At 35.6% G+C, this 60,978-nt stretch overlaps 1 protein-coding gene across 1 annotated transcript; it reads left to right on the top strand.

The window, feature by feature from the left end:
* The first annotated feature begins 18,341 nt into the window (after positions 1-18,341).
* LOC135156652 (uncharacterized) lies at positions 18,342-44,612 on the top strand. Its single transcript, XM_064109521.1, has 8 exons — positions 18,342-18,731; positions 25,270-25,353; positions 26,079-26,209; positions 29,641-29,900; positions 31,169-31,309; positions 34,135-34,488; positions 39,502-39,567; positions 41,194-44,612. Exons 1-8 carry the CDS (start codon positions 18,702-18,704, stop codon positions 41,256-41,258), a joined length of 1,131 nt encoding a protein of 376 aa, XP_063965591.1. The 5' UTR covers positions 18,342-18,701; the 3' UTR covers positions 41,259-44,612.
* The last annotated feature ends 16,366 nt before the right edge of the window (positions 44,613-60,978 follow it).

Below are 60,978 nucleotides of genomic sequence, written 5' to 3'. Positions count from 1 at the left end.
ATTTGGGCGCAAGCGCCGTGGGTGGCTGCTGAGCTAGCAATTTTGAATATTGCGCCTTGCTTGCTTATCAGATCATTACTGCGCATGCCCGTAACTCCAAAACTTACCCTGAAGGGAGGGGGGGCGGTGTGAATGCAAAAATATGAACAGGTATTCTTTAGCCTGAAAAAACTTCGTAATGTAAAGGGGGTTCATGTGATCGAGGCGGTTTGAAACAACCTATTTATGTATCATCAAGCAAATCAATATAAGGGGGGGGGGTAGTGAGGAGATCTTGATGCATGGAAAAATAATAAAATTATGTAGCTCAATAAAATTTTGAATGAAATGCAAAAGTATACCATATAACATTTCATTTATCATAAAGTTTAAATTCTTCCTATACCATACAATTCTGAATTTACCGACTTCAAATGACCTTTGACCTTCAATTGAAAACATTTTACTCATAGCATCTAGTCATGTCTGAAATATCTTTTGCTTTATTAAACAACCAGTGAGTCTGTTTTACAATGTAATTGTGCTAAACACAATATATTAGTTTATATGTGGGTTCTGTTGTTGTTGTATTAGCCTTTTGCAACATGTACTTTTACAATGTAAACATTTATATTCATCATTGTAAATATTATGTTCATTTTTATACTCATATTCATTATTGTAAATATATTGAATCATTTCTATTTACAAATTCATCATCGTAAATATGTTATTGTTGAGACTCTCATACTCACGATTGGGGGTCGCTAGAGCCGAATAAAATCTTATCTCATCTACATAGTACATGTATACCCTTTTTACACACGCTAAAATTTCCTTAACCCCGTACTATAGGTGGGGCTAAATTGCTATTTAGCCCCACCTATAGTACGGGGTTAAGCTTAGCCCACTTTCTTTTTACACAGCATTTTTGCAAAGTGGGCTAACCCCACCTTTAGTACGGGATTATTTGGCCCTGCAAAAAAGCAGGGTTATCCCAGCAATTGCGGTGCTAAGAGCGATAGTACGGGGTTAAGATCGCTAGTGTAAAACGAAAGTGGGCTAAGCTTAACCCCGTACTATAGGTGGGGCTAAATGGCAATTTGGCCCCACCTATAGTACGGGGTTAAGGAAATGTTAGCGTGTGTAAAAAAGGTACGAGTGAAGTACTTGTACTACGAATGATCGACAAAAACCACTAGTCCAGGGTTAGCGAGTTTCGTGTGTGAAAAGCAAGCATTCCTTATCCGGGGTTAGAAATAACAATTTGGCATGTGTGAAAAGGAAAAAAAATAGTACGGGGTTAAGGATAGTACGGGGTTAGCGATAGTCCGGGGCTAAGAAAATCCTGTGTAAAAAGGGTAGGTGTTTCATTGAATTTCTTCAAATGCTTTGAAATTGTGTAATTATTTTCCATACAAGTTTCCACGACCTAAATTGACATGACCTTGACCCAGTATCCTAAAATACACATGACTGATGTAGATTGCTGCACTTGTTTCATTTTCAAAGGATTTTCACTATCATAGGCTTTTTAACTTTGAAAGTACACTACAGCTAAACCCATTTGTTCACCCAAAATGAACCCTGACCTAAATTCAGTGACCTACATGTAAATATCACATCAAAAGATCTTTGATATAATCACAGGTTCATGAAATGGGACCTTATATATTTGCAAAATTATAAATAAAGATTTTTTTATTCCGAGTCCGCCACCACTATCGCCATGACCGGAACCCTGTCTTGCTTGTGCTATGAAGCCAAGACGATAAAATGATCAGGGTTGTTTACAATATAGTTCAAAACAATGTTCATGATGGAGCACTGGCTAAAAACTGATCGATTGAGAACAATGAAAAACATGAAATGATATAACTCAAAATTACCGAATTTAGACAGCTCACCAGACTTAAGACCAATACTGTATCACTAATTGTATGCCTTTAATGTGTAAATAGTATGGAAGCTTAAAAATGCCACCCAGATGTTCAGATAATAATCTTGTTATGTCTACATCCCTTTGAAAAATATCTGATCTCAGATCTCGCCATGTCTACATTCCGTGGGAGAGATGATCAGATGACAAGATCTTGGATCTTGTCATGTAGACCTACATCCCATGGGATAGATGATCAGATGACAAGATCTTGGATCTCGTCATGTCTACATCCTGTGGGAGAGTTGGATCTCATCATTTCTACATCCTGTGGGAGAAATGATCAGATGACAAGATCTTGGATCTCGTCATGTAGACCTACATCCAGTGGGAGAGATGATCAGATGACAAGATCTTGGATCTCATCATTTCTACATCCTGTGGGAGAGTTGGATCTCATCATTTCTACATCCTGTGGGAGAGTTGGATCTCATCATTTCTACATCTTGTGGGATAAATGATCAGATGACAAGATCTTGGATCTCATCATTTCTACATCCTGTGGGAGAGATGATCAGATGACAAGATCTTGGATCTCATCATTTCTACAACCTGTGGGAGAGATTATCAGATGACAAGATCTTGGATCTCATCATTTCTACAACCTGTGGGAGAGATTATCAGATGACAAGATCTTGGATCTCATCATTTCTACATCTTGTGGGATAAATGATCAGATGACAAGATCTTGGATCTCATCATTTCTACAACCTGTGGGAGAGATTATCAGATGACAAGATCTTGGATCTCATCATTTCTACAACCTGTGGGAGAGATTATCAGATGACAAGATCTTGGATCTCATCATTTCTACATCCTGTGGGAGAGTTGGATCTCATCATTTCTACATCCTGTGGGAGAGTTGGATCTCATCATTTCTACATCTTGTGGGAGAGATGATCAGATGACAAGATCTTGGATCTCATCATTTCTACATCCTGTGGGAGAGATTATCAGATGACAAGATCTTGGATCTCATCATTTCTACATCTTGTGGGATAAATGATCAGATGACAAGATCTTGGATCTCATCATTTCTACAACCTGTGGGAGAGATGATCAGATGACAAGATCTTGGATCTCATCATTTCTACATCCTGTGGGAGAAATGATCAGATGACAAGATCTTGGATCTCATCATTTCTACATCCTGTGGGAGAGATGATCAGATGACAAGATCTTGGATCTCGTTATGTCTACATCCTGTGGGAGAGATGATCAGATGACAAGATCTTGGATCTCGTCATGTCTACATCTTGTGGGAGAGATGATCAGACGACAAGATCTTGGATCTCGTTATGTCTACATCCTGTTGGAGAGATGATCAGATGACAAGATCTTGGATCTTGTCATGTCTACATGTACATCCAGTGGAAGAGATGATCAGATGACAAGATCTTGGATCTCGTTATGTCTACATCCTGTTGGAGAGATGATCAGATGACAAGATCTTGGATCTCGTCATGTCTACATCTTGTGGGAGAGATGATCAGACGACAAGATCTTGGATCTTGTCATGTCTACATGTACATCCAGTGGAAGAGATGATCAGATGACATGATCTAGGATCTCGTCATGTCTACATCCGGTGGGAGAGATGATCAGATGACAATATCCTGGATCGTCATGTCTACATCCAGTGGGAGAGATGATTAGATGACAAGATCTTGGATCTCATCATTTCTACATCCTGTGGGAGAGATGATCAGATGACAAGATCTTGGATCTCATCATTTCTACAACCTGTGGGAGAGATGATCAGATGACAAGATCTTGGATCTCATCATTTCTACAACCTGTGGGAGAGATGATCAGTAGACAAGATCTTGGATCTCGTCATGTCTACATCCAGTGGGAGAGATGATTAGATGACAAGATCTTGGATCTCATCATTTCTACATCCTGTGGGAGAGATGATCAGATGACAAGATCTTGGATCTCATCATTTCTTCAACCTGTGGGAGAGATGATCAGATGACAAGATCTTGGATCTCATCATTTCTACATCCTGTGGGAGAGATGATCAGTAGACAAGATCTTGGATCCATGATCATGTCATCTGATCATCTCTCCCACGGGATGTAGACATGACGAGATCCGTCATCACATCATCTTTTTCAAAGATTGTAGACATGACGAGATGATTATCTGAACATCTGGGTGGCACTTTAAAGCTTCCATGAAGTAGTACATCCTTATATTGTTATTCTTCAGCTTGTAAAAAAGGGGAAGACATTCGCTCCATTGCAGTACTGAGAAGTACACTGTGGACACTGTGACATCATATGTTTGGTCTCTTGAAATATTAAAGTGTTCTGCATATTGTGTAATCTAACCAAAGATGGAAAAAAAGCAGCAAAGTTGAAAATTAAAACAATCTACAAAAATAAAAAGTAGTACATACATGCAATATATCAAACAATTCATGGCATTCATGCAATTCAAGGAATTATTTAAGATTGTGAAAAAAATAGCGATGAATCATTCAATAAAGTGATGTACGATTGTACGGTACACTGTGAGTAAACAATCCCTAAACAATGAATTCACAATAATGCCAATTTAAATCATTACCAATAAAAATTGTAAAATTGTTGAAAATTCCACTACCGGAAGTTGACAGTCTAACCACAAACCACTACATGTACTATCGTACATTTCGTACTATGTATTGTAGGGAAAGAAGCTCTGTAATAAATACATGCCTACATGTACATGTACTTTATAATCACAAGTATACCATAAATTGTGTGGAACTGAATCAATATCATTCATTGCTAGTATTTCTTTTTGTCTCTGTTTGTGTATTCATAATAGCACTTCTTCTTTGCACATGCTCAATATGACAAGACAGTAAATTCTGCTCTCCAAGTGCTTGCAAAAAGTATAAAGGGGATATTAAAGGAGAATGAAACCCTTGAAACCAGCTGAATCCATATCAAAGAGAAAAATCAAAGAAACATATTGTTGAAAGTTTGAGGAAGATTGAATGAATAATAAGAAAGTTATGAGCATTCGAATATTGAGATCACTAGTGCTATGTAGATCCTCCCAACGACAATGCGACCAAGATCTGTGATATCACACACGTACAACTCCCTCATTACTTTAGTACTTATTTCACTTATATTCTCACTTTTATAGAGTCTATCACACGGTGAGGTGTTCTCTTTATGAGATGACAAGTACAGAGGTTTCACAACATTATATCATTGATGAATCGTTTGTCATATGATTAGAATGAGCAAAAAGAGATGTTTTGGGGTATATTTTCAGTGTCCAAATGGGAGAGTTGTACGTGTGTGACATCACAGATCTTGGTCGCATTGCCAATGGGAGGATCTCCATAGCATTAGTGATCTCGACATTCAAATGCTCATAACTCTTTTATTGCTAGTCCTATTTTACTCAAAGTTTTGTTGATCTTATTCTTTGATTTTTCTGCTTTCACAAAAGCTAACTTGCTCCAAGAGTTTCATTCTCCTTTAATGAAAAAAACAAATAGATTTTTAGCTTATTTTTTTAAAACTATGTACTGAAGAACATGAATGGATATTGACAGGAAGAGTAAATTCCAGATACCAGGAATATTTGACAGTGTTGTACAAACATTTGTACTGTATGGTACATAATAACATATAGCATGCATTAATCACACAGACAAGACATTTTTTCCCGCAATTCTACATTGAGACATTGAGCAATAACATAGAACAGTGTACCGGTATTGAAGTCTTGCGAAACTTATCATTTTTCATGAGTGAGTGAGTAATCATGATGACTACTCCCTTAGCTCATTCAATAAAGATAGCGTTTGTAAAGTTTGGACTTTGATTTCAACACTGTTCACTGTAAAAACGAATATGAATACTGGATATGTGTACAAAAATCATTTTAGTTTTCTATTCTGTTTGTTTACTTCTGATATGTTTGTAAATGTTTAATCTTATCAGAACATCTTTAGGAATATGAATGAATGAAACTGATAAGATAGATACACTGTACATGTAAATGTATCTGTGTTTACAAACTGAAGTCTGACTTTATGATTTTTTTGTTATAAAAGCAAGTCACATTATTTGAAGCTACATGTACATCGATCAGTTTCATGCATACTTTGGGTTAAGTTTACAAAATTACAACATAATCATACAATTATATTTTTTTCAAATCCAATTAAAAGCGATGAAAAATAAATCCATGCATAAAAATTTTAAGGAACAAAGAGAAAGGGACCATCAATTAGACAAACAAGCCTCCCCCAAAACACAGTTAATTTGAATGGAAATTAAAATAAAGTATACATTTTTTCGGACTTAATTTTAATTTCCATACATCAAAGACAATATATCAGATGAATATTATTAAAATAATCAATGGTTGCTAGTTTGCTATTCATGAAATTGGACCAAAGGTCTATTGAAATGGAAATTTACTTGGTCTACCAACAATTGGTCCATTTCTCGAATAATCTAACACCATAAATCCGTTTATTCTACCATCTAATTGCTACTTGGTCTTAAGTAAAATATTTTACTCTCATTAATACCCACTTTATAGTTTTGACAAGTTGGTCTACATTCCAATTTGTCTATTTACATGTATCTTTCCTTTTTGTAATGTGTGAAATGAAAATTTGTTTCATTAAACACTAAACAGTCTATCTAACTACATGTATGTACAGTCTAAAAGTGTTATTTGCTCAATTGCCATATTAGACCAAATCGCAAAGCCTAAATTATCTTCAAGAACTTGTCCAGATTCATAAACCCAAGCGTAATCTCCGTTCTGGCTCACAAAATCTTCTCTCTGTAATTACTGTCAAGACCAAATCATATGGGGATCGGCCTTTCCAGAAAGCTGCACCAGCACTATGGAATTCTCTACCACCGACATTAAGAAATATTACCCAGCTTGAGAAATTCAAAGTTCAATTAAAAACCCACCTCTTTCAGAATGTTTGATTTAGTCAATCGCGCATAGAGACCTGTAGGTGTTATGCGTTTTTAAGAAATGTACTATTATTATTATTATTTATACATGTAAGACAAATTTGTAGATGGAACAAATTACAATTTCAGAATAGATTAAAAGTTTTATAGTAGACAAACTGGTTGTAGACAAAGTAGAACATATGGGATAAGACCAAACGGAAAATAGATGAAGCTGGGAAAGAGCTGGATCAACAATTAATCAAAAATTAATATATATATAAGATTGAGAAACCCAGAGCAAATACTCGAAAAAGACAAAATTCTTTCTCACACCGAGTAGTATCAGAGTGGAATAACCTGCCAAATCAAGTTGTGAAGAGTACTTCCATAAACTCTTTCAAATCAAACTTAGAGAAATCTTGGAACCTCAAAAAGGAAAAGTTTAACCCTGACCAATCCTTTACTTGCCCATGTTCCCATTAATAACGTTACCTGCTGAAACCACACATCGCCATATAACCTGTACCAGTTTATCTTCCACTATAATGACTTCATGAAATCAAGAAATTGGAAGGAGGAGAGGGGCAAACAAGTTTTTTTAGGTAAAACTTTACGCCCACAACAAGGTAAAGGTATGTACACATGACACATTGCCAGACAAAACCCATATCCCATTTTCTGATTTCAAATCCTACAAGTACTCCAGTACAAACTTAAAAAAACTCCATGCTACCATCACCAAGGACAATGTGACACTGAACATGCTCTAACTCACAACATATTCTGCCTAGCGACACACTTGATAGTAAAGGTTGTACTGCAGTAAATGAAAGCTAGAATACATAAAGGAAGTAGAAAGTAGAGAATTATAAATTATAATACTGGAAAAAAGACACAAAATGTTCATTAGGTCTAGAAACCAGAATCAAACAACCAGGGGAAAATTATATCTATCAATGTGTCAATGTTAACCCTAAATCTCCCAGGGTATTTTGATTCTTGTCATTCCCGGGGGGGCCATTATGGCCCCCCCTTAAGATCTTGGCTGCCGATTGCGCGAGCGACGCAAAAATTTGCACGCTGGTAGTGTGCGATGTAATCTACAAGGCTGTATGGTAAAATTTTCCAAAATAATGAAATTTTATTTTATATGAATTAATTATGCTAATTTATGCATAAATCATACTTTTTGCTCAAATTCACTAAATAAAGCTCCTACAATGCTAATTTTTGGTAAAAATATTCTTTGTAGCATTCTTAACAATCGCAATTTAAAACAAGTGGAATGCCTCTGGCCGTCTCACCTGCATCACGCGATTCAATATAGCAGCAGTGCTGATTTTGAAAACTACTATAACTCGCACAAGATGTTCAGTGATACTTGGTTACTCTTATTTCCACGTTTTATGAACTAGACCAATACACTTATAGAGATATGATGGCAATTCAACAAATACCCCCAACGTGGCCAAAGTTCTTTGACCTTACATGACCTTTGACCTTGATCATGTGACCTGAAACTCGCACAGGATGTTCAGTGATACTTGATTACTCTTATGTCCAAGTTTTATGAACTAGACCAACACACTTTCAAATTTATGGCTGTAATTCAACAAATACCCCAATTTGGCCAAAGTTCATTGACCCTAAATGACCTTTGACCTTGATCATGTGACCTGAAACTTGCACAGGATGTTCAGTAATACTTGATTACTATTATGTCCAAGTTTCATGAATCAGATCCATAAACTTTCAAAGTTATGATGGTAATTCAACAGATACCCCCAATTCGGCCAAAGTTCATTGACCCTAAATGACCTTTGACCTTGGTCATGTGACGTGAAACTCATGCAGGATGTTCAGTGATACTTGATTAACCTTATGTATAAGTTTCATGAACTAGGTCCATATATTTTCTAAGTTATGATGACATTTCAAAAACTTAACCTTGGGTTAAGATTTTGATGTTGATTCCCCCAACATGGTCTAAGTTCATTGACCCTAAATGACCTTTGACCTTGGTCATGTGACATGAAACTCAGGCAGGATGTTCAGTAATACTTGATTAACCTTATGGACAAGTTTCATGAACTAGGTCCATATACTTTCTAAGTTATGCTGTCATTTCAAAAACTTAACCTCAGGTTAAGATTTGGTGTTGACGCCGCCGCCGCCGTCGCCGCCGCCGTCGCCGTCGCCGCCGCCGCCGCCGCCGCCGTCGGAAAAGCGGCGCCTATAGTCTCACTCTGCTATGCAGGTGAGACAAAAACTTTGGTTTGGAAATAAATTTCTTATGTATTTTATTGTTTTATGAATTTCTTATGTATTTCCTTGTTTTTTTACTTTTTGTTTTTTATTGTTTTTCAATGGAAATTGTTCCAGACTTAATTCTGATCATAAACAAGGCAAAATTAATTAAGTTTATTCAGTAAAAGTAGAAATAATGATACATTTAAGAATTTTGGCTAAATACACAATTTGCATTGGATTTGTACATGAAATCACGTTTATGAGCAATTTTGGGTCTGACATGCACTTACATAGTGTTGCGTAATGTCGTAACCGCGTACCCGGGCATCACAAATTTGGTATCAAAATTTGCGCGAGACTTGAAAGTAAAAGGTCAGTGACCGGCGAGGTCAAAAAATTTCGCGCAGCAGATATATCGCGAAAATTGTTGAGGGGGGGGCCATTATGCCCCCCCCCCCCGGGAGAATTACATGTAGGGTTAAAACATAATCAAACCATCAAGAATATGACAGGAATGTATGTTTGTCATACCTAGTCCCAACTGTTACAATTTGCGTCATGATTCAAACAGCATACTTTAATCATGGAGTAATCGTATTGATCTTACCAGATCGTATCAGCTCATATCGGATCAGTCGTGGCAATTGTGTTGATCGTAGAAAATTTTTGAATGGTTCCAAAATTTTCGTGATCAGTTACGAAAGGCCAACCGTGGCTTTCGCAAAGGATCGCACGGTAATGGGAATGAGCCTGGTACAAACCAAGCTACATGTACATGTACATCATTGTATGATTTCACTTGAAACCTATGTTAGCTTTATATTTATCATATTATCTACATTATTTATAAGTATTATAAAAAAGATTTTTTTTCAACTTACATGCACTTGGTCATTTATTGGCAGTGATGTACAGCATTCACAAAGAATAAAAATGATGATGTACAGGCAACTGGTCAAACTCCCTATATGATTCTCCATCCCATCTAGGAAAAAAAAGATGAAAGAATAATTATTTCAATTTTTCTTTCAAATGTACAGTGAATCATTTCTTGAGTTGGAATTCGGAAAGATTATGAGTTTCTTTAAACAGACAATGTGTCAAAAAAGTCTGTGACATATCTGTTTTAGCAGTCTGAATCCGGCTATAGGGGTGCTACAAGCGTCTTTTCATTGCAGCTTTCTTGCAGTCCTCATTGTTTTGTCTACGGTGGCTAATCTTATTATGATTTGAAAAGGAAAACTGATTGCAGGATTCAAATGCATCTCTGACTTTAAACAAAGTTCAAAGTTCATCTTTATCTATCCATACCGGAAATTTGTTTTGTTCACAACTTTGAGTCAATAAACATCAAAATACCATATTAAACATATAAAGTCATAATTACAAACATAAAAATTATATACAGTGAATATAAATACCCGTTTATATCAAGGTTACCAAAAAAACTAGATTTTAATTCGTCATACGGACGAATTAGGTGGTCTGTCGTATAGATAGATAAACAAAAAAATATTTAAACAAATATTAGATTGAAAGACAGAGAAACAGACATACATATTCGAACAGATACATAAAAGGTAGATAATTATATATATAGATGGATGGATGGATGGAGTGATGGATGGAGAGATAAATGATAGGTGGTTATATTAATAAAACATAGATAGACAGACATATAGATAGATAGAGACAGACAGATAGATTGATATAGAAAGATAGACATATTCAAACAGATAGACATATTCAAACAGATAGACATATATTAGAGAAATAGATAGATAGCCAGACAGACATACATATAGATAGATAGAGAGATAGATAGAGACAGGCAGATAGATGGATAGATAGATAGACATATTTAAACAGATAGATATATATATATTGGACAGAGAGATCGATAGATAGACAGATAGATATACAATGTAGGTAGATAGACAGACAGACATATGGATAGATAAAGTGAGAGAGAGAGACATATTCAAACAGATAGATATATATTAGACAGAGAGATAGATAGATAGATAGATATGTCATGATGTAGGTAGATAGATAGACAGACAGATAGATAGATAGATAGAAAGATAGATAGATTTATAACATAGATAGACGGATATGATTAGATAGATATGATATGAAAAAGTAATTATAATCTATTTTATTTTGCAATATTTTAACTAGTATTTATTAGAATTCTTATAATTGATCGTGCGCAAGATAGTAAAAAAAAAAGAAAAAAAAATCATGTTCACCCTCGGACTCGAACCCCTGCCCGCATGATTGAATGAGATGCAAGTCTGACGCCCAATATTTCCCATAGACTTTACACGTATGCAAAATACGAGAATCTCAAATCGAATTTTGCAAGTGAAATACGGGCATGATCCCGGCATCTGATTGAAATATGAAGGCAACATTTCCGAAAGCTTAGAATTTCAGCTATAACATACTAAAAGCTCAGAAATAACTGACGTGAAAAAATGGAGATATGGCTCACGAAATAGAGGAATGTAGAATCTAGTTTTGAGAAAAAGTCATGTCCAATAGAGATTACACGCAAAATGAGTAAAAATGACATGCCTTTATTATTTGCAATTTTTCAGGATGATCCGTGTATTAAAATGAAAAAGGCCAAAACTCAGAAAGAATAGGAACTAAGCTACAACATATCCAAAATTGGGCGAAAATTGATCAATATTCACGGAGTTAGAGCCAAATTTGCATAATTATTATGACGTCATAACATGCAAAATGGATATTTTGACTTCCGACGCCATTTTGATGACGTCATAATATACGTTAGGGTCCAATGAGTCATGAAATCATATGTATGATTCATACTCTATTGAAATATGAAAAAAAAATTGGGGGTCCCCGTTCGTTCTGAAGAGCTACAGTGAATTTTTAATAGCCTATGGAAAGAGCTCGCACGCACGCATGCTGCAAACTTTAATGGGTGCTCATTCCCTCATTAATGATCGTATAGAGCTGATCGAGGTATAAATTTGATGAGAATTATATCAATAATAGATACGCATAGAAAAAACAGCGAATTTATGTTGCGTAACGCTGTTACGCACAAAAACGCGCGCACATATGTGCGCGCGCGCAAAATGTTGAAATGCTTAAAATGACCTGAAACGTACCCAAAAAATTTTATAGGCCATTTTGAGAATTTTTTTAGCTTTGACGCGCGCGTCATGACCTTTGATGACATTGACAGACGACCTTTGACCTAAAGTTTATTTGATGTGAATATGATTGACTATTGATAATCCGTTATGTAGATATGATCAAATTAAGAATTTTACAAAATGGCGCGTAGATGACGTCATCATGACCAGGTGACCTTGAAAATGAAAAGCTAGGTATGCCGTCTCTATGATAGACTTTAATAATGATGAAAAATTCAGCAAAATTGATCCGGCCGATTTAGATTAGATTTAGATTTGATAGCATTTATTCCATTCATCATAAAAACAAATACAAGGCACATACAAAGTTTACATAAATCACATGGGAAAATTGCAAATATTACAATGATAAAATCTGGGAAACAGTTGAATAAAGTACATGATTTATAAATGAATGAGGAGGCAACTAGAAGTGGAAAGCCTTATTAGTGCTGCCACCTTTACAAAATCTGGAAACTGAATATATAGATTTGGAGAAAAGTTGGCGACAAACATAGGTGCGAAAAATAAATAAAGAAAGAAAATTCTGACGAAATTAAGAAGTGATCTGTCATAGACAGACCACCTAATAAAGTACATAAAGCTTCCATTTGATATTAGATGACAATACTTAAAATTCAATATAAACGCAAGTACTAGTATAGAAATAACTAGTTATCAATATTTCATTACAAACAATTTAAAATTTAAATTCCAATGATACATGTAAATGCATGTGGTATTAACATATTAATTCAAAAAGTTAATGTACAGAAAAACTAGTAATAAATATTTCAGTACGAAAAATTAAAATTTTTAAATTTCATTTCAATAATAAATGCATAAACAAAAGGTTACTATTACAAGGTGCTATAATTGGGTTTTCAGTTCCTATTGACCAAGTTGAACATAGGAACATGAGGTGAATTCGTACTATGGTGTTCAACAACTCAAAAAAATTAATGTTGCTTTGGCTTTCTTAACAAAATACAAATGAAAAAAAACATACACCTTATTTTACCAAATTGCCCTGTTCGTATTCACCAAAACATTTGGAAACACTAAGACCCTGTTCATACGTATGCATCTACAATTCCGCAAGGAGACATGGAAGCATAATGCCAATTCCATACATGTAGATAATCTCAACAATTAACCATTACCTATAATAAATAATATAAATAATATAGGATTTGTATAGTGCACGTATCCACCTTGCTAGGTGCTCAAGGCGCTCTTATATTACCCCGGCTAAGCTAGTCTACCGATTCTGGTGCGCACAGCTTTTTGAGGTATTAATTCCTGCCGGTACCCATTTACTTCACCTGGGTCGAGTGCAGCACAGTGTGGATAAATTTCTTGCTGAAGGAAAACACGCTATGGCTAGGATTCGAACCCACGACCCTCTGTTTGAAAGACAAGAGTCAGAACCACTAGACCACGACACGCCCACCACAGGTCACTGCCAAGGGCACAATATATTTATACTGATCGTCAATCCACCCGTCCCTCACAATTTAATTCTCGCGATAACTAATAAACCATTCGCAGGATCAACTTTAAACATGGCCCAAGTATGGAAAATACAAAAGTATTACTATTTGAGAAGCTTTCAAAAAGTGTTTCAGATCTCGCAATGACGGGGTATTAATTAGTTTTGTACATCATTCATGTAAAACTAAATTGATTTGATGTAAACTGGGTATTTCAGATATCTTTTAAAGTGCAGGTACAGATTGAAAAAAAAAAATTCATGCAGCCTTTCACATGTATAGTATATGTGAATTAAAGTAGAGGTCAAGAGAAAATTGTGACAGAGAATAATATGTATTAATTGATAATATGAGGATAAAACTAACAAATACAATAAAATATTTTACTTTAATAAATAAAAATAATAATTATATAAAAACGTTGAATATGGATCTAATCCAGGATAATAGCGCTGTATCTAACATAGTCTTCATAGTGGGTATGTGCTGCGGAGGGGACCCCCATTTTTACACTCAAATTTCCGTTCCAAGGCATAGCATTTTTGTCTTATTGAGAAAAAGAACAAAGAAAGCCGCTCCAAAGCATAGCATTTTCTTCTTATCGAGAAATAAGAAGAAAGAAATCTGCTCCAAATCTTCACATATTTTGCATTACGCCGTTCCGGTCGCATTGATCTGCTACAATGAGCCGCAATTTGGTGAAAAGCGGCCGCAGAGCACTGTCCGACCATCGCCTCCGTGCTAGCGCACCCTGCCGCCGGGCTAGCTGCATACACGTTCCATAGGGATGCATACCCACTCACACGCAGGCGACCCGTTCCAAGGACCCCCGTTTTCACAAACATTTGTAGTTCCGAAGCCCATTCCGAGGACCCTCCTTTTTACAAAAGCCCGCTCCAAGGCCCCCGTTTTTTGTCTCGCCTGCAGCACATACTTGTACCTACTACTTTTTTGAGAGAGTAAAACTTCCCCCCCCCCCCCCCGAGATTTCTACTTTCCTTCTAGAAGATCTAGCCCTAAATCATGTAAATGGGATAGCCGGATACAACTTCATTTCCAACATTTCTACAATCAGTGGAATATTTTCCCAAACTCTTAGAACATTTTTGGTATTTTCCGAGCCATCAAATTATAATATAATTATGCTGTTTGGCCTGCGACTGATCGCATGCAATGTTTTGAAATCGGCCGTGAATAATACGTGTGAGGAATTTGATACTGGCCCCAAATCACCAATTTTGAGGATAACCGGAGGATGGACACAGAGTGAAATAAGGGTGAAGAGTAAGAAATTAAGCTATTTTTCTTTCTCATTATATTTTTTTTCTTTAATTTTTACAATAAACTGCTTTTTGATCCCACCTTTGTCACTCGGAATATCCGATCGAGTTCACCGTCCTGAAGTTCGGGTAGGTGGAGCGCAGTGTAGCGACTAGCGGTAGTGAAGTGGAGCCTGCACGAACTTTGCCCGATGTAGGCACAGCCACAGGAATTCGCAAATCTTTTTTCTAGTATGAAACTATGACTATGCCATATGGCAAGCAATATAGACATGAATGGGCACGAGCTCTGTATCATTTTATCAATCATCATGTACTCGGCACTCACACACACACATCATGCAGCTACTGCTAGCAGTAGCAGCAGGCATTCATTCAATGAACAAGGCTATTCTTGCCTGCCAGCCAGCAGGCAGCACCACCATAGTTAGTTGGGGTCGCTCGCTCGTTCTTTCGTTGAACTAAATTAGCCGGCGATCGCGACGTGTGGATTCGCAAAAACTTTGAAAAGTTAAGACATAATTAAAGGTAAATAAATGGCACCCAACAATCATGACAATCATCAAAGTCTATGGGAAAAATACCTGGAAATTAGTGGAAGACAGAAAGCCCAGACAGAAAGTTTCTACACGCTTGTCTGGTCCCACAAAACTTGTTCAAACTTGTAATATTACCTACGCCAGATACGTACATCATACTGTACCACACCTCGCGCCATCATAAATTTACAATATGGTGTACCGTATAAGTGAAAGACAGACTATAAATAAGTTGCGGTTACTCTGAAAAAAGAGATAAATGAAAAAAGATATAATAGTGTACTGATTAAACTGCTAGTTGAGCACTATAATCAAAATATTATTTTTTAAATACATTTTATCCGATCTAAGAAGCAGATTACTATGGTGTATTTTGACAGGTTCTGAAGCTTCCACAAAAGGGTCTGTACATACAGACTACAACTAGGGGAATCCCCGCTTTCACTTGTGATGCAATACTAGTACTTGTTGACGTCTTTGTACGTCACAACAACTGACCAATGAATTGGGGGGGGGGGGGGGGTCATGAAAGTTGTCAGCACTGTCATGCTCAAACTCAGTGCAGACAATTCGGTGAAATCCTAAGTTTTGATTGGCTGAGGGGCACTGGCCTCTGTCTGTTACTACCGTAACTGTCGGAGAAAGTCATACTTGTCAGTGCCCGACAACTTTCATGAAACAGATGTCGTATGTCCAGTATTCTGAACTTGTTACTTACCCCCCCCCCCAAAAAAAAAAGCCTATTTTAATAAAGAGAAAATCCAACAGGAATAACACTGATAATTTATTCGAAATTGAATGTGAAATAAGAAAATTTATTTTCCTCAAACAGTTATATGATGCACATCATGGTTAATATTAATTGCGACTGATGACGTCACCCATTATTTTTTTTTTTTTTTATTATCAAAATATTCAAATTTTTCCTCATTGTCATGTGAAACAAGTTTTATTCTTCCATAAACATGTAAAATTACCATTGTTTTAACATTTCATGGTGAATCAATTAAGTTGGTCCTAATTGTCAAATCTGTATAAAAAAGATATTATGCAATTCAAACAACCAAAAACAAAAGAAATAGTGAGTGAGGGACATCATCGACTCTCCCACATGTCACGGAGTTGTGACTGTCTTGCGAAAAAATAAGCAAAACTTTAAAATGTCAGTCGGTGGTGATTGGCAAATAATGGTCGTTTTTTAATCTGATTGCTTAAAGGGGAATCCAGCCTTGGCCATAAAATGTTGTGTTGGGGAGGAGAAAAATAATTTAAACAGAATGGTGAAAGTTTGAAAGAAATCGGACAAGCAACAAGAAAGTTATAGCTGCTTTAAAATTGAGATCACTAATAGTATGTAGATTTCAAATTGGCAACTGGGTAAGTAAATTATGACAAGGGGCAAGGACATCTTTCCCATAGGCCATGTACTTTATCATCAGGGATTTGTGGTTTACTCCTAAGTAGGCCTACCCATTCCCCTGGGGCAGTAATCTAAATATAATCCAGGTAGTATACTGTTTTATGTCCTCATGAAAGAAAAATACAAAAAAAATTGACAACCAAAAAAAAAAGGTCTTTGCAACCGCGTATAAAGGACATTTCGCACCAGAAAAATAATTGACAAGCAAAAAAAAAAAAAAGGGTTTTCGAGTTCATTGGGGGCCACTTGTGGCTTGTCAGGGATCAGTTGTGACTCGTCAGGGGAGCAGTCTGCCCCCCATAGGTACGCTAGTGGTCGCCGGGGATCCGAAACCCCCGCTCTACCAACTGAGCTATCGCGCCTCCTCTTTCTTATTTTACATCTGATTTTATGAAATTTTTAGCATTGTGATTGGTTGACTTTTCTCTATTGATCCAAATCAAAAGAAAAATTCTGGGGTGGACCTTTATTAAACAAATCATTTCATTTTTTGTTTCTCACAATTTTGTTACTGACTTTATATGTAGACCATGGTCAAAATTCAGCGATTGATCCTGACTTCAGACTACGGGCCTATGACCCGAATTTCAAAGGTGCGTTTTGCAAAAACTTGAATGCAGGAACGTGCGGATCAAAGGTGCAAAAAAAAAAGTCGCAGAGAGAGTGAGTGAGAAAGGATGGGAGGGGAAAGAGGAGGAGAGGGAGCTCGGGGTGGAGGGATGGGGATAGGGGAAGGGAGAGGACACTGGCATAAATTCTTGCATCACACCTATTGTTCGGGGGGTGATATATTGTTCCATCCCCCTGAACAATATAGCTTGTGACACAAGGATTACGCCAGTGGGAGAGAGGATTCTCCAATGAGAAAAAAAAAATCATGATATGCCATAAAAGAGGAAAATCTCTCAATATTGTGAGGATAAATGACTTCAATGAGGCAAACATATAAGCACAAATAGCATGATATGTACAATTGTCAGCAACATGAGACCTGCAGTCCTACACACATGTGCCAGGCCATCCCCTGATTCCATTCTTAATTGGACAAATAATTGCAGGCCTAGTGGGTAGTCTGCAAGCACAGGCTCAAAATTGAAACTTTAACCAAAACCATGTCTAGAGTGAAAACTAGAGTCTAAACTCTCTGTCCAGAGCCACATTACATAGTCAATCTAGTCTCACTATTTCAGACTCTGCATTATGCACTACTATGCGAATTGTAAAAACTCCTCTGTGCCTGTGCCAGCAAAACTGACTATAGTTTGCCTATTCAAAGTAAACACAGCAGCAGCAGCAGCAGAATAGTGCGCCACGCCCATTGATTCGGCCGGTGCGTAAACAACACCGGCATAATTCAATTCATGTGTGCCGCTCGATCTTCTTCGACGAGACAGGAATCAACGTCGTTCCTGGGGCCGGGGATTTCTGACATTTTAACATTTTAACAGAGCCAACGTAGTTCAGCGGCGGAACAGCCAAATACAGAGACTGAAGTTGGATACCGTAGTCCGTACAAAGGCGGTACCGGTACTTCCACCAGAGGATCTGAGATACCGGTACTATTTTTACTAAGTATGATCGATGAACAGTGGTACAGTACAGGCACTCAACTCAAGCCTACAGCATCGTGGACTCAGTTCAAAGTAAAGTAATCTTCGACAAGATTTGAATTCGAGTTCGTCCGACATCGCGACATGGACATGATGAAAATCAAGAATTTGTTGGTGAGTAACTCTGAGTGACTGAGCCATAGGATGGGGGGTCGGGTGTCCAGACACTATCTTTTTGAAGCCTTCTTTTTTGTCTTTGGATTACACTAAAAATATATGAATTCAATACTTGTAATCATCTTCTATTTTGTTCTTTATAATATTTCCTTACATTTTGTACTAAAAATTGATGAAACTTCGCTTGTAAATTTTTCCAAATGACTTTCTAAAATTGATCGTCCGGACACACAACAACTGGGTATATAACGTATTAGTACTACTAGTACTAGACAGTAATAACTGTCGTTTCTGGAGATTTAATCAACAATTTCTGACATTTTACTACGCAGTTCAGCGGAACAACCAAAATACAGAGACTGAAGCTTAATTGGTCATAATAACGTACCTACAATAACTCTATGCTCTGAGCCCACTCAAGTCTCAAGCCCACTCAGTGACTCACACGTATTGATACATGTATGCCTTGGAACGGAAATTTTGAGTGTAAAAATGGGGGTCCCCTCCGGCCCAGGACCAAAATCCTATTGAAACCAGTTGGATTTCCAACTGGTTTCAATTGGTTTCAATTGGTTTCAATTGGTTTTAACTGGAATATAACAATTTCCAGTTGAAACCAATTGAAACCAGTTGGGCAACTGGAAATCCTAATTGGAACCAGTTGGGTAACTGGAAATGACTTCCAACTGGAAATGATTTCTAACTGGAACCAGTTGGGTAACTGGAAATCCTAACTGGAACCAGTTGGGTAGCTGGAAATGACTTCTAACTGGAAATGATTTCTAACTGGAACCAGTTGGGTAACTGGAAATCCTAACTGGAACCAGTTGGGTAACTGGAAATGACTTCTAACTGGAAATGATTTCTAACTGGAACCAGTTGGGTAACTGGAAATCCTAACTGGAACCAGTTGGGTAACTGGAAATCCTAACTGGAACCAGTTGGGTAACTGGAAATGACTTCTAACTGGAAATGATTTCTAAGTGGAACCAGTTGGGTAACTGGAAATCCTAACTGGAACCAGTTGGGTAACTGGAAATGACTTCCAACTGGAAAGGATTTTTAACCGGAACCAGTTGGGTAACTGGAAATCCTAACTGGAACCAGTTGGGTAACTGGAAGTCCTAACTGGAACCAATTGGGTAACTGGAAATGACTTCCAACTGGAAATTATTTCTAACTGGAACCAGTTGGGTAACTGGAAATCCTAACTGGAACCAATTGGGTAACTGGAAATGACTTCCAACTGGAAATGATTTCTAATTGGAACCAGTTGGGTAACTGGAAATCCTAACTGGAACCAATTGGGTAACTGGAGATGACTTCTATCTGGAAAGGTGATTAACTGGAAATTAATTCTAATTGGAACCTGTTGGGTAACTGGAAATCCTAACTGGATCCAGTTTGGTAACTGGAAATGGCTTCCAATTGGTTTCCAATTGGACATTTTCCAGTTACCCCAACTGGTTCCAATTGAAACCAGTTAATTTGCATATTATTTGCCAGTGTGCACAGATTAATGTTTTATGTGATTCATCATCATTTAAAATGTATCTATTTAATTCTTTTCTAATTCAAGTACCATACTTGTTTCAGATAAGTGTTTAGAATGCTTAGCAGTGAAAACCATGTTCATAAATGTTATAGATTATAATTAAAACAGATTATAAGATAATTAGTACACCACTAACTGTTACCAAATTACATCAAATACAAATACATATATTTGAAGATCTTTCATATAAATATATAAACATGAAGAAAGTCTATTTTATCAATGCCCTTTACATTGGTATTAATAAACATATAGCACTGCTTCTTTGCATGTTGGCATGAGCAATAGTTAGTGCAAATTCTAATTAATTTGTCATTAATTAAGTCATTCCAACTGGAATTTCCAATTGGATCCAGTTGGAAACCAATTAGTTTCAACTGGATCCAGTTGAAACCAGTTGCCTCCAATTGGTTTCAACTGGAACCAATTGAAACCAGTTGCCTCCAATTGGATTCAACTGGTTTTAATAGGGAAATTGGAACAACTGGAACCAATTGAAACCAGTTGCCAACTGGTTGCTTAAATTGGTTTCAACTGGAACCAATTGAAACCAATTGCCAACTGGTTCCAGTTGCCCAATTGGTTTTAACTGGAACCAGTTGGCAACTGGTTTCAATTGGTTCCAGTTGTTCCAATTTCCCTATTGAAACCAGTTGGCCAACTGGTTTCAATTGGTTTTGCTCTAATTGGTTTCAACTGGATTTTGGTCCTGGGGGGGCACATACCCACCATGCATTGAGTGCCCCCCCCCCCCCCCCGAGATCAAGGCATGATGCATGTAACTCTCTATTAGCTGATCCTTCCACTTCCAGGCACGTCAACCTCAATCTAGGGGGTTCGCCGCAAAGCCCAGCAAGCGCCACTCATTCAATGAACAAGGTTATGATATAACCTTGTTCTCAGTTACATCTCCATGTGTGGCAAAATAAGGTTGACAATGTTTGGCTTATTTTCTCTTTTTCTTTTGGACAAATGCTTGATTTTTTACACTGTCAGTTTCCATTACAGCTTTTCATTATATAACTTGGCTCTTAAGTAAATTTGATTATTTAATTCGTTTTTTTCTTTATTAAAAATAGTGCTTGAAAAATGAAAATGTTCTTGCCACATTACTTTCCACCAATAGAGGGCGTACACAAAAATATACCCAAAATTCTAGTTTTTGAGCGCTCTGGTCAATACAAAGATTATTCTAAGTTACTGTAACATGACCGTTTGTACACTCCAAATCATAAACTCTTGCACTTCAGTCTCCTATGCTCTCCTGTAAATTCAATCTCCAAAGCTCTCCTTTAATTAAACTAAAATTATTAAACTGAAGATAGGGTGAACGCAGTAATTGCATTTTTCCAGTAGATCCGGTAATAAAGGTAATAAAGTAATAAAGAATGAATTAGAACTTAACACGATGAAGTCCAGATCAGCACTGCTTTACTTTCCAATCTAATCTTCTGGGAAGTTCTGCCAATGTACCCACATCGGATAATCATAGAAATCAACCAATCAAATACAAGGAAAATGGTATGAACTATAAAATGAACTAACCCTATTTAAAAATAAGAACCAATCAGAGAATAGAGAAGGGTGATCATGAGTTAAACTGAATCCTAATGAGAATTAAACAATAAGACCATGTGGAGTAGAAAGCTAATGGAACACCAGGAAGCATGACTGAGGGGAAACTGAATGAAAGAATGAAATGCAATGAACCTGTGTTGCTATGTGAGATGTATTGTGGAGATGGAATGAAAGATGAGTTCATGACAATGTAAGTGGATTGTGAGGATGGAAAGAAGGATGAGATGAGTTGGAATGGAAATACACAAGTTGAATGTAAACAATAAAGTATGAAAAGCCAAACTATGTAAGAATACAGGCAACCAAACCAAACTTGGATGGTAGATGGACTTGGGGAACCTGCATGTTATGCTGCAGTCTGAGGTCACATGGTAAGGTCAAAGGTCATTTTCAGGTCAACGTTAAAGTTTACATGCAAGACTCTCTTATGACACCTAACTCCGCAACCGTAAGTCGCTTTTCAACCAAACTTGGATGGTATATGGACTTGGGGGACCTGCATGTTATGCTGCAGTCAGAGGTCACATGGTAAAGTCAAAGGTCATTTTCAGGTCAACGTTAAAGTTTACATGCAAGACTCTCTTATGACACCTAACTCTGCAACCTTCAGTCACTTTTCAACCAAACTTGGATGGTAGATGTACTTAGGCGACCTGCATGTTATGTTGCAGTCGGAGGTCACATGGTAAGGTCAAAGGTCATTTTCAGGTCAACATTAAAGTTTACGTGCAAGGCTCTCCATCCCAGTCATTTCACAATGAAGTTTCGATACAATTCTGTTGCCTCCCCCGCAAATCACAACATTTCTGGTTATTTTCATAAGTGGGCGAGACACAAAATCGCTTTTGCCTTGTGTTAGCAAGTGCCCCCTTGCCTTCTTGTAAGTGCCATTTCTTGTATCACTGCCAACCGGGGTTGGGCTCAATTACAGGGTGATTGATCAATTACGTACATGTAATTAATTACGTACATATAATTACTTACATTTTTCTGAGTAATTGTAATTGTAATTGCAATTTTGAAAGGGAAAGTAATTGTAATTGTAATTGAAAAAATGTTATTTATTCATTTTTATTTTTTTATTTCATTTCCAGGCAAAAAAAAACATGACAGCAATAGAAACATTACAAAAGAAATGTAAAATTGAGCACCAGCCAATGCCTGGGGATCACCTAAAAGAATTGAAAATTCTGTCGAGAGGTTCTCCACATTGGCTGGTGTCTACATGGAATAACACAAAATAGCAATAAATTCAAACATGTAATTACAATACTTCTACATAAATTAGCCTTCATCGTAATATGAATAGAAAAAAAAACCAAGGTTTTCAAATTAATACTTTTAAAAAAAATGCAGATTGGGTCAAATCAGGAATTAGTCATTTATCAAATTAGAGACAGAGATGGTAGGTCAATTTATTGAATTTTGACAGTCTGAAATGAATTGTTGTATATGACATTTGTCACGGTAATGTGCGGGTTTAACAAAAAATATAAACAGCAAAGTAAGTATATATATATATAACAAATAATGATTGAAAAAAAAAAGAAAAAAAACCAAAACAACAACAATCAAGATTCATACCCAAAGTATATTCAAGGAAACGACTTCTTAGATATCAACTGAATTTAAGCTACCATGTAAAGAAAAGTAAATGAATTTATGTGTAACAGAAAAAATTAAACAATATGAAGAATGGGAAGGTATGGCAAAGCATTAGAAAATCAAATATTCAATCATGAATCAAACACACATTCAAAGCATTGGTCTGAACTAAGTTGAGAGCTTTACACGAAAAGGGGAATGGTAATTAATTAATTATATGAAGGTGTAATAGAATTTCAGTTTATTGAAATACACGTATGGCAAATTATTAGACTTCAATTACTTTTAATTACATTCAATTACTTTACAGTAAACTTATTTAATTTATGATTTAATTTCATGACCTTTTTCATGTCAACTGCTTCAGCATCAAAGAGTGTAATAGGCAGAATCTGTGCTCTTTAACATAATTAAACTTTTACCTTGTCAGTTTATCTGTAACTTAGAGTTATCTACAAATAGGTAGTGCTACACTGTAGTACATACAGAGTACAAATTGATTTCATTTATGACTTTTATAGAAAGCAATTGTAATTGACAAAAGTAATTGGTAGTTGCAATTGAAAAAATGTAATTTAATTGAAAAGTAATTGTAATTGAAGAAAGTAATTGAGCCCAACCCTGTTGCCAACTGTGCCCTTTTCACCTGAGGACCCGTTTTATGTGTGAGCAATTAAAGTGCCCCCTTGCCTTCTTGTAATTGCCCTGTCTCGTATCAGTGCCCCTTTTTACCCAAGAAAGGTGCCCCTTACGAGTGTGATCTGTGCCCCTTTCACCTGAGGACCCTTATTATACATGTTAATGAGTGCCCCTTTGAAACAAGAAAACAATATCCTAATTTTACTTCTTATGAAGGAAAAAACTTGTAAGAATAATCCTATGTGCCTTAAGTTCCATGAGTCAAGTGAGTGGGGTAGATAAGCAGTGGCGTACAGATGGGGGGCTCTTGCCCCCCCCCCCCCAAAAAAAAAAAAAATAATAATAATAATAATAATTAATTTATAAAAAAATTTACAACCAAACAAAAAAAGAGAAAAGGAAGAAAATGAAAGGGAGAAGGATGAAGTATATTATTTTCTGAATATAATGTCAAAATCTATCACAAAATTCGATTTTTGTTATGAACAATGTCAAAATTTTTCCTTGCTCGCAACTTCTTATAAATTTTACAAGTACGTGATATGGCATCTAGCCCCCTCAAAATTTTTGGCTCATTACGCCACTGTAGATTTTCTTTATTTGTTTTAAGATAGTGCCCTTTTTGAAAGAAAAGGTGCCCTTTTTTCCCTGTGCCCCCCACTTTCAACTTCGCTCCACCGCCCCTGGTCTCGCCCGTAATTAGTACCCCTCTCTTTTTAATTGATTTTTTAATGACCTTAAGTAGGACTTGTAATTCTTTACATGAATCTTGTATACCTGAGTCAAAGCAAATTCCTTATGTTGACAGGTTATCACCATTTTTTGTTTTGTTCTGTGTATATGTATCTACATGTGTGTAAACCAATGAAAAAAAGAAGTTCCTTAATGGACAATAAAGTTAATTGGTGTTAAATTCATGTGCTTTGAGAACCAGTTAAGAGCGACTTTAAAAATGACTGGTGATCCTTTCTTGTGGTAAATGGTATATTCCTTGGCGATGGTTTAGCGCGTAAGAAAGGTTCACCAGTCGTTCTTAAAGTCGCTCTTAACTTATGAACAGCTTTATGAAACGGCCCCCCTATTTTCTTTATTTTCTGAATATTTTCTTTCAAACCATGTTATTGATGATACTTGTATTTTTCCATCCTTTAATGACAGATTATGTGGGGCTGCTTGATATGCTGTATGTCCCCTTGTATGTCTCAAGCTTGCATTGATGACGAGTTGAACAATGAACTGCAAGTAAGTACTAGGCCTATACATATGTTAGAGCAGCTGGAAGATGATAGGAATTTAATGATGATTTGTTTGATCCTAACCCCTAAATATATTAAAATTACATCTTATCTCTTAAATTCCAATGAAAAACAAAGCCCTATTAAAATCCAATCTGGGCCCTAAATGTTTTGATAGAGCTCTTGTCAGCTCACTGGGCACCCCACTTTTAATATTTTGGTTCTCAAAATATTTAATTTTGTCATTTTGCAACTGGCTTGGGTTGTATTTTCTGTAATAGTGGTGGTAGTGGTAGTGGTGATGGTGTTGGTAATGGTAGTAGTAGTCATGGTAGTGGTGATGGTGGTAGTAGTAGTGGTAGTGGTAGTAGTAGTAGTAGTAGAAGTAGTAGTAGTAGTAGAAGTAGTAGTAGTATTAGCAGTAGTAGTAGTAGTAGTAGTAGTAGTAGTAGTAGCTGTAGCAGTAGCAGTAACAGTCGTAGTAGTAGTAGTAGTAGTAGTAGTAGTAGTAGTAGTAGTAGTAGTAGTAGTAGTAGCAGTAGCAGTAGCAGTAGTAGCAGTAGCAGTAGCAGTAGTAGTAGTAGCAGTAGTGGTGGTGGTGGTGGCATGGTAGTGGGAGTAGTATTGGTAGTAGTATCCGAGATGGTGGTGGTGTTAGTACTACAGTAGTTATCAGTAGAAGTAGATTCATGCACCTGATCAACATTTTGTCTTATATGATTCTTTCAACAGTGTCGATATGACTGTTCGGATGAAGTGAGTACTGACAGATGCTCACAATTCGATGCAACGACCCATCCGTCAATAGATGGGTACTGCTGTCCAGGCTATTTCCTAATAAATGTCACCGAATCTACGTACATGTAAGTGTCATTATGCAATGTTTGGTATAAAGCCCAGTGTTGCCCATCACTGCTGGGGCTACAATACTACATGTCTGTAAATTATTCAATATATTTATGAGAGTCAGCTGGGTTGGGCTCAATTACTTTTTTCAATTACAATTACATGTACAATTATGTAATTGAAATTACAATTACTTTTCAATTAAAGTTTTTTTTTCAATCGATACAATTACCAGTTACTTTTGTCAATTACAATTACAATTTCAAAAAAAAAACTTTCTAGAAAATTCATAAATGAAATAAATTTGTATTCTGTACATAGTACCACGGTACCACCTACATGTATTTCAACATAATTCTAAGTTACAGAGATACTGACAAGATGAAGGGTTAAAAAGCACGGATTCTGCCTGTTACTCTCTTTGATGCTGAGGCATTAATTTTGGCACGAAAAGGGTCATTAAATTTAAATCATTAATTCAGTAAGTTTATTGTAAAGTCATTGAATGTAATTATATAATTGACATTGATTGAAGTCAATTACATTTTTTTCAATTGCAATTATAATTGTTTTCCCTTCAAAACTTAAATTACAATTACAATTACTCAAAAAAATGTAATTAGTTACCGGTGTGTAATTGATCAATTACATTGTAATTGAGCCCAACCCTGATGAGAGTGGACAAAACTTCCATTACTTCAAATGATTTCATTTAAATTAAGGTAAAAATAAATGCCTTGAAAATATTGTAAATATGTTAATCATCATCTTCATATGTGATTGGACTCACAAATGTTGTGCTTCATTTATGAACAGCTACATGTATAAATTGGCCTCAATGACACATACTGTAGACCAATAATAGTTGAAGGTATTGAGAGTTGAATATGTTTTTAAGCTTTATTTTGGATAGTTTTGATGGCAATACACTGCTGTAGACATCATTAATATTATTAATATTAAAGGAATTTCAAAGAGGAAATCAAAATGGCTGCTACAACAACCAGAAGTTAAATAAAGATGACCATTTACAGGGTGCTACATAACTTTTTAAAAGCACTTGCCCGAAAAAATCCTTGAAAAAGAAGTTTTACCTCTTCAAAAGAAAGTTTTGCGGTTTTATAAACCATTGACCTTTTCTCTCTTTTGACATGAACTGATCTACCTTGTTATTGCATTTCTTTTTCCAAAGTGATTTCATCTTGCCTGCCATGACCAAAATTAGGGTCAATAACATATCATATCAAGCCTAATTTTTGTCATTCTTCTGTTAAAATTTCGCTTGCCCAATTTGGGCAAGTAGTTTTGGTCTTTACTTCAAAATACTTGCCCAACTCTAACTTTTACTTGCCCCAGGCAATTGGGCAGGTGCTTATGTAGCACCCTGCATTATTGACTCTGACACATGCTTTCTCTATTTATAGTTCCACATTGATATTTGAAACTTTCTGGTGAGTAATGTGCATGTAAATATTAACTATAACACACATTTATACCATTTTCAAGTGAATACTGTAACTGAATTTTTTATATAACACTGAATATTAATTTCACTCATGGTTAGAAAACACTAGAATGTTCCATATCATTGCTTGTGATAATTTATGCATGCTACTAATATGATTGCTAACATCAAACTTCAACTATTATTTAGAATTGTTGAGTTCTTGTGTTTTATCTTTGACATGTATACATGCATCTTTTTTTTATTTGTGAATTAATTATGAATGATGTTAAAAAAATATTTGTTTGGTATGTTGTTGTTGTTGGTAGGTTGTTCGGTATAGCATAGTGATACATACATTATGTAACTGTAAATTGCTCATTGTTCTACACCTTATTAGACTACCGTTTCTTTTGTTCTTTCAAAATCATCTTAGTTCATCTACTTATCATTTGGTCTAATTGTCATTTAGCCCATTAATCATTTTGTCAAATTTCTAGTTCTATGTAGGTTTTACCCATTTGGTCCAACACCATGGTTAAATGAACTGTTTGTGAACCAAATTTTCATGCACATGACAAAAAAGTGGAAATTAGACCAAGTGCAAATAAATGGGTATTATACCAATTGAAGTGTAGACCAAACTGCAATTAGACCAGATTGCTAGACCAAATAAAAATCCTATATGGATCCATGGTGGTATTAGACCAATTACTGCTTCTACATGTAGACCAAGTGATATATATACACCTGTAGTGGAATCTATATTTTACTTATCCATGCAGGTAGCATGCCATTCACATATACATGTGTTCTTGCACTATTAATTTTGTATCCCATTTTACACCCATTATTAAATCTTTTTTTAATACTGGTGACAAGTAAAACATATATTTATTACTGAGTAAGTACCAACTTTGCAAAATCCTGCAGATCAAGTTTGTATTTTTCATGTACCATTCAAATGCTCTATTGATTAATAATTTTAATAATCACAGGTTTAATTCCTGACCCTCCAAATAAAAATCTGTATGTCTACATCATCTATAGGTGTACATTTACCCCCGGGGGGGGGGGGGGGCACTCAGTATATAATGCATAGTGGGTATGTGCCGTGGAGGGGACCCCCATTTTTACACTCAAATTTCTGTTTCAAGGTATAGCATTTTTGTCTTATTGAGAAAAAGAACAAAGAAAGCCGCTCCAAGGTATATAGCATTTTCTTCTTTAATATCGAGAAAAAAGAAGAAAGAAATCGCTCCAAAGCTTTGCATATTTTTCATTACGCCGTTCCGGTCGCATTGATCTGCTACAATGAGCTGCAATTTTGGTGAAAAGCGGCCGCAGAGCACTGTCCTACCATCGCCTCAGCTCTCCATGAGCGCACCCGGCCGGCAGAGGCCGCGCTAGCTGCATCATGCACATGACCGTTCCATAGGGATGCATACGCACGTACTCACACGCTGGCGATCCGTTCCAAGGACCCCTGTTTTCACAAACATAATTTGTAGTTCCAAAGCCTGTTCCGAGGACCCTCCTTTTTACAATAAGCCCCCCCCCCCCCCCCCCGGGCATGTACCAAACAATACCATCCTGTAATCTTTGATAATTGTAATTAAAGATAAATGAAAGTAGTTCTGATATCATGAGAAAGTCTGTAAAACCAAGGTTGATTGTTTGTCGCTGTATCATCCTAGACCTAGATGTGGTATAAACTTAATTGTGAGAAGTCATGAAATCTAAGCTGAAAAACGATCACCCTGAAAGCCGTCAACACAAGCACATATACGACGAATAGCTGGAATGTCATACTTATTAAGACTAATTTCTCAGCATTTTACATAATTTCATGTAGAATATTCCCCCCATACATACAAACACTTGGGTGGTCATCTTATTGGGATCTGCATGCATGAAGTCATTTTGAAATTAAATTACTACCATGATTGACATTATCTTTTAAACTTATATAATACTTTCTCATGACTCTATCTTGCATTTCAGATGCCAGAGATGCAGGGACAATACATTCATGCCTGACATCAACAAGTGCTGTGGATGTATTATTTGCATGGAGTGTGATTTGACAGTGGGTGACTCCGTAATTGTCGATTATTGTCGTAGTAAAATCAAGAACAGACTGTGTATGATAGAACAGGACCCCACAACCCCTGCAAATGCTGCATGTCCTTTCATTATGACGTCAACAGGGAACCCGCCAACGACCAAAGAGGTTAACACTGTACAAGTAACTTCAGCATCAGGTAAATCTAGTAGGGGATACATGTATCTCACCAAAGTGACGTGTCGGATACTACAGTCATAGAGAATCAATGGGAGGTCTTCAACAAAACTTCATCTTCTCCTACAGTATACAAATAATGAATGTTTGTTGAGTGCAAATGAACAGAATACTTCATGATGTTAAATGACGAAATGATCCATTCAACGAGGCGTTGCCGAGTTGAATGGATCATTCATTTCATCTTTCCCTGAATGAAGTATTCTGTCTATTGCAAAAATGAAAAACATTCATTAATTGGTTTATATGACAATTCATGAATTTGAATGCAAAATATTGTAGTGCTGCATGAGCCTGCATGGTCTGTTGATTATCGCCTACATACCCAACACGCACCTGGTGACAAGGATCTATCTATCTAGGTGTCATATAATATATTCTATTGCACTTTACACTGCAGTTTATGAGACATACTTTAATAACATTCACTTTGTATGTAATGAACTTTACACACAAACTTTTATGGAATTGTAGAGAAAAATGTACTTGTAAGCGTAACTGACATGACCGTCATGTCATGTACCGCCTAAGACAAGCCAACAAAACTTGTGGAAGTTTTTTGCATAACATGATGGGCTATGCATATACAGAGAAATAACCATTAGACTATTTTCCTAATAAACTCCCGGGTATGGTCTAATCTTTTCTCAAGCTGTATGTCTCATTTGTATTTATTTTTTATTATTAGGGCTTTATTAAATTCTTATTAAATTGAATTGATATAATTAATGTGATATAAGAATAGACTTGTGATGAATTGTACAGATTAAAAAAAAACTATTAATATTATGGCAAATCGTATTTCATCCTATTTTTAAAGATTTTTTAGGTGATGGTGAAAATATATATTGACTTTATATTACCCTTTCAGAAATGATCATTAAAATAAGAATGCTTTTGAGCTTTGGGGAGATTAACATTCACAACACCTTCAGGGGATCGAGCGCTTCATCAACATTTTCATCCGACAAGTTGTCAGATCTGATATCTTTCCCTGAGTTTGAATGGCTAAGAAGGGCTGTTATAACTTTTGGATAAAATTAGACTTGTCGGATAGAACGTCCGACAAGTCCTTTCATGAAAAGCTCCCTCAGTAATGAGTTCCAGTCTGGCAGAGTTTTTGGAATAAATGAGTATTGTTTGCTCTTCTTTATATGTACTAGTATTAAATGAAAAGTATGTATGTGTAACAGTTTGTATTGAAATTATAATTTTTTATTTTATTAACAGATGTTCCAGTACTGGTGAAGGAGAGTAAATCTGAAAGGAAACCATATGAAGTAGGATTCTATATAGTGCTGGCCTTCTTACTTGTTGTTCTGATTCCGGTTTTATTTATTTGTTTCTTTGTCTGCTACGCACATAAAACAGGTAGGGTACCAAACACTTAAGTTCAATTTCATGTTGAAGTTTAAGTTTAATCAACCAATTACATACAAAAATGCAACAGAATATTTAAACAAATGCAATACAAATAAATGAAAGGCTTGGACCCCTGAGAAGCAATGCTTGTGAATAGGGGCCCCAACATAAAACACATAAAAAGTACTTTACATAAAAAAAAAATACAACTGCAAATGGCATGGTGTGTCAATGTTTTTATGTATTTCACATTTCACACCTCTTTGCTTGCATTTAGTATTTTCATGTCGGATTATAAAATTCTAATGTTATACATATTTGCACCTCCATATGAAATAGTTCTGAAAAAAAAACCTACATGTATGTTTACATTTAGCAAGTCAATCTTATTTAAATATTTATAATTTATCAAAAATAAATGAAGGGAATACATTCTAAAAAAAGATTTTTAACATAACATTATCGATACCGCTCGTTCGGGAGATTGTATCCAGAACGTTGCTTGGTAAGGAAACGGCATGCAGTTTACTTGTAAAGAAGGTGCCAGAATTTTGTTTAGTGTCCTTTTGAAGATAGAAATTGATTCTCTGATTAATCAAAGATATTCTACAAGATCTGACTTAAGATAATTTTTGTGGTTCACACATACTATAAGGACTATTTTTTTATCTTACAAACCATATCAATACTGAAAGATTGTGACCATAGTTTTGGAGTTGGCAGTGACCATGGCCACGGAAACAAAAATGGCTAAACCACAATATTTCATGCATTTTTGAAAAACAAAGTACCGTTACTCTACCTACTTAGAAGCCTGTCTATAGCTTTTGTTTGGTAAAGGTTCATAATGCATAAAGTTGTACTTGAGCATCAGTTCCAGTTTTATGTGAAGTGGTCATTATTTTGTTTTTAAGCCATTGATTCTTTCACTGTAAAATTGCTAACTTCTTAACTCTTATCCTACAGATTGATTGATGAGAAAGCTACATGTACATGTACAACTACAAAGGTTATAACTCAAAACCTGAAATTTTCCACAGATCTCATACTTCCTGAGAACTGGTTTTGTATTAAGAAGGAAAAATATGATAGCACAAGTAAAATAAAGTAAATCCACTACAACATGTTTTTTATTTCCTATCATTCACACATTATCTTTCAGACGTATATGCGTTCAGATTATGTCGTAAAGAGGGATGGTGACAGACTCTTTAAATACCCCGACCCGACCCAAATTGAAATTTACAAATCATATGTGAATCTGTCTTCTTTCAGATTATGTGTAATAGTTTTTTGTCTCACCTGCATAGCAGAGTGAGACTATAGGCGCCGCTTTTCGACGGCGGAGGCGTCAACACCAAATCTTAACCAAAGGTTAAGTTTTTGAAATGACAGCATAACTTAGAAAGTATATGGACCTAGTTCATGAAACTTGGCCACAAGGTTAATCAAGTATTATTAAATATTCTGCTTGAGTTTCAGGTCACATGACTAAGGTCAAAGGTCATTTAGGGTCAATGAACTTAGACCATGTTGGGGGAGTCAACATCAAAATCTTAACCTAACGTTAAGATTTTGAAATGTCATCATAACTTAGAAAAAATATGGCCCTAGTTCATGAAACTTAGACATAAGTTTAATGGAGTACTAGTATTACTGAACATCTTGCTTGAGATTCACGTCACATTACCAAGGTCAAAGGTCCTTTACAGTCAATGAACTTTGGCCCAATTGGGGGTATCTGTTGAATTACCATCATAACTTTAAAAGTTTATGGATCTGATTCATGAAACTTGGACATAAGAGTAATCAAGTATCACTGAACATCCATTGGTAATATCAGGTCACATGACCAAGGTCAAAGGTCAATGAACTTTGGCCATACTGGGGGTATCTGTTGAATTACCATAATAACTTTAAAGGTTTATGGATCTGATTCATGAAACTTGGACATAAGAGTAATTCAAGTATCACTGAGGTCAAGGTCAAGATCATGTAAGGTCAATGAACTTTGGCCAAGTTGGGGGTATTTGTTGAATTACCATCATAACTCTGTAAGTGTATTGGTCTAGTTCATAAAACGTGGACATAAGAGTAACCCAGTATCACTTAACATATTGTGCGAGTTTCAGGTCATATGACCAAGGTCAAAGGTCAATGGACTTTGGCCATGTTGGGGGTTTGTGTTGAATTACCATCATAACTCTAAGTATATTGGTCGAGTTCATAAAACTTGGACATAAGAGTCATCAAGTATCACTGAACATCTCATGCGAGTTTCAGGTCACATGACCAAAGTCAAAGGTCATTGAACTTTTGCCACTTTAGAGGTATTATTAGATATCTGTCATATTTTTCAAAGTTTATAGACATGGTGTATAAAATGTGGATATAGGAATAATCAAGTATTATTACTGACAAGTTTTAGGTTAAATGTCAATGAACATTGTATTGTATTATATGAATGGTGTTTTTTGTGAATAATTATTTTATAGTAGTTTTCAAAGTCAGCACTGCTGCTATATTGAATCGCGTGATGCAGGTGAGACTGCCAGAGGCGTTCCACTTGTTTTTCTGATATAGCAGTTTAGGCAAATAAGAGCCAACAAAGAAATCACACACAAAAAAAGTCAAGGGCTGCAGGTCTCCATCCCTTTCACTGAATGATTATTGTCAGTGCCGTTTGCCTATGCAAATTGTAAGAAAAGACTTATTTATAATATGGAAATTGAAAAAACAATATATTCTTTTCTATCTACAAACCTATGTAATCACAACCCTCAACATTTTTTTCATCATTAGAATCTATTTCACTCTATTTGCCCCTGGTACAGCTCCAACGGTTGAAGGAAGAAAAGATAGAGACCATGATGCAGCTCCAGCTAATGTAGGAAGAAACAATAGGTACCATGATGCAGCTCCAGCTAATGTAGGAAGAAACAATAGAGACCATGATGCAGCTCCAGCTAATGTAGGAAGAAACAATAGAGACCATGATGCAGCTCCAGCTAATGTAGGAAGAAACAATAGAGACCATGATGCAGCTCCAGCTAATGTAGGAAGACACGATGGAGTCACCGTTGTAGATACAACTAATAAAGGAAGAAAGGATGGAGTCCCTGGTGCAGCTCCAGCTAATGAAGGAAGAAACGATATGTCATGGAAAGAGATTGCACAATTGATCGCAAGTAAGTTCTATTACCCATAAATGTGTTGACACGTCAGTATGATTTGGTATATAATTTTTTGTCAATCTTTTTTCTGTGATATTCATGATGAAGGAGAAACAGAAAGAGATATTGTATGGTCCCCAGATTTTGAAAACCAAGACATTACAGTTTAGTACAATTTATTGCTGAGGCACTTCTTTCCTACACAGGTAATCAACAACATGTTGAATATATGTACTTTCCACTTCTGATCTTTGCATTTAGCTTTCTGTTCGGATGTTGTAGCTGCAGTATTCAAGCTCACTAACCTTGATTGACTCTGTGTCTGAGATATGAGATATGCTCATTAACTTGCGGGTAGATCCTCGTATAAAGACAGAGAGCAGAGGTTGCAATTGAACTATTTATTTTTCTTTAAAATGCATGAGTTTTCATAAAATTCTTTCCCCATAATTGTAGCATGAGCATGTCCATGTATATTGTATAAAAGATTAAGTTATTGTTCTTCATCCAAAATATATTTTGTAGTCCTCAAAATAGAGTAATTCTTTTTTGATATAAGGATGCCGGTTGGCATCTTTGAGAGAGCTAATACACAAAAAGATAAAATTTCTTTAATTTTATCCAACCAGCACAAGGAAAAGCAAATCTATTACCATATATGGTAACTAAACAAATTTGCAAACAAGGAACTTCTTAAAAGTTTAAGAACAAAAAAAAATGGTGACTGAAACCAATGGAATATTGAATGCCGTTTTAAAGCACTTATTGATCAAGGTTGTGTCCCACTTGTGACAGACATAACTTTGTTTTCATGTGTTTATGTTTGCATATCCTTTGCGTGTTTCAGGAACATGACCAAGATCAAATGAACTCTGGCCGTGTTGGGGGTATTTGTTGAATTGGCATGCCATCATCGCTTAGAAAGTTTATAGATCTAGTTCATGAAATGTAGACATAAAGGTAATCAAGTATAAATGATTGTTTTGCACCCAGCTAAGGTCACATGATCATGGTCAAAGGTAATTTTGGGTCAATGGACATACTTTATTATCATATGAATGGTTATTTTTGTGAATAATTATTCAAAGTCAGCAGTACTGCTGTATCAAATAGCGTAATGCAGGCTAGATTGCCAGAGGCGTTCCACTTTTTTTATTTCTGCATCGCTCTTTTATGGTACAAATGATCCTTGCCACAAGTGTGCTGATGACGATGGTGAGGAAAAGGTCATGTAGGGGTCAAAATGTTACATGATAGGCCATGTGCATCATCCTTTCCCTTAAAGTTTTTTTTTTACTTTCTCTCATTTCTTTATTTCTGTATCAGTTTTATTTACACTTAGTGCAAGTGATCCTTAGGTGATACCACATGTGTGCTGACAATATAAACATACTCATTTCCTTACTTTTATGAATTTTGTAAAAACTTCAAACAAATTGTCGCCGGTCATCTGAACCGTTGTATCACAAATGCGACAGTGCAAACCCATTTCAAAGAAAATTGACTTCAAAGTTCACTATAATTTCCACACTTTATTCCCCATCCTTACAACATTTTCAATGCTAGAAAAATACATGGTTGGTAAGACCGACACAATTGCTTGACATTGGTACATGTATCTTAATTTTAACACAAATCCAAGGATCAGAGAAAATATCGTATGAGAGCTACGGGGGGGGGGGGGGGCAGTCAAATGTATTGCTGTACACACACGTGGCCAATTTGTTCCAAACATCCCCTAACAAGTTTTTCGCGGGCTTTATTTACACATTTTGGCCCCTAAACCAAGTTGTCGCTAGAATATATGACCCCAGGGAAAAAACATACCCTAAACATGACGAAAACCTCCATTTGAGAACACTATACCCCAGTTTCCCTCAATCAATTCTCTTCTCCAAGTACGACAAACCATAACTGCCCCAAGCAAGCAATTTAAGTATCAAAACACCTGTTTCTTGACCTCGGTCCGAAGATAACACAACAGCCCGAGCGCGGTCCCTGCAAAGCATGCCGTCTTATTAATTCACATACTTTCCTTATTTCGAGGTCGATTTTCTTCGTTCGAAATTGAAAATGGACTAACATTGGATTTCTGAATACAATATGCCTTTGAAAACGTGATCAAATATCGAATACAATAATTTCATTCCGAAGGTCCTACTACAGGCAGAGAAGTCTTTCGTAATAGCACAGCCGTTGTTTATCATTTCGTCCTTGGCTCAACGCTCATAATCTGGCCTGTGGAGGTAAAATTGAGACAGCGGGGATTACCTGGCCTAGCGGGATTGATCAGGCGGGTGTTTCATAAAGCTGTTCATAAACAAAGAGCGACTGGTGATCCTGTCTTGCGGTAAATGGTACACACCATTGGCGATGATTTAGTGCGCGAGAAAGGATCACCAGTCGCTCTTAACTTACGAACAGCTTTATGAAACGGCCCCCTGGGCTTGGAAATGATTTGGGATTTCCAAACGCAAAATGGGGTATAGAACCGCAGTTTGCAATCTGAACTGCGGTCTTTCTCCAAACGGGGGTTTGACGTAATGATACGTTTGACCCTGCGATTGACCATTGACCAGTCTTTCAAAACTACTCCTTTTTTTTTGAAAATCTGTGGTTTTGATACCTTAACAAGTAAACCTTTCGGCCTGCAACCAAAACTGAAAAAATATTCCTTTAAATGTGTTATTTTTGGTCATACACGTGTGTACAGCAATATATATGACTGCCCCCCCCCCCCCCCCCCCCCCCCGGAGAGCTACATGCTTGTAAGTTTGGTCTGAGCAGTTAGGATTTTCCTGTACAAAAACGCTATAGGGAATACAACAACCCTGACCCTGATTTTCATGCACGCGATCAGCCAAAACGTTTCGCTTTTTCACGTGCAAAGTCAATGCAGTGCCGATACAACGGTTTCATTGACAGCGCATTTGCATATCAAGTGCGCGGAGCTGTTGTTTGGTTTGCTACAGTACACGTTTCCTATGGAATTTGCGTATTTTTTCAACAATTTGTATGGCATCGTCGTGAAAATGTCCACATATCTCAGAAACTAAAATATATTGCTGCCTAGAAATTTATGTATAGAATAGGACATGAACTTTCATTTTCTGCAAAAATCACAAAATTTACTGATACGACAGTTCGGATGAACGCCGACAAAATGATCATCAGGTATTGGCACATATTCTACAAAGCTTACATCAAAGGCAATCTTAGGGTCAAAAGGTCATTTTGCATGTTTTATTGATCGTGAAATCAGGCGAGACTTGTAGTATGTGAGCCATCTTGCTTTATTCAGTTAACAGTTTATGCCTGATTTTTTAGGTGGTCTGTCTATGACAGATCACCTCTTAATTTCGTCAGAATTTTCTTTATTTTTATTTCTTTTTTATAATGGCTATATATTTGTCGCCAAGATATCTCGTATTTGACCATGTCAATTTCATTGAATTTCATGTCATCTATAGGAGGACACGCCAGAATAAGCTTTTCAAGGTCATCAGGTTATGATGATGTCATCTAGACGCCATTTTGTAAAATCACATTATCAATCATATCTCCATTATCAATTATCAATAATCAATAAAATTTACATCACATCAATCTCAGGTCAAGGGTCATCAGGTCATGTCATCAAAGGTCACCTGGAGCTCACGACGCGCGCATACGCGCTCGTCAAAATTTTAAAATGCTCAAAATCACATTTCGACCGAAGTAGAGTACGTTTCAGGTCATTCTAAGTATTTCAAAAATTTCCGCACGTAACACCTTAACGCAATGCAGAAACACTGTTTTTTTTATATCATTGCATTGACAATATAATTCTGAGCAATTTGATACCTTGATCAACTTCTACAACCATTGATAACGAAATTAACACCTGTTAAAGTTTGCAGCACGTGTGCGCGCGAGCTCACACTATAGGGCATACATGTATATGGGCAAAAACATGCCTATTGAAAATTCACTGTATCTCTTTAAATAGTCCGTTAACCCCCAATTTCTTTTCATATATCGATAGAGTATGAGTTGTAAATTTGATTTCATGTCACCATTGTCCCTCAATTATATTATGACGTCATCAAAATGGCGTCGGAAGTCAAAATATCCATTTTGCGTGTTATGACGTCATAGTTATTATGCAAATTTGGCTCTAACTCCGTGAATATTAATCAATTTTCACCCAATTTTTTGATATGTAGTAGCTTAGGTCTTACTCTTTCTAAGTTTAATTGCCTTTATTTTTCATTTTAATAAGCGGATCATCCTGAAAAATTGCAAATAGTAAAGGCATGTAATTTTTACTCATTTTGCTTGTAATCTCTTAGGGACATGACTTTTTCTCAAAACTAGATTCTACATTCCTCTATTTTGTGAGCCATATCTCCACAATTTATTGTTGGTTTTGGCTGAGCTTTGATTATGATGTAGCTGAGCTCCTGGGCTATCACAAGTGTTCCTCCATTTTTTATCAGATGCCGGAATCATACCCGCTTTTGTTTGCAAAATCGGATTTGTAATTCTCAAATTTGCTTACGTGTAATCTCTATGGGAACGTGTAATTTCTATGGGGAATATCGTGGCTGAATGGAGAACGCACTTGACTTGTGTCTTTGGGGTCCCAGGTTCGAGTCTTGTGGTGAACAAGATGATTTTATATCTCTTTTTTTTTTCTTTTTACCACCTCGTACATGATCCTTTATGACAATTAAAACGTATAAAAGTTAAAATGTGGCAAGATAAAACAAATAATAATTACTTTTTTTTCATATCACATGTATTGTCATATATTAAAGAGACCTTTTTCACTGTGCTTTATCATCTAGCGTCTTTCACAAGTATTCTATCCATAGTGAACATTCAGTTGTCATGATATTGATCTGCATGAACATGGTGATAGTGATCATGATGGCGAGAATAAGGACAGACCACCTAATTCGTCCGTATGACAAATTAAAATCTAGTTTTCTTTTCTTTTTCTGTCACATTCTCTTTGATGACTTCTTAATGTATGTTTTTCTACAGAAAAGTTGGTGAGGACTGCAACTGATGAAAGGGGATATCACCCTGTAAATATAAATGAAATGCAGGGTAAGAAATAATTTTTCTTTTGGGGGAGACCATATTTTTTTCCACATTGGTGCAATTGCAGAAAACGGGGCTATTTCTTCCACTTTAAGTGCTACTTTTTAGGGGTAACAAGCGATTATAGTTTTCGATTTTGGATTTGTTTCTAACAGATCTTGGGGCGATTCTAAAAGAATGATCGTCCCAAAGCATGCAGTTTGGGGACTTTTAGGGGCTATTTGGGCTGTCACGAGGGTGAAATTGCCTGTCGCCCTGATGTATTTCCTATGCTAATGAAATTGCACCTCCATCACTTCTACCAGAAAGTGATAGTGGAGGTATATAGAGGCTAAGTTCTCATCTTTTGTAGATTGTATCCAACTTACTTAGTAATTGGTCAATAATTGTACATACTGGACATTTTAAAAGGGAAAATGAAATGAATGAATAAATTGAATTGACAAAGGAAAAAAAGCTAAATATGGATTCAGTCTGTAGTTATGGATTTAGGAGTGTATTCTAAGTCACACTTACATCTTTATAAAATACTACCCAGGGGTCGGTTGCAGAAAGACTTGCATTCAAACGCAACTAAAAAATCAAGCCCAAGTCCCTATTTCATTGGTTGGAAATCTAGTTGTATTTGATTTTGGAGTTGCATTGATGGCAACTCTTTTAGCAACATGTCCCCAATTTGACCATGGCATTAACTATTTGCGTAAATTTTTACTGCAAGGAGTGGAGGAGCTGTTCATGTTTTTTTTTTTGGGGGGGTGGGAGGCGGGTTGATTGGTAAAAAGGATGGAGGGAATGCGAAAGAGTACTAAACAGTGCGTCCCACAAAAAAAGGAAACTTGAATAGAGAAAGATATTAAATATCATTGAGTAATTTCGATCATAAATTTGATATTAATAAGAATGGAATCTCTTATTTAACCCGTTGGAGGAAAACATGTTTAGAGAAATCATTCTGCCTTCAACAAGTTTAAAACAAAAAATACTGAAGCATATCAGAAATGATTTGCACAAAAACTCACATTTGAATCTGAATGCACTCTCTAAAGATTATTGAAAGAAACTTGACAAAGAAAACAAAAGATACGCTAAGCAACCGTCCCTTTGTTACGCAATGAAGGTTGTCACATTCTTCACATATCTCTACCCATTTTTCTGTGTAATTTGGTTGTGACATTGAATTTTTCAAACTCTTGTTGCTTATCTATGCATAAGCTATTCACATTATATTGAATATCAAAATGAAGAATAGCTAAATTTCATGATATAAATTTGGGCTATGTTGAAAAAATTCTGGGAATACCAGTTTCCTTTGTTGTTTGATGCACTGTATAGTTTTGTGAATAATGTTCCACTGCATTCTGATATCACTTTATGTAAAATCATTCCTTTCAATTATAATATGAAGATACTATGTGTTGGCTCAGTTGGTAGAGCGTCTGTCTCACAAACAGGAGGTCGGGGGTTCAAACCCTGGCCACGTCAGACCAAAAGACCAATAGAGCCTCGTCGATCTGGCGTTGCACAGCGGCTGCTGGGCCCACGATCAATTGGGCAAAGCAAATTTTCGGAGTATTTCATTTCATGTCTATTTCGAACAATAAAATATGGATTTTTTTTATTCTCCCTATACAGTGAATCCAAATAGGATGAGGAATAACGAGAATACCAGGATTGAAGAGGTTGATGAAGATGTTTGAGTGATAAAGACATCATACTATTTTGACGATCAAATAGTCATCTGAACCAAGAGCAAGAGTTTGAATTTATATTGATTGCTGGAAGGCAGTTACAAGATTGGCGGCCATTATCAAGGATTCTATCCGTCATAATGGTAATCTGAACAGGTGATTGGTCTAAACCCCGTCATGTGACCAAAGATAGTTTCAACCAATGTCACAAACTTGGGGAAAATGCTATGAATCCTGGCATTTGACGTCACAAGCCGGTAATAGTATACCCGAACCGTACATAGTTTTAAAAAAATCTATGGCTTGTTGGACAGGGCTTAAATCAAATGCATGCATGTACAGGCAGCACAGTTGCAATCGTGTTTCATTAGTTTAGCAAATTTTATTAATCTGTTGTATTTAACACCAATTACGGTTATAAACCAAATATGGCCTTCGATCAGAGGTTTGGTGAAACTGTGGTCCCCTCAGTGACGCGAATGTGATCGTTTTTCTTCGGGGTTGCGCTCCTCAGGAAAATAACCACATTCCAGGCGTCACTTCGGGAACCATGGTTCCAACCACCTCTGGAGGCTGTACATATTTGTTCAATAATAGTGTGATTAGCTTCACACAATTATTGAACAAATGAGTCATTTCATATAAAAGCTGTTCGTCCGTTACACAGGACTTTATACATGGCTTGGCATGTTGGCCACTGCCCTCACTCATGTTGCCTTTAGATAAATTGTATGTTTATATATTTGTTGATTGCTTTTTATGAGTTAAAAATGAATTACGAAATTGAAATATAAAATTGAAATTTTCACGCTCAATGATATCGGAACCCCCACCCCCCCCCATTTTCCCTTTTGTAACCTAATGGGAATCAACTTCCCATCATGCGATTCAAATTTTGACCAATGCCAAATAACAAATAACAGGTAAAAAAATGAAATCAAATGCTTATTGTTTAAGAATGTTAATCTAAAAAGATTTGATTTCTTTTTTGCTTCAACCAATAAGAATACAAATAATTTAAACTTAGAAATATGTTTCAGGATAAGAATGGATCACTAGGCATGCATAAAGTAGTTAATATCTTAAGGCCACGCCCACCGCACACCTTACAACCTGACTGGTCTACGACTGGCTTGCGACTGAGTGAGTAGAGATGAATCGTAAGGTAGTCATAAGCCTTGACACCACACACCTTGCGATCCGACTACCATGCTGTCTGCAACTCACGCATGCACTTTTTGCTTTTTGCCATAGCAACTGAAAAAATGGCGCTTACTACAGTGCATGCATGCTGTATACCATATACGTGTCATGCAACTCTGCTGTCTGATTGGCTGGAAGTTGGATTGAGCTTGCAATTCAGTCATAAGGATTTGACATGTCAAATCCTTACGATTTTCCTTGTGACTTGTCTCTGACCGGTCTGCGACTCTCAAGCTGACAAGAGCTGTGACGTCACCTCTCCCCTCACTCATTTGTAGACCAGTCGGGTCGTAAGGGGTGAGGTGGCCTTTACAAACGACTTTATGAAACATCACCCTAGTTCTTTAGCTATGATATGTATTTTTTTAAATCTTCATATTACCTTTCTTAAGAATGCTCATATCATATGTATCCTCTGATTCCCCTCTTTACCTTGCCTTCTGCCAAAACGTGCCTTCACCTTGTATCACACATTGCCTTTTTTGAATTATGACATTTTTATCTATTTACTTCAAATTATATATTCTAAAGCCTTAATGGAATATCATTCATGACTATTTAAGATTTTGAAAAGGGTTGTTATAAGTGATGGAATATATTTCTTGCCGATGATGTTTTCAATTGCAAAATTTGTACTTAGTCAGCATGGATCTAAATCTGAACACTTAAAGATTGACATGTATATTTTATTGTAGGACATGTATATTTTGTTGTATGAATCTAAGTTTGTGGATTTTTGTTTTAGTTGCTGCAATATCATCATTTGATGCACACCAATCATTGAATGAAATTCAAAACATATTGAGCTTGATTGCAATTCATAAATTCTACTCAGACTGGATTAAGTAATTTTTTATAACCATGGCTGATGCAGAATTAGCTTGGAGATTCCTTGCTTTTACATTATGACAGTCCAATAATCAATACTTTTTTTTCATGTGACATTAAATTCTTGCTTCTGGCTATGGTAAAGCCCCTAGCTTCTTTGAATTGATTTTGAATTAATAAGTCAACTTTTTATCTCATCTGATTTGAATTAATAGTGAATCTCAAACCATATCAAATTTTTTTGATGTAGTACCCTGTGACTTAGTGCACCTTAATTGACTTTACATGCTAAACTTAGTGTGATTTTTACAAAAAATGTGCATGAATCATGGATTCATTTAATGTAAGTAGAGTACTCTGACCAAAGATTTGGCCGTGATTTGATAATGGATGAGATATTGAATCCAGATGCAAGTATAATTTAAGCAATACAAAGTTTGGTAGTTGTTTAAGATTAAGCCTATGATTGGGACATTTCAGCTTTTGTCAGTTGTCATTTGGTCTTTATATCATCCCCCCCCCCCCACCAATACTCTGGGACAAACAAACATCTCTGTGTTTCTGATTTTGGGGGAAAAAGGGATATGAACATTGACCATTCTTCATCTTTATATAAAAGATTAGTGACATGGGCCTCCATGTGTTTAGACATGGTGTGGTGGCGTAGTTTCCTCAAAGATATTGCTTCCAATGAACTACGCCTTTTCCTGTTAATCATACTCTTCTTTTTTGTCAAATATTCTGTGTAATTTACACTGAAAGATATTTTGTGAAAATAGAAGGAAAATAAATGTTTATGTGAATGAATTGAATGAAAAATTTACTGCCAAATGGTACTGCTGTATTCACATTCCTGTTGCCACTTCTTGGTCCTAATACATTCTATGCAACATGCAATTTGGACCAAATATTGCAATATTTAGTATTGATACGCAGGTCACAGATATATATGTACACTTATATGTATACAAACACAAAAGTATTTAAATGTGCAGATATCTATGTAGAGTGTTTTAGTAATGCATCAAAAATGCATATTTTGGTCTGTCTCATCTGCGCTTCATGGAATATTGTCCCTAACTCTTGGAATATATCTGGTATTCCATTCTGAGCCATCAGTCTCATAAAAATGAAATATCCATTTACAACCAGTACTATATGATGAATTGTCGGTGATGTACTTAAAATTGAATGATTGTTGATAATGCAATCAGGTTTTTTTTGTCAAAAATCATGATGTTTATGATAATATTTATATTTCATTTAAGTGAGTTGTGTGTGGTATAGACTATTTTGTATGCAATGAAAGATTATAAAAGATACTTGAAAGAATATTTTATTTTGTTAATTTGTTTTCATTTTATATACCCATCAATTCTCTGTCTGTCTGTCTCCCCCTCTCTGTTTGGCACTCTCCCCTCCATCGATCTGTCTTTCTCTCTCTCTCTCTCTCTCACTCATTTAGTTCATATGTTTCTATATTTGATTACTTAATTAAGTTTGTTGAAGAGAGTCCCAAAAATTATGAAAGCAAGAATTTGAAGGTTTTGTCTTTGGTTAATCATAATTATAAGAAATTACACTTTGTAAATTTTAGACTTTCTTTCAGCTGAATGAACATATATTGAGTACAAACAATTGAAGAAAGGATGCAAAGTCATTTGGTGGCCAGTGTCTGAATACTGTAACAAAAACGGAAAATGGCATTTCTAGAAATGTCATTTTCTTTCTGCCCTTAAATATGACGCCTCTATTTGTAAAAATTTACAAATTTATATTTGTTTAAAACAATGCTTGCATTTTCAAATTTCTGTTAAAGGTGAAATCTACCCCCCCCAAAAAAAAAAGTTGATTCAAATGAATGGAGAAAAATCAAGCATGACACAGAAAATTAATCGGAATCGGATTTAAAAGTAAAAAAGTTATGATATTTGAACATTTTGCATACCCTCTCAAATTGTACGTGAAGTGCAGGTAGGCCTATTGCATCAAATGAAAGGAGAGTATCTAAGCTGGAAAGTAAGAGTAATTTATTATGATAATGCATAAATTATTCTTGGTTTCGTTTGTTTTCTTGTAGTCGCTGTAAAATTTCTTGCTTGCAAAATGTTTAGATAGCTATTTAGCTAAGTCAATGAAACTGAAATAGTCCAGACCAATTCTTAGTAGGCATGTCATATGTTTGAGAGAGGATGGATGGAGTGATGGAGGATTGAATCGAGGTACAGGAAATTGTGGTAGTGGGAACAAGAGAGGGAAAGGAAAATATGAAAAGTTATAGGGAAAAGGAAAAGATGCAAGAAGACAAGAATTAGAGAAAAATATAAAGATCATGCTATTACAACTGATGTCCCTTGACAAAATAATGAAGTATTTTTTTTCTATTTTTTTTCTTGATTTGGGATATTTTCTGTACACTCTACATGATGCTAACGGAATTTGAGTCAAATAGACCCAATTTCTGGAATATAGATGTTTCAAAACAAATAACTGTTTCCATGTACTGACATTTTTTCATTTATTAAGAAACTAATTCCAATGACTTGCTTCCTTTTGTCACTCAAACTGGAGGGCAGAAAAATGACACATGAAAGGGGAAGGGAGAGAAGTGGAGATATATGAAGGGTGAGAGTATATGTAAGGAAAAGATGGGAAGAGGAAATCATGAAATATTTAGGGAGAGAGAAAAGAGAATGGAATAGTTGAAACAAGCAGAAAGAAGATCTTTGTAGGGGGAAAGGGACAATTAGACTATTTCGTTTTAAGCACATATTTCCTCAATAGACTATTAATCATTACCTGATTATAACCTCATTATATGGAAAGTGTAAGACCAAAAGAGCTTCCTTGTATATAATAAATTACCACTTAACTTGTGTAACTAAGTGGTGCAATATTTCTTCTTGGACCATATCTCCTATAACCTCTTATATTACAATTTTAGCGTAACACCTCTCTTGCAGTATCTTGTACAGTAGTCCATTTCTAAAAGAGACATTTGCCTGATTTTTTATCCTACTTAGTTCTTTTATTATTATTTTTTTTTAAATAATTACTTACTTTTTGTCTTTGTGAGTTGGATGGTATCTCAGCTTTTAATGCTTCCATTCATAAATCACCCCCGCCCCCCCCCGAAATGATTTGCTGGTAATTCAATTCATTGCATTATATTGCATTTTTGTCTCGCCTGCATAGCAGAGCGAGACTATATAGGCGCCACTTTTCCGACGGCGGCGTCGTCAACATAAATTTATATTGAAATCTTAACCATATAAGGTTAAGTTTTTGAAATGTCATCATAACTTAGAAAGTTGGAACTACTCAGCATTGGAGTTAGGCCCCATTATTTACCGAGAGAGTTCACACAAATTTTCTTCACCATTGTCTATGTTCACCCTAGATCCGATGTCGCAGAAGCAGCAAGGAAAATTCTAGAGGTGGTGCAACAACTAGAGACAAAATCTCCAGATGCAGTTCAGCTTGTTTTAGGGGATATGAATAATTGTGGATTGGAAATGGTTCTACCGCAATATTTCCAGTATGTGAATACACCAACTAGAGGTAACCGTATATTATAGATAAGTGCTACGGTAACATTGCTAATGCATATAAAGTAGTTTCAAAACCAGCAATTGGCAGTTCGGATCACAATGTCATCCAACTCGTTCCCAAGTACAGGCAGAAATTAAAAAGGTTTAAACCAGTGTTGAAGAACGTTAAGGAGTGGAATGAGAACAATATGATGGCCTTGCAGAGTTGCCTGGAATGTACGGACTGGGACACTTTAGTTAATGAATCATCTTTGAATGAAACAGTAACTGTAATTAACGATTACATTAAGTTTTGCGAAGATATGGCTTTTCCCACAAAACAGATTAAGATATATCCAAACAGCAAGCCATGGATGGACAAAACCAGTAGAATGTTATTAATGGAAAAACAAAATGCATACAGTAATAATGATAACAATAAAGTGAAAGAAATTATGAAAGAATTCAAGAAGTATGTTGTTCGTAGGAAGAAAGATTTTGGATCTAAGATGGAGAATAACTTGAAAACTGGAAATTCAAAGAAAGCCTGGGAAAGTCTAAGAAGAATAATTGGGTATGAGAAAAAGAAAACCACTTATATTGATAACCCATATGTCTTTGTTGGAAATCTGAATGCCTTTTTCTCACGTTTTGATGTTAACGTAGATAGGAACAAGATAGAATTAGGAAACATTCAGAGGGTTCTATTAGGTCATGTAACAGAGCAAGACAGGAATGTTATTACTGAAGAGGTTGTTAGGAAGGTGCTTAAGTCAATAAAGAGTAGTAAAGCAACAGGCCCAGATGGGTTAGGCGGAAGAATGTTAAAATCATGTAGTCAACAGTTGTGTGGCATTTTTAGTCGATTATTCCAATGGTCATTAGACTCGCACACAATTCCATTGTTGTGGAAATCTGCCATTATATCCCCTGTACCCAAAGTTGCCAAACCAAGGCAGTTAAATGATTTCAGACCTATAGCTTTAACACCTGTAATTATGAAATGTTTTGAAAAGGTTGTTAGATATATTTTAAAGGAAGAAACAAAGAACATTGTGGACCCACTTCAGTTTGCATATCAAGATAACAGGGGTGTTGAAGATGCATGTGCTTTTTTGACTCACACTGTATTAGGTCATCTTGACAAACCACTTACATATGTTAGAATTTTGTTTGCAGATTTCACGTCGGCTTTCAACACTATTGTACCTCACATGTTGATCAGAAAGCTGTATGACATGAATGTCAACCCACGGCTTTTACTATGGATAGGAGATTTCATGACAAATAGGCCCCAAAGAGTAAGAATGGGGGATGTGCTCTCTAAAGAAAAAAATTCTCAACACAGGCACTCCGCAAGGTTGTGTATTGTCGCCAATGTTGTATACTCTTTTCACAAGCGATTCAGATAATCAGTCTAATACAGAACACTGTAAGGTAGTTAAATATGCAGATGACACATGTATAATTGGACTAGTTAAAGACAATAATGAAGTTGAGTACAGGAATAAGGTAGCTGATTTTGTTGCAAGTTGCAAACAGATGTCATTGTTGTTAAACACTAAGAAAACAAAAGAAATGATAGTGGATTTTCGGAAAAAGAATTATGACCCTTGCCCAATTGTCATTGATCAAGATGAAATTGAGATAGTGTCAGAATACAAATATCTTGGCACCCACATAGATAATGATCTGAACTGGAATGTTAACACTCAAAAAATTGTCTCAAAGGCGAACCAGAGAGTATACTTTCTGAGGAAGTTGAAATCTTTCAGCGTCAAAAGAGAGAATCTTCTGTTCTGTTTTGAAAGTTTGATCAAACCTATCATTTCTTTTTCCTGTGCTATCTGGTTTTTTGGTCTAACTTCCCAGAATAAGGATAGGCTGAGCAAGGCAATAAAAAATGCCAGTAAAGTGATAGGTTTGCCAATACCCCAGTTGGAAGACATAGCTTACAAAGCAGTCTTGGATCATCAGAGACGATACCCATCCCCTCCATGACTTTGTAGTTTTTAATAGGTCTGGGCGGATCCGGTTACCAAGAATAAGGACTAGTAGGTTTAGATGTTCTTTCCTCACAAATGCAATGGTTCTGTACAATGCAGAGTTTAAACGATGAGCCCCCCCCCCCCTTAAATTTATATCATGTGCAATATTTTGTTAGTGGGCAATACCCTTCAAACTGAAACCGAAATACCGCCAAGTACTTACTCCAACATGTATTTTAATCCAATTGATTTCTTGTATTGTACTTAATTGTCATGCTATATTACTTTTATACGTTGCGGGGGCGGCTGTGCTGAGGCAATGCTGCTTGGTCCTGAGGGGGGACCGCCGGGCGTGGTGGTGGTTTCCAGCACTTTATGGGTGCCGTTTCGACATCATTGTTATCGATGACTTGTAGTGTGTAGTGTGGGTTGGTATGGTGTGTTGTGTTGTGGTGTGAGATGTTTCTGTGGTGTGTGGTGTGTTTTTGGTGTGAAGTTTTGGGGGTGTGTTTATCGGCATGGTGTGGTGTGGATGGGTTTTTTGTGTTTTTGTAGTGTGATGTGTTGTGATTGTTTCAATGTCGAACCGGGGCCCATGGATGTGTTGGACTGGCACCGTGCTCGAGGCATTTCCCCCCTCGGCACCAGGTAAAGTTTTCAGTGCAGCTGCCCTTGCAGGGTATCATATTGTTCTGGGTATATTAGGTCTTTGTGTAATTTTTGCTTTGTATATTATTTAATGCCATTATTTTTGTAATTATTTATTATATGTTATATATTGTTCTTTGTATACCAACAGCCGGAATATGATTTTTGTGCCAATGTAATTTTTATTTTGAGCATGACAATAAATTTTGAATATCTGAATATCTGAGAATCTGGACCTAGTTCATGAAACTTGGACATCAGAGTAATCAAGTATTACTTAACATCCTGCCTGAGTTTCAGGTCAAATGATTAAGGTCAAAGGTTATTTAGGGTCAATAAACTTAGACCATGTTGGGGGAATCAATATCAAAATCTTAACCAAGGTTAAGTTTTTGAAATGTCGAAAGTATATGGACGTAGTTCATATAACTTAGACATAAGGGTAATAGTGTATCGCTAAAGATCCTGCCAGAGTTTCAGGTCAAAGGTCACTTAGGGTCAACGTACTTTAACCATGTTGGGGGTATTTGAGGAATTGTCATCATAACTGAAATTTTATGGATCTAGTTCATGAAACTTGGACATATGAGCAATCAAGTGTCCTTGAACATCCGGTGGGAGTTTCAGGTCACATGACCAAGGTCAAAGGTAATTTAGGGTCAACAAACTTTGGTAATGTTGGGGGTATTTGTGGAATTAATTGTCATAACTTTAAAAGTTTATGGATCTAGTTCATGAAACTTGGACATACATGTAAGAGCAGCAATGTATCCCTGAATATACAGTGCGTATCAAAAAAAAGTTTACACTTTGAAAAAGCCACGGGAATTAAAAAATATACAACATGTGAGTATTTTTTTCACATATAAACGTGGGTTTGAGTCTCATCTATCCAATGAAAGTAAAAGTTTTTACAGAATGTTACACTTGATTGAGCACTGTCCATTTTTGTAAAGCTCGCAGAAATGCTCGTTTTCACGCTGTGTCATGGGGAAAGGGCGAAATTTAAACCTACCCTGTGAATCATTTCTCATACATTTCCCTTGCACTTTTAGTCAATTGAAATGAAACGGATACATTCAAGCATTTTGTAACAATTTTGCCACCCAAATTGAAATTTCAACACTTAGTAAGAACAACTTTTACCCTTTTGTGCCAGCTGGATCTGAGAACATAACTGAATCTGAACAAAAGGTTATATCAGACATCTCAGCATTTCTTCACTAAGTTTTTATCATTTAAAGTGGGTTTACATTTCATTTTTTATCGTTTCTCCACACTTTTCCCAAGCTTGACAATGATTAACAAAATGAAAATCAAGCCTAAGCCATTTAATGTAAATCACAGCTCAGTGTAAAGCAATTATCGTCACGATCGCCTCGGTGGGGTGGGACCAGTGGCGTACCTAGGATTTTCCACAGGGGGGGGGGGACAAATTCGTCCGCAAAAAAAATTGACAAGCCCAAAAAAAAAAAGTCTTCGACCACAAATAAAGGATTTCGTACCAGAAAAAATTAACAAGCAAAAAAAAAAAAAAAAAACTCGTCAGGGGGGGGGGGGGCAGGGATATGTCCCTTGCATGGGTTGTGACTCGTCAGGGGGCAGTCTGCCCCCCCCCCGTAGGTACAAAAGTGGGTGGGGCGAAATGCACTTTTCGAAGTGCTTGGGCAAGGAAACAATAAGTTAAAAAAAGGTAGAAGATATCTTGAAATAAATTTACTAGCTAAATTCCCTTGTGTTCTTCTTGCTTAAAGTGATGGTCCGGACTGAAAGTATGTATAGCTTAATAAATAGAGGAAAATTCACTTAGCTAAATGCCAAAAATTTCATCAAAATCGGATAACAAATTTATTGAATTTTAAGGTTTAGCAATATTTTGTTAAAACAGTCGTCATGAATATTCATTAGGTGGGCTGATGATGTCACATCTCCACTTGTTCTTTTGTATTTTAATATATGAAATTAGGTTTATTCAAATTTTTCCTCTAAGAACTAGAAAATTTGATTGACAACTGATTTAGTGCATTAGATATTTATTGGTGCAACTTATTTCATTATAAGGGAGACATATTATTCACACAAGTATGAAATAATGAAAAAAATTATGATTATAACATAAGACGACTGTTTTCACAAAATTTTGCTAAAGTTTAAACTTCAATAACTTTATTATTTGTTATCCGATTTTGATGAAATTTTTAGCATTTTGCTCAGTGAATTCTACTCTATGAAAGATATAAATATTTTCAGCCCGGACCATCCCTTTAAGGTCTACTTTTATTCGCATACTATTTGAAAGTTCTGCGCAAATCGTTTTTTACTAACTTTTCAAAAGTAAGTGGTGCTCACTCAAACGGAAATATTTTTTGACAGTTATATCGTCATTTGCTTAAATGGATCTGTACCAATGTTAAAATGTGGAAAAATCTTCAGGGTATTACAAACTTATAATTTTACAGGATTTTTTCTAAGTGTATTTTCCACCTGTCCATTGTCTTGTCAACCATGTTATTTGGGTAAATTAGATGTTATTTGGTTGCCATGGCAATGGCTTGAGATGTAATTTACACATTTAGCAACCAAAATATATTTGTTTAGCACTGAAAATTAAGGCAAATTCAAGATAAATCATATCTAGATTTTTATTTTTCTGGGGAAAAACAAGCCGTTGCCATGGCAACGGACCAATTGGAACTATCTTGGTGATCTTCAATATTTCTAAATTTCATTCGTATTCAATTGGGAGCCTGAAAATTATCATTTTGGTCATTTATCATGTTTATTTACCATTTACATGGGAATATATGTCATTTTGGAGAAATTAATCCGTTGCCATGGCAACGGCCGAAAATGGCATTTATTAATTTACCTCCCATCTTTAAAGTAAATCTTACGGCATATACTAATACTTGTGAAAGTTTCATGCTTTAGTCAAAATTTGCACAATTGTTGTGATTTTTGGAGCTTAAGGACGTTCCACAGTTAAAATGAAGTCCATGTCATTTTCACCAAATTTGGCAGAGACTTACTTTGGTATATATGCATTATGAATATGCAAACAATAACATAGGTTCATGTGCTTATTTTTTTTCTACGGGTCTGCAAAGTCGACGTATTTGAATGATATGCAATCTTGCGCAATCAAGAGAATTATTGTGCCTCTCTTAGACCTCACGAATTCACCAAATGAGTTCAAATCATCTTTACTCAGTGAATACCGCATCAAACTTCATCAAATTTTCAAGATATATAACAAAGTGTATACCAAAGTAAGAGAAAGTCTTTTAATTGGTAAAACTATATCTATTTGGAGTCAGAAGCGCCCTCATTTGGCAAGAATTGTGAAAAAATGGGAAAAACAAATTTTCTAAGACGTGAATCTACTCAAAAATTTAAAAAGTATTTTGTAAGCTGCACTGTAAAAAAAAATTAGTAGAAATTACTTAATAAAATTGTGGCAAAAAATTGCCTTAATTTTTTTCAAGTATTTATAACTTTGGCAGTTTTAAGTAAAATTTACTTATTTTCTTTGCTTCCATTTTACTCAAAAGATTTAGTTACAATAACTTAATTCAATTAAGTAAAACAATCACTAAAATATTTGAAAATATCAAATGGGGGAGTGGATGGACTTTCGTGATTCGAAAGTCCGCTCCCCCATCGTCCTACTTTTGGTGGCATCATTTTCATTTTATACATGTTTTATCCAAATATTAGACTTTGTGAATTGTCACTTACCTGTACATGTATAGGTACTGACATTGATATTTATACGCGATCGTTTCATTCTTACAAATAAAACAGTGAGAATAATTTTCTGCTAAATGACTATTTAATGTTGCCTTTTCTTTGATTCAACAAAAGAATACAATAGTTAGCACACCCTTATCCAAAAAAATTTCAAACACAAATAGAAATGACAGTTATTAAAAAAAAAACATTTACTTGCTCTAATGAATATTCATGCATTATTTAAATATGGCGTTAATTGAAAATATAAGTACATTCAACATGATTTTATAAGTAATAATCATCTTTGCCTAATTGAGTTAGATTTACTCAATCAAAGCAAGCTATCAATACGTGAATTTTCTTAAATGTATATTGAACCCAAATAAATCAAGTAAATCAAGTAAATTAAAAGACAAGTTGAAACTACTTAAAAACAACGAAAAATAATTACAAATTGTAAATTCTACTTAAATACATTAAGTGTTAACTACTGATTCAATGTTTTTTTTTTACAGTGTGCACTTTTTTCAAAATCCATGTCATTTTCATCAAATTCGGCTAAATTGTAGAGGAATTGATATCAAAGGTGTAGGGAAGTTAGAAATATGGGGTCCATGTGTTCGTTTTTTAACTAGAGTGTCCAAAGTGATGCGAGTTGGCATGAAAATCGCCCAAACTGCGCCCAAAAACGTGCAAAAGTCTAATAATGCCGTTTAAAATGCGAATGGTTCCGTAGTTTTGCCCCCAAACATTCAAAATCCATGTCATTTTCATCATGCTCTCCAGATTTGTAGAAGAATATATTCTGAAGACATTGAAATATTAAAAATATGGGGTCCATGTGCTCGTTTTTAAACCATTGGTGCCCTAAGTGTTGCAAGTTGGCTTGAAAATCGCCTAAATAGCGCCGAAAACATGCAAAAGTCTCTTAATACCTACATAGCTTCTAAAATGCAAATGGTTCTATATTTCGCTCCCAAACATTCAAAATCAAAATGTCATATTTTAATAATACTCTTTAGATTTACAGAGGAATATATTCTGATGACGTTAAAATATTAAAAACATGGGGTCCATGCCATGTGCTCGTTTTTAAGCTATCAGTGTCTAAACTGTTGCGAGTTGCCTTGAAACCGCCCAAAATGCGCCGAAAACAAGTATAAGTATGATAATACCGTCCGAAATGTCTAAAATACGAATGGTTCCGTAGTTCTGCTCCCAAACATTCAAAATCCATGTCATTTTCATCATAATCTCTAGATTTGTAGAGGAAGATATTCTGAAGAAGTTAAGACTTTTAAACTATGGGGTCCATGTGCTCGTTTCCAAATTATCAGTGTCCAAAGTTATTGCGAGTTGGCTTGAAACAGCCCAAAATGCGCCGAAAACGTGCAAAAGTCTGTTAATACCGTCTAAAGTGCCAGTGGTTCCGTATAGTCCTACTCATAAACATTGAAAATCCATGTCGTTTTCATAATACTTTGCACAAAGATACCTTAGCACAAGAATATTCCAAATATGCAAAAATTAACATGGGTCCATGTGCTTGATTTCTTGCTATAGAGCTTAAAAGTTAACCCAAAATGGATGATGTTCTTAAGAATCGCGCACCCAAAAGAATTTGGCATTTTTACACCTCACGAGATCACATCATTGAGTTTAAAGCCCTAGCTTTACTCAGTCAAATCCATGAAGATTTCATCAAATTTTGCAATATGATTAATAATTGTATCCGTAAAATTGATAATCTATGCATATTGCTGTCAATAAATTGTGTGCTCATTTAAGTCTAATAACACTCTCAGTTCTTAGAAATTGCGGGAAAGATGCTCAACCTCAAAAATTTCAAATTTCAATAACAAGCTTATTGAGAAGTAAAAGAAATGCTGCACTTTATTCAAAACCCATGTCATTTTCACCAAACTTTGAAAGTTGTAGAGGAAGGTATACCTAAGAGGTGCAAACATTAAAAAATATGGGTTCATAATTATGCTTGAAAACGCGCCAAAAGCAGTATCTCTGTGAGGAAAAATTCCGAACCACTTTTCCATTTATTCATACTCGGAGTGATATTCATCATACTTTGCAGCACTACAGGGAAACTATTTTGAAATTGTAGAGGAATAAAAAAAATGGTCCATGGAATATTTCCAGTTTATTAGCTTCATAAAATAACACATCAGATCTGCAGTTAGTGCAGATAAAGAGAAAAAATTCAGCTTACATTACCTAGAGCTGATTAAATCACAAGTTGTCTATTGTGACGTCAACGCGCAGTGTAAAATATGAGAAGATCATGATGCGCACAAACATTTGATTTGATTTGATTTGATTTATTTTATTTCCACATTTCAAAACAAAAACAAAGAATATACAAGTATAATATTTTTTTTTCAATATTACATAATAGGCAAATATTTTTTTAAACATAATGAATAATGCACATAAATCATTATAAAATATCAACTGTACTGTGAAATTATATCTATATATACATTTTCTTTAATTACTAAACATATATATAGAAATGTGGGAGACCTCCATCTTAAGCTGGGAGCTTGAAAGTGATGGAGGCCTCGAAAGGAAAGGGGATAGAAAACCAGACTGTATAGTGCAATAAAAGAGATCTTTTATTGCACAAAATAATAGGAATATATCAAAAGTGGATAGAGAAGAGAAATTTGATTGAGAGAAGATTAATAACGTTGATAAAAGTGAAAGTGCAAGTGCATGTGTGCGAGTGTGCATGTGCAAGGGGGGGGGGGTGGGATTATCAGTTGTTTGGGTACACAGAAAGATTTTAGAAATTATAGCTTGACAGCGTACTTTTTTTTAGAACAGCTTTGAATGAATAAAGTGATGTGCATAGCTTAATGTCATGTGATAAATCATTCCACAAATCCGCACCGTAATGTCTAATTGATTTTTGTGTTATTATTAGTTTTGGATTTGTTAAATGAAAGTTTGTGGAGTTTCGTGTTGGATAAGAATGGATGGTGTTGTTCAGGGTGAACATATTTTGAAAGGAAGGGGGAAGTAATCCCTTTTTGTATTTGAACATGAATATAGCAGCATGAAATGTATTTATATCTGAAATTTTTAATGTTTTTAATTTAAAAAATAAAGGATTAGATCTAGCAAGATATTGTGATCCTGTGCAAATACGGACTGCTCTTTTTTGTAATAAGAAAATCGGATTAAGTTTCGTTTTACCACAATTACCCCAAACTATATTACAATATGATATGTGAGGAAGCACCAAAACATTATAAAGTAAAAAGAGAGTTTTTTCAGGTAATATGTATTTTAATTTGGAAATTATTCCAACACCTTTGGACATGGAAGTTGTGACCTGGCTTAAATGATTATTCCAGGATAAATTTTCATCAATAGTTACCCCTAGAAACTTTGAATGTTGTTTTTGCTGTAGAGATACGTTATCAATATTTATCGTTATTGTATTGTTAACAGCATGTGTATTGTAATGCTTAAAGTGCATAAAATGTGTTTTGTTTATATTTAAGGACAATTTGTTGCATTTGAACCAAGTAGATACTTTACATAATTCAACATTTAAAGTAGATATTACAGTTTCTAGTTCTGTGTGAGCATAAAAAATATTAGTATCATCTGCAAAGAGGATAAACGATAATAAGGCCGAAGTATTTGATATATCATTGACATATAATAGGAAGAGGAGCGGCCCCAAAATTGACCCCTGAGGCACACCGCATTCGATAGTTTTAAAGGTTGAATCTATTCCATTAAATGTAACATATTGTTGTCTGTTTGATAAATAATTTTCTAACCATCTGTGTGCATTTCCACGTATTCCGTATAAATGTAGTTTGTGAAGTAATATTTTGTGATTAAGTGTATCGAAAGCTTTGCTTAGATCCAAAAATATTCCAATAACATGTTCTTTATCAGCCATCGCTTTAGTAATTTTGTTGTAAATATTTACTAGCGCTAAATCTGTAGAGTGATTTTTCCTAAAACCATATTGATTTTGATTCAATAAATTATGCAAGTTTAAAAAATTGTACAATCGTGTGTATATTATTTTTTCTAAGATTTTGGATATACTACAAAGTATAGAAATTGGGCGGTAATTACTTATTTCATGAGGATCATCTTTTTTGTAGATCGGGGTAACTTTTGCAATTTTGAGTAGGTTCGGACAAACACCTGATGATATAGATTGATTAAAAATATAAGTTAAAGGATCAACAATAGCATGAATAATTTCTTTAAGCATAGATGTACTTATCCTATCATGTCCTTGTGACTTACTAGAGTTTAAGGATTTCGTAATGTTAATGAGTTCAGTGGGGTTGGTAGGATTGAGAAAAAGAGAATTTTCGAATGGCGTTGAAATAAAATCAGTAAAATGTGCATTGTTGCAACTACCTATCTTATTTGCTAGTTGGGGGCCGATGTTACTAAAAAAAGAGTTGAATTGTGAAGCATAAGTGGAATTATCTGCGATTTTATCACCGTTTAAAGTTAATCCATCTTTAGGTAATTCAGTTGTCTTTTTCCGATAATCTCATTTATAACCCGCCATGTCGCCTTTGAATTAGCGCTAACTTTAGTTAATTTGTCTGAGTAATACATCTTGCGAGATAATCTTATTAAATTTGTAAGTTTGTTCCGATATTTCCTATATTTTTGCACGTTTATGGGTGATGGTTTCTTTAAATGTAATTTGTAAAGACTGTTTCGAGTATGTATTGATTTTAGAATCCCTTTTGTGATCCACGGGTTTTTGGCCTCGCGGGAATTTTGACGCTTCCTCACAAGTGGAAAATTTTTATCGTAATAATATTGTAATTTATTGTTAAATTTCTCATAAGCAATATGCACATTATTTTCATTGTAAATATCACTCCAATTTTCTTCAAAAAGGTCTTGTTTGAATGATTCAATTTTTCTGGGAGTTTCTAATCTATAGCGGGGAGGTATTGTTGATTTATTTTTAGATGAATTGGTTTCGGATATCGTGAATGTTGGCAAATGGTCTGATACTTCTGAATAAAGTAAACCGCCGATGATTGTTTCATTATGAATATTAGAAAAAATGTTATCTATCAAAGTCGCAGAAGCTGCAGTTATTCTTGTGGGTTTATTTATATGTGAGGAAAAAGCATAAGAATTAGTTAATTGAAGAAATCTTTCGGTATTAGAATTATTTATATTCAGAAAATTTAGTCACCCATGAAATAAATATGTTTATTCTCTGTAGAAAGTTTATCAAGACATTGCTCCAGATTTTGATAAAATATGTCAAATTCAACATTCATTGGGAGGTTTGTATATTAAGCCAATAATAATATTTTTACTCTTAGGTATATGTCAATCTCAATAAACAATGTTTCAGTTCGCTCAAATATTATGTCATTTCGAGTACGGAATTTCAAATTGTCGGAAACGTAAAAGGCAACACCACCCCCTCTCCTTCCTACACGGTCAGCTCTAATCAAAGAATAATTTGGTAAATTAAATAATGGAGGAGAATTTTTATTGAACCAGGTTTCACTGACACCAATAACTGAAAATTGAACTGAATTGATGGCACAAAGCAAATTAAGTGTTGAAGATATTCAAAATTTTTGTTGAGGCTTCTTGAGTTGATATGTAAAATGCTAAAGCTGTTTGTTTTAGAAAATGAGTTATTAAATTCTGCTACTGTGTAATATTTATTTTCATTATTGAATTCATCTGTGTTGTTGATCATGTTGAGGGATGTGTGTTGGGAGTGAGTGCATGTGCGTGTGTGTACAGTCAAGTGGATACAGAGACGGAGGTATCAGGATCGTCACTGAGAGATATACTATAAAGTACAAAAGGCTCTGTTGGCCAATGCACCGCCTTGGAAGTATATCTACCTGCAGTGAAAAATAGTAAACTAAAGAAAAGGAAAAGAGAGTGAAAGGAGAATGAGCAATGTCGTTAATTAAGAGAGAGCTGATTTGGGAGCGAGAAAAAGAAGCGTCTTTAAAGAAGAAACACAATGAGTGTTTGTGGACTTATAAGTGTTGTAAGAATGCCGGATTGTCTACGGCAGTTCAATCCCCTTTCCTGGATCTCAGAAATTTGTAAGGACATCTCCCTAAAGGTTATCGACATGAATTCAAAAATGCGTTTAAATGACAGGTTTATAACAAGGATTATCAAGATAACAAATTAGAGAATGGCACTGAAATTGCAACACAAACGACCTATTGTTCTTCTCTGACGATTTTCATGAGTGCATGACAAAAATAAAAAGCATTTGAAGGGTTTGAAGCCTTTAAATTAATCTTATACAAGTAATTGACAACACGTTGCATTATAATAACTGAATGCAACTAGGATTTTAACACAAAGTCATCATCTACAAGAGTGCACTGATGAGAATGCTGGTGTTGCACAGCGCGAAAGAATTCTGGATAAGTTAAAGAGAACGATACAAAACATTGTTTGTAAGAAATTTAACAAAGTATCGCTGGCCATTATACTTCATTCCGAAAAAGAAAGATATTATAGGCATTTCAATGTTTGAACAAAAAATTGTAACATGCATTCAATGGTGCACTATTGAAGATGTTTACAAATTATCACCATTAAGGAGGTCTCAATTGTGAAAAGGTTACACTGAGCAAGACAGAGAAGAACTAATTGATAGGGATTGGACAGTTTTCAGTTTTCTACAATTCAATTTCCATTCTGAATCTTCACACATAAAAGAACAGATGGCATTTGCTAGAATAATATGATGAACTATTTGCTTAACAACTTTTGTTTATTACAAAAGAGAACATTGTGAAGACTCGGTTGAAAACATAAAATGAAACAAGTCCCCATTCTGATCCAGAATTCTGGTCATTTCATGAATTTCTGGAGGATTATTCTGAACAGTACAAAAGTGAAAACAGATAAATAATTGCTAGGAATTCAGAATTTGGGGGTCAATGAAACAACACGGTGCTTATTTAAAAAGTCCTTTATGTTTTGAAACCAGGTGGAATCTGCTTTAAAAATCATTTGCAGTTACAATCTTCTTTGAACAATGATACTGTATTCACAATATTAGCATATAGACCCTAGACGTTGTTTCAGTCCGAATTTTTGTGGATGGTACAAAGAAAGTGTGAATGCCATTACGGTCATTAGCATCAACAATCAAAGCACACTGTTCATTTTAAATTCCCTGTATGAAGGAACTCCCTATTCTAAATTCTAGTTATTATCACGATTTTTTTTTAGAGTAGATTGTTAGGAGTTTAAAATACTCAGAAGAATCTTATTCAGAAAAAACAAATTAAAGGACTAGGAATGTTTAAATAATAAATTATACAGGCATTATTCAGGGTTTAAAGATTCTTTAAGTATCAATAGTTTATTCTGGAGAATGTTGTTGAAAGCATAACAAGTCCCTATTCAAATAGATACTTATATATGAGCAAAGCAAAGCAGATTGATTGCAAGGACCCGCGACAAAATTCGCGGGAAAAATTTGGCGGGCAAAGAAAGCGATTCAGTATCGTTCTTTCCTCTTATACAAAACGGACACTATTACTTTATATCTCATTTGCATTAAAATATTTGATCCAAAAACATAACTGTGGAACGTCCTTAATTGGCAAGTATTCCCTGAATTGAACCCCTAAACAAGTACATGCAGCGATACTAAGGAGCTTTCTATTTGCACGTCGACTAGTGGACTGCGACGAAAGTACGTCATAATAGTCTGCTTTGTGTTGATGGTATACAAAGTCAGTCGAGCACATGATTGGAAGACACTGAGCATGTGCAGGC

This window comes from Lytechinus pictus, chromosome 14 (assembly GCF_037042905.1).
Source record: "Lytechinus pictus isolate F3 Inbred chromosome 14, Lp3.0, whole genome shotgun sequence".
NCBI classification, from domain to species: Eukaryota; Metazoa; Echinodermata; class Echinoidea; order Temnopleuroida; family Toxopneustidae; genus Lytechinus; species Lytechinus pictus.
This window is presented reverse-complemented; position numbering and strand designations above follow the sequence as displayed.

Coding starts and splice junctions, on each gene's coding strand:
- LOC135156652 (XM_064109521.1), top strand. CDS start 18,702: ATGGACATGATGAAAATCAAGAATTTGTTG. Junction 18,732..25,269: donor TGAAAATCAAGAATTTGTTG/GTGAGTAACTCT, acceptor CTTTAATGACAG/ATTATGTGGGGCTGCTTGAT. Junction 25,354..26,078: donor AGTTGAACAATGAACTGCAA/GTAAGTACTAGG, acceptor TTCTTTCAACAG/TGTCGATATGACTGTTCGGA.